At 46.5% G+C, this 70,131-nt stretch overlaps 2 protein-coding genes and 1 long non-coding RNA gene across 3 annotated transcripts; all 3 read left to right on the top strand.

Moving 5' to 3' along the window:
• Nucleotides 1–10,028: 10,028 nt before the first annotated feature.
• LOC138363598 (uncharacterized) lies at nt 10,029–21,799 on the top strand. The gene is made up of 3 exons (XM_069322962.1): nt 10,029–10,399; nt 11,352–11,532; nt 20,780–21,799. Exons 1-3 carry the CDS (start codon nt 10,029–10,031, stop codon nt 21,797–21,799), a joined length of 1,572 nt encoding a protein of 523 aa, XP_069179063.1.
• A 3,373-nt stretch (nt 21,800–25,172) lies between these two features.
• On the top strand, nt 25,173–43,997 carry LOC138363597 (uncharacterized). The gene is made up of 3 exons (XM_069322961.1): nt 25,173–25,188; nt 25,361–25,590; nt 42,978–43,997. Exons 1-3 carry the CDS (start codon nt 25,173–25,175, stop codon nt 43,995–43,997), a joined length of 1,266 nt encoding a protein of 421 aa, XP_069179062.1.
• A 7,697-nt stretch (nt 43,998–51,694) lies between these two features.
• LOC123751124 (uncharacterized) lies at nt 51,695–53,100 on the top strand. Its single transcript, XR_011228132.1, has 2 exons — nt 51,695–51,854; nt 52,263–53,100. It is a non-coding gene; the product is annotated as an uncharacterized lncRNA (long non-coding RNA).
• The last annotated feature ends 17,031 nt before the right edge of the window (nt 53,101–70,131 follow it).

The following is a 70,131-nucleotide window of genomic DNA, read 5'->3' as shown; positions in this document are numbered from 1 at the left end:
TATTTACCACACACACAAACACCTTACTGACCAATACAACAGGTATACTTTAGTTTGTTATTGACAGAAGTAAGCTCAATGAATATACATAGAGAAATGGGATGCACTTCTTTGTGTGTCCCGTCAGATTAGATATTTTATTGGCAACTCTGTGGGTGAGCAAGTCTGAGATCTACACAAACACCGTCTCTCAGGAAGATAGCATGTCTGTTATCTACACAAACACCGTCCTTCTGGAGGATAGCAAGTCTGTGATCTACACAAACACCGGAGGATAGCAAGTCTGTGATCAACACAAACACCGTCCCTCTGGAGGATAGCAAGTCTGTGATCTACACAAACACCGGAGGATAGCAAGTCTGTGATCAACACAAACACCGTCCCACTGGAGGATAGCAAGTCTGTGATCTACACAAACACCGGAGGATAGCAAGTCTGTGATCAACACAAACACCGTCCCACTGGAGGATAACAAGTCTGTGATCAACACAAACACCGTCCCTCTGGAGGATAACAAGTCTGTGATCTACACAAACACCGTCCCTGTGGAGAATAACACGTCTGAGATCAACACAAACACCGTCCCTCTGGGGGTGAAGCAGAGTAAACTCTCAGCGGTGCATGATGAAAATTATTCTCATATACTCCAAGATGTTAATGTATGAAGGCGTCTTTGTTATGTTGTTATGCAAGAACAAGACTACTGGCAGCAGTAATTAGTTCACCGAGCAATTAAACAAAAGCTGTCATGAATAAATATTTTCTTGAACGTTGAAATTTGTTTTGCTCAAGACGCCCTCTGGGGGGAAATGTGCGTAGTGTTGAGCTGCTCAGAAATATAGTGAGTTATATTTCATCTAAAATCCTGCAAAAACGTTTAGGCTAAGCAGGAGTTCCAGAATTTATTAATCGCAAATATGGAGATGCCGTGAGATGAGCGTTGGGGTGGGGCGAGTAGTCGGAGGGGGAGGGAGTGTAGTGGGGCGGGTAGTAAGGGGGTTGAGGAAATAAGAGAGCGGTAGTGAGGAGAGAGTGTGAGTGAGGTCATAGTATGACAAGTGAGTGGAAGTTAAGTGGTGGGGGGGAGAAGGGGGGAGGAGGTAATCAGGTGGTAAGAAGAGACAATGAGAGAGACATAATGAGGCATAGGTAGAGGAAGAGGAGAGAGGTAATGACGCTGGTGGGGGGGGGGGGGAATAGGGTAGTTAAAGTGACTTGGGCAATTGTAGAGGGCTTTAAAGAGGATCGGAAAGACGAGGTAGGGGGTGAGGGCGAGGGAAAAATAAGGAAGGTAATTAGACGGTAAGGTACCTAGAAGAGAGAGGGTAGGAAGGTAGCAGTCAGATGTGGGAGATTCAATGTGTGATTATATTTGGTAAACTTTCTTAATCATACCATGACGATACTGTCATTTATTCCAATATTTTTTTAAATCACTTTGAACATTTATAGGAAACCTTATTCCTGTGGTATAGAATTTCTAGTATATTAATGTAATGGCAATGTTCCTTGGTCGATCCAAAATTAAGAGACTTAAGTTTCCAGTTTTATATTGAGTATAATTTACACGTTTCAGACGCATGCCAAACTATATCTTTGAATTCCTTACCAGTCAGTATACTACAATCTAAAATCTATGAACGTAATAATTCGTGACGATTGACGATCGTCAAAATAGATACAATCTATCTAAACAGGTGGATGGGTTGGATTATCCTCATTAAACTTTACAGGATTAATGCTTATTTTATCATGAGAGTTATGGCGGGAGGGAGGAGGGTTGGTGCTGTTCCTGTGCCCCATGAATAGTTGCACAACCTCACTGCTCCTCCTTCATAGAGTCTGTTGATGTAAAATACTCAGCGCCGAGTCCATAGACTTTCGTTTTAGTTTATAATACTATGTCTTTAGTTTATAATAATGAATTAATATATTGGTCTTCAAAACATATGTTCATATGGCAGAGCCAGACATGAGAAGGGTGTGTGTGAGAACAGTATGGGAGGAGATGAGGGAAGGAAGTGTGTACTCACCTAATTATACTTGCAGGTTTGAGCTTCGGCTTTTTGATCGTGCCTCTCAACTATCAATCAATTAGTGTACAGGTTTCTAAGCCTATTGGGCTCAATCATTTCTACATCTGAAACTTTATGGAGTTTTCCTCCACCACATGACTTCCTAATGCCCCGCTTTTATTAACTACTCTGACACTGAACAAGTTCTTTCTAGTGTTGTTGTAGCTCGTTTGGGAACCCAGTTTCCGCAGTTTCCCCCTATGTTCCCTTGTGTCAGTACCACCCGTGTTAAACAATCGGTCTATATATACATTGTCTATTCCCCCTGAGAATTTTGTATGTGGGTAAACATAGTGTTTACCCACATACAGAATTGTTTGCATGCTTACCACAGGGAAACAGGATAGCCAGTCTCCGCTAACTATCCTAGCAACTATGTTAACTAGAAACTAATTACAAAGATTAATCCCTGATTAAACCATGAATTCCTAATTTGCGTTTCGTGTTTTCCCTTTTGGACTGGACAAACTTGTCTCCTGCCTCCTTACACATCTGCGGATGTGTTTGTGTGTTATTGTTTCACCATCTGTGTCAGCTAAAATGAGTTGTTAGCTCTTGAACCCGGTCTTTCTGAGCGTCAGTTGTATAATGTATGAACTCATCCTCCTGTTTAGATAGTACTTTTGTAACTATGTGGACCATCATCCATGTATTGGTACTATATGAATAGTACCAAATTCTAGTAATAGACAATTACTAGAATGGTACTATTCACTTAACAGAGACCAGAAGAATAAAGCTAAAACCTCAGAAAATCAAGCCTATGCCTGGTATAGCATATTTATGTTCTATATTATGTTTCACGTAACATAGTAGGCCTAGGATGGTTAAGTTAGATGTTATTAACAATATAAATACAAAACCGTTTCTGGTTTATCCAAATTCAATTATTCCAAATTGTTCTTTCTAATTGTCCGTTACGTCAATGTATGTCCGATGGTCCACATCGTTAATATAAATATTGTCTAACAGGAGGCAACCTTGTGGCTACCTTCCTTCACCTAAATTGTCAGAGGGAATGGTCCGGGGAACAGGATGAAAATAGGCTCGTCGGGATCGCTAGAATATGAAAGGGAACAGCGTGCCAGTACCCCCAATCAGATCCTCAAGATAATTTGTGGGCACTGACGGACAGCCTCACAGCTAAACATTATCAAAGTAAACTTTGAATAAAACAAAAACAAATTCTTAAAGTAATATGCATCATTGACCAGACTACACACTAGAAGGTGAAGGGACGACGACATTTTGGTCCGTCCTAGATCATTCTCAAGTCGATTGTGAGAATGGTCCAGGACGGACCGAGACGTCGTCGTCCCTTCACCTTCTAGTGTGTGTGGTCTGGTCAACATACTTTAGCCACGTTATTGTGACTCATCGCCTGAATATGCATCAATATTTACTGATCATGAGAAAATTAACGTATATATTTGTCCATACTCGCATAAAACTGATGATTCTTCCATAGCGTTAAAAGATCTCAAGCCGCAGTCTTTTGCCAGAGTAGGATGGGGGGGGGGGGGGGAATTATTATTTTCAAAGTATTCCACTTCACTTAGCTGTTCTCACTAGTGCCCTAACCCAGCCTCTCAAAATAACATCGCTTTTCGCTCCTATGTGCGCTACGGCCAAAACAGACGTAATTTTAAATGAAATGCGTCACGAAAGAGATGTACTGTCCCGTTTTCTGTTTGGGGTCCTCCAGCTTAGTCTGTTCGGTTAGGAGAGGACACTTTCAATAAACGTTTTTCCATGACGTTTTGAAAGTTTAGGTGCATTTCCTGACCTCCTAATCTACCAGAAGACCCGTAACTTACTGTTTTGGAAAACAAAATCGAAATTTATTTCCATTTTGTTTTATTTTCAAATTATGTCAGTTTTCGGCCATACGGGCAAAGGGCTAAATTCAGACGTATTATGTAAGAGGACAGGTTGATATCACCCACACCTCAGAGTACAGTTAAATTTTTTATTCGGGAGTGGAACAAACAGAACAGAAAGAGAAATAGACAGATAGACAGATATATAGAGACAACCAGGTGATAGTTAGAAAGGTCGATGAATAATAGTTTATGTAGTCAGACGAATAGGCGGATGAACAGATGCGTAGATTGATGGATAGGCAGAAAGATAGATGGACAAATACATGGATAGAGAGTTGAATATGTGGAAGAACAGATAGACGTTAGGATATACTGATATATTGATTGAGAGATAGATGGATAGATAGATGGATGGACAAATACATCGATAGAAAGATTTATGGATAGATATTATGATACATGGGCGGATTGATAGATCGATAGATGTATAGATAGATGGATGATTGCATAGACAGATGGATAGATAAATAGATAAATGAACAGATGGATAAGAAGATAAATGGAGAAACAAATGGAAAGATTGATTGAGAGAATAGTCGATAGATTGATGGATAGAATAGTTGATAGATTGATGGATAGAATAATGGACAGATAGGCGACTGGATGGATAGATGGATGGAAAAATAAATGGATAGAGGGATGGATAGATGGGGTCATAGATCCAGGAAGTGCTGGGGTAATCCCCTCTCCCATCCCCCTGAAATATTCTAAAAGAGAGAGAGAGAGTGTCTGTGTCTGTCTGTTTCTCCATCCCTATTTGTTTGTCCGTCCAAAGCTGGAAGTCTTACAGACGCTAGAGTCTCATCATATCTAAATTCACAAAGAGAATGGACTGGGGTACGGGATGAACATAGGTTAGTCGGAGTCGCAAGAATTCAAAAGGGAACCGCGTGTCAGGGTCACATTCAGAAACCCACGACGATGCTGGACACCACCCGCTAGAGTACATACAAAAATATTTTTAACAAATTATTTCAACACAGATTATTTTTGTTCTTATAGCGATGTTAGAGGTTATTCATTGATCTCGGGAAAATTAACATAAATTTCCTGCTATTTAAACTAAAACCGTAATCCCATCAAACACGTAAATTATATTCTGAACGTGAACTCCCCCTACAACAGAAAACTGAAGGAAAACCGACAAATTCGAGAGGGGTAACTTATATTCTTTGTAGACTCCCCATTTAAAGAAAATAGAGAAACGGGGCTACGCGTGGGGTGGGGGTGTGGGGAAAGGGAGGACATAAATGGTTGGGTGGGGTGGGGGGAATGATGGAAGAATGATGGAGAGAAAGTCGAGGGAGAGAAAGTCGAGGGAGAGAGAGAGAGAGAGAGAAGGGACGAGGGAGAGAGGGACTGGAACGGCACCTGGGCACCGCCGGGTACCTCTCCTAGAATATATCTGTCAGTGAGAATGGCTACGTGTTTGCCCAAGATTCAGACCATTGAGATCAGCCTCACCAAACTTTGCGTAGTGATTTGTTAATGTGCTGTGGTGTCAATGTGGTCGAGGTCTCCCCCCCCCCATGTGTGGGGTTATGTGGGTGTCATATTGTGGTCAAGGTGTGGGGGGTCATGTTGGTGTCATAATGGTGTCGAGGTCGCCCCCATGTGTGAGGATCTGTGGGTGTGGCATGACTGCAACGCGAACAGCCGCCGGACGTACGTACATCTCTCCCCTTTACTCTAGGCAAGGCTCATTACCATAGAAGGTCGGCACCACTCTCTTCCTGAGGAAAATCGGGAGAAGACGGACGGCCTACTTATGTATTGAGCATAGCCGGGTAAAGAACCAGTAAGCCTGAACCACCCACAAGACAATCATTGCCACTACGACCCGTTGAGGTGGGTGGAAACAATGCGTCACTAACGTCTCAAAGTAAGGGTTACCCCTGTCCACGGTCATACTTTCACCAAAAAGAGACATCTTTAAGATCCTCAAGGACAAAGCCGGTATTACACCCATTGACATTAGTCAGGAAGGTGAGGATATTGTGCTCTGTTTTTCCATGCGTGGAGGACCTTGGGGAAACTCTGGACATTCGATTACGCACAACCTACATCCATACTTCCCATGTCAGCACCTCGCTGAAAGAATTATTTATCAGCAGGACCAGCTGCTGGATCGCGGACCGAACACGAGATCAGATCATATACAAAATCGAGGCCGAAAACCCGATCCTGGTGGTAGTCGACCTACCCTGAAGGAATCTTTAACCTCTTTAGCCGCAGCTACACAGGCTGAAACACAAGGTTTCTATTGCTTCGGCATAAAGACTCCACCATACCAAATGAAAAGGAAACGATATCACAAGCTCTTAACAGTTTTTCCCATGTGCTACGAGTTCTCCCACCCCACCAACAAGTGTCAGCCCCCTGTTCAGAAGTGCAGCCTCTACGCCCTGGACTATCATAACACCATTTATAAGTCAACAACCCATCGTTGCCTGCTCTGCAATGTTGATCACCCTGCAGTTTTATACCGCTGCCCACGCAGACAGAAAAACATCAAGGCACAGGTCGAAGCCAAGAAAGCCAGTGCTCCTAACACCGTCACCTGAGCCCTTACGCTGTACCCAACACCTCAGCTCCCACCAACCAACCAGATGAGTTCTGTTATGACTCCAGGTAGCCTGAAGAACGAGTCTACCTATCTGAGAGTTATTCAACATACGATATCTAATTGAGAGGTCAGAGGAAAGATATATTTATATGTCTATGCAATTTATGTCGGTGACTAACTTTAATATATGTGCCAAGGATAAGCATGTGAATAAGTGACATGAAATGAGATGTCGATATTATGCCGACATGATGTGAGGCTCGCGAGAATGTCTTGACCTTTACTTCAGCAACGGAGATCGTGAGAGAGGGTCGCACATTGCCGAGCTCCTGGCAGAGGAGGAAAACCCCTAGTTGTGTGCTCTAACAAGAGGAGGTAATCAAGCAGGCTGTTATGACCACTATGGGACGTAACCGGGTTCTTTGATGGGGGGAACCAAAGTACTTGTATCCGACCCAAAGTCCGTAGTGACTTAAGGAGTAGGCTTGGTAATGCAAGCCAAAAAAAGAGGGCAGTTTAAATGAATACAATACTTCATACTTTATCAATATATTCACTCCACTTATCAGCACTTTCCCCATCACCTTAAATATATACAATATAAAATCATATTATAATTAATTATTATTACTATTATTATTATTACTACGAAGTATTACTACACTGATATATACACATGTGTCGCTCTCTCATAGGACACTAAGCACTCCTCTATGCTAACACGATGCAGCCTTTGTCAACTTCGGTGTTTCCTCAACACTCGGTACCATCCTCAACCAGTACTGGGAAACACCAACGAGTCTACCCTTGCCATGAGCCAGCCTACCGACGGTATCACTAGGTGCTTCTTGTGAATGGCCACAATCACTCTCCAGCCTGGTATTGGCAGATAACTTCAGCCTGGCGCTGCTGGGCCTCTACACGAACAAATACAGGGGTAGCGAACCCCTGGCAGGAGCTTCTTGCAACGAGCTAGTTACACTCCTCCATAGCACCTCACTGTCGGTCGTCGCTTCCTCTAGCCAGTCCCGTAATACGCCGAATTCTTGCCCTGCCATTCCACAGGCAGAAAGCAGATACCACACAGTTCCTCTTCGGCGGCGGCTCACTGTTCACATCAAGCAGAATTGAGTAGAGAGATAATAGGCTGCCCTGGGTAGAATGCTTGTCTCCGTACCCCTGCAACCCTACGTCGACTCTGTGGATACAGACACGTCATCAGTAAACTGGCCGGTACTTGTGAAACTAGGAAATACAACTTATGGACTCTGACTGACATTCAGCTCATATCACACCAGATGCCGCTGATTTCTAGTCGCCACCTCACCAGAGGTCAGCCACAGCGACTCTTCGGGCTGACCAAGGCAGGAATCTTTAGTCTCTTGCAGGTATCATACTGCCACCACCAGATGGCGTCGTCCATTTAGTAGCGGCTTAGGGCAGACTCACAGATGGCGTTGACGTCGCTGCTCCATGCTCCGAAGATGTAGTCGGGTTTGTAACACAGGCATTTATGTGTGAAGCCCGAGGACGATTTAAAGTGCTCAAGTCAGGACTAGAAGAAGCCTTGTGAGGCAGTCCTATAGCGATTTTGTGGGCGACCTGTGCGGGCGCCATTGTGAGGACCAGGACCTGAGCGCCCTCGAGACATAAATTCTGTGGTAAGCTAATATAACAGTTGTTGCAGTGGTTGCCAGTGTTTGAGCGTGTGCCCAGCGTTCATGGCAAGTGGTTATGAATATAGTATAGATATTCTATAAAGGCATTAAGCCCAAATAAGAGAGTAAGAAATCCTGGAAGGCAGAGTGATACATCCACCCCTCGCCGAGTGTCAGTGGCTGACTGAGTGAGGGAGGCTGCCCCCAGCCTGGCGACCAGAGCGGCTGGCAGCATGTAGAAACAGACCCGCCCAAGAGAGAAGGAGTACCGTCGCGGCGACGCAGTAGTTTTAAAGAGATGTCGGGTGGAGGAGTTTTACTTTTTGTGAATACATTTAATTATGTGTTAGTAGGGAAACATTTTTATTGGCATGGCAATGGAAGACTCAGGTTTGTTTGGGGAGGAGTTGATGGAAGAACTTCGAGGCCAGTGGAAAAGTTAATGGAGAAAACTTCGAGACTGGAGAAGTGCATGCTGAAATCTGTGGGAGAGCAGAACTCCATAGTGAGGAGTTGACCTCAAGCAGTGTAAAAAAGCAGTAAAGAGGAGTTTCACGTGTCGTAGAATCAGTGGTGGAGCATCACTGGTGTTTGAAGAGGACTTCATTGTGCCACAGTTTTGGGAGAACTGCAGAAGTGTACTGTTGAATATTTTGGAAGACCTAGAGATATATATGGTAGTGAGCCTCCAGGAGCAGAGCAGAGGTTTATGGTGGATACGCAGGAATGTATAAGGGGAGTGCTTGAATGCTTATTGGCATGTATGGCGCAGTGTAAGGTGAGAAATTGATTTCTTCTTGAGTTGGAGAATATTTATGCAGATGTTTCTGGTGCTTCAGCCACAAGTTGAGTTTATATATTTTTGGGGCTGAGTGTATAATATTGTTATGATGCGATTTATCCCCCACCCCCTATTTAGTGAGGGAGAAGTAAGTGGTAAACCAAGAGTTGGGCAGCCACTTGATATGGATGTTTGGTGAAGCCAGGGTATGATGCTGGATTGCTACTGGGTTATAACAGCTTAGTGTTGTATGATGCTATTTTTATGTTTTCATGTCACATATTGTATTTTTTGTTTTTGTTTATTAAATGTGTATTGTTAGCTGGTTTTTGCTCTTGTCCTAGTGAGGCTTCCCAGAATGCAGGAGAGAGAGAGGATCTCAGCTGCAGGCAGGGTGGCAGAGAATACTAATTCACAAAATGGGGATTTAGGAGATTATACCAAACAAGGAGAGAGTGGGGAGTCATGACGGCACAAGTAGGGTGTGTACACAGGACAATAAGGTCAGTGTTAGAGCTGCACCCCCAAACTTGTGATGCTGAACCCCTCTCCGAGATCAAGAGGCATACAGAGTGATCTGAGTAAATTTCAAGCTCTCCAGTGTTCATTGTTGGTCACCCGACGGTAGCGGGAGTGTGGCTGCCAAGGTCCGTTGTCTATTCCAGCAGAGAGTGGTTGGGGACATTGTCCGCCTGTACGCAAGTAACAGTCTACTGCAATAACCAGAGCTCTCTTTGGAGGTTTGAGTTCCATAAGCCCCAACCCCCTCAGGGCAGAACACTTCCCAGTCATACCAATCATTGGTTCCTCCCAACAGGTGACCCAGCCTTCACACTAGGGACCCAAGGGCCAGTCAACACCCTCGCGGTCCCTTGAATCGCGTTCAGGCATTTTCCCTGGTCTTACACGACTAGCGGAGAGGCTTGCCATACCAGACTACCACACATTCGTCAAGAAACTGAACTTACTGATCTAGCCAATGGCTTGGACGCCCCCATCACCGCCACTGACGCAAGTATTACTACCTCCCCTACCACACGGGGGACTACCACACGAACGACCACCATGTCGATCTCAACTCAGACTCCAGCTCCACCCAAGACCCAGGCTGAACAAACAACAGCATCTTCCACTCCAGCCCCTAGCGCTCCCACAATCACCGTCTCAGCAGATGCGCTCGCTGAAGTGCCCTTCATGACCACCAACACCACCACCGACGCGACTGAACCAGCTTCTACTACCACACATGGACTCCAGAGTCATCCTCAGCCTCAGGCTGTGAGACCAAGGTCAAATCCACTTACTACAGACTACGCCTCGGACTCGTCAGATGAAGAACTCTCAGTAGATGCTCCATCGCCTCAGAACTCCATCTACTCCATACAAGATTTCCTCATGGAAGCCTCCTCAAAGAACTCCAATGACAGCACAGCCATGTTAACTCGTAGAAAGACTCAGACAAAGACGAAACGGAAGACCTTGAGGCCTTCACTAACCCACCAGCTCTATAATTAGTACAGCCAACCCTTCAAGACCACCCCCCCCCCCTTCCGTACAAAAACAAATGTAAGGTAAGAACGTCTGACTGCCGCTCGGACCTCTTCACCCCCTCCCACCAGGTGCTATGGACGGCGCATCAATTATACGACAAATACCGAAGAATTTTCTGTCTGCTGCTGGGTTAAGAGCAAGTGCACTGCATCGTCAACAGTATTTGCTTCCATTCACCTCCACAGTGGGGGGGGGGGGGGGGCGGTTATTTTAATTTATTGAACAATTAAATTTAGATCCCACAGTAACTTAATTTTTTTTATTTAATTTGAGAGTTAAATGTACTTACTTTACTTATTTATTCTCCTAGCCTTAGCTGGATAGAAGAAGCTATAGGCCGGAACATGCGTCCCACAATATGGCTGCTTCACGCATCAATTCATAGTACAGCAAGACCAACAACTTCTCACGGCAGAGATATAGCCTCAATTATCACGATTAACACCAGATTTAAGAGAGCAAGATTTTGAATCTTGCTCTTTGATTTCGTATTACCGTGCAGCATACCAGTTCTCACTACCCTTCACACTATCGGGCAGCATACCAGCTCTCACTACCCCTCACACTATCGTGCACCATACTAGCTCTCACTACCCCTCACACTATTGTGCAGAATGCCAGTTCTCACTACCCCCTCACAGTAGCGTGCAGCATACCAGTTCTCACTACCCCTCACACTATCGGGCAGCATACCAGCTCTCACTACCCCCTCACACTATCGTGCACCATACTAGCTCTCACTACCCCTCACACTATTGTGCAGAATGCCAGCTCTCACTACCCCTCACAGTAGCGTGCAGCATACCAGCTCTCACTATCCCTCACACTTTTGGGCAGAATACCAGCTCTCACTACCCCTAACACTATCGTGCAGCATACTAACTCTCACTACCCCTCACACTATCGTGCAGAATACCAGCTCTCACTACCTCTCACACTATCGTGCAGCATACAAGCTCTCACTACCTCCTTCACACTATCGTACAGCATACCAGCTCTCACTTCCCCTCACACTATCGTGCAGCATACCACCTCACACTACCCCTTAACACTTTCTTGCAGCATACCAGCTCTCACTACTCCTCACACTATCATGCAGCATACCAGCTCTCACTACTCCTCACACTATCATGCAGCATACCAGCTCTCACTATCCCTCACACTATTGGGCACCATACCAGCTCTCACTACCCCTTCTCACACTATCGTGCAGCATACCAGCTCTCACTTCCCCTCACACTATCGTACAGCATACCAGCTCTCACTTCCCCTCACACTATCGTGCAGCATACCACCTCACACTACCCCTTAACACTTTCTTGCAGCATACCAGCTCTCACTACTCCTCACACTATCATGCAGCATACCAATTCTCACTACCCCTAACACTATCGGGCAGCATACCAGTTCTCACTATCCCTCACACTATTGGGCAGAATACCAGCTCTCACTACCCCTAACACTATCGTGCAGCATACTAACTCTCACTACCCCTCACACTATCGTGCAGAATACCAGCTCTCACTACCTCTCTCACTATCGTGCACCATACCAGCTCTCACTACCTCCCTCTCACACTATCGTGCAGCATACCAGATGTCACTACCTCCCCCTCACTCTATCGTGCAGCATACAAGCTCTCACTACCTCCTTCACACTATCGTACAGCATACCAGCTCTCACTTCCCCTCACACTATCGTGCAGCATACCAGCTCTCACTACCCTCACACTATCGTGCAGCATACCAGCTCTCACTACCCTCACACTATCGTGCAGCATACCAGATCTCACTACCCTCACACTATCGTGCAGCATACCAGCTCTCACTACCCTTAGACTATCGTGCAGCATACCAGCTCTCACTACCCTCACACTATCGAGCTGCATACCAGCTGTCACTACCCCTTCTCACACTATCGTGCAGCATACCAGCTCTTACTTCCTTGTCACACAATCGGGCAGCATACCAGCTCTCACTACCCCTCAAACTATTATGCAGCATATCAGCTCTCACTATCCCTCACATTATCCTGCAGCTTACCAGTTCTCACTACCCCTCACACTATCATGCAGCATATTAGCTCTCACTACCCCTCACATTATCATGCAGCATACCAGCTTTCACTACCCCTCACACTTTCGTGCAGCATACCTGCTCTCACTACCCTGTCACGCTATCGTGCAGCATACCAGCTCTCACTAACCCTCACATTATCATGCAGCATACCAGCTTTCACTACCGCTCGCACTTTCGTGCAGCATACCAGCTCTCACTACCCCTCACATTATGATGGAGCATACCAGCTCTCACTACCCCTTACACTATCGTGCAGCATACCAGCACCCACTACCCTATCACACTATCGTGCAGAATACCTGCTCTCACTAACCCCCCCTCACACTATCGTGCAGCATACTAGCTCTTACTACCCCTCACACTATCGTGTAGCATACCAGCTCTCACTAACAATCACACTATCATGCAGCATACCAGCTCTCACTAACCCTCACACTATCATGCAGCATACCAGCTCTCACTGCCCTGTCACACTAGCGTGCAGCATACCAGCTCTCACTACCCCTCACGTAATCATGCAGCATACCAGCTGTCACTACCCTGTCACACTATCGTGCAGCATACCAGCTTTCACTATCCCTCACATTATCGTGCAGCATACCTGCTCTCACTACCCTGTCACACTATCATGCAGTATACCAGCTCTCACTACCCCTTCACACTATCGTGCAGCATACCAGCTCTCACTACCCGTCGAACTTTCGTGCACCATACCAGCTCTCACTACCCCCTCTCACTATCGTGCAGCATACGAGCTCTCACTACCCCTCACATTATGATCCAGCATACCAGCTCTCACTACCCCTTACACTATCGTGCAGCATACCAGCTTTCACCACTCCCTCAAATTATTGTGAAGCATACAAGCTCTCACTACCCCTCGCACTTTCATGCAGCATACCAGCTCCTACTACCCCCCCCCTCACACTATCTTGCATCATGCCAGCTCTCACTACCCCCTCACACTGTCGTGCAGCATACCAGCTCTCACTACCCTTTACACTATCGTGCAGCATACCAGCTCTCACCACTCCCTCAAATTATTGTGAAGCATACAAGCTCTCACTACCCCTCTCACTTTCATGCAGCATACCAGCTCTCACTACCCTTCACATGTTTGTGCAGCATACCAGGTATCACTACCCCCTCACACTATCGGGACACATTCCAGCTCTCACTACCACCTCACACAATCGTGCAGCATACCATCTCTCACTACCTTTCCTCACACTATCATGCAGCCAACCAGCTCTCACTACCTCTCACACTATCAAGCAGCATACCAGTTCTCACTACCCCTCACATGATCGTGCACCATACCAGCTCTCACTACCCCTCACACTATCATGCAGCATACCAGCTTTCACCACTCCCTCAAATTATTGTGAAGTATACAAGCTCTCACTACCCCTCGCACTTTCATGCAGCATACCAGCTCCTACTACCCCCCCCCTCACACTATCTTGCATCATGCCAGCTCTCACTACCCCTAACACTATCGTGCAGCATACTAACTCTCACTACCCCTCACACTATCGTGCAGAATACCAGCTCTCACTACCTCTCTCACTATCGTGCACCATACCAGCTCTCACTACCTCCCTCTCACACTATCGTGCAGCATACCAGATGTCACTACCTCCCCCTCACTCTATCGTGCAGCATACAAGCCCTCACTACCTCCTTCACACTATCGTACAGCATACCAGCTCTCACATCCCCTCACACTATCGTGCAGCATACCAGCTCTCACTACCCTCACACTATCGTGCAGCATACCAGCTCTCACTACCCTCACACTATCGTGCAGCATACCAGCTCTCACTACCCTCACACTATCGTGCAGCATACCAGTTCTCACTACCCTCACACTATCGTGCAGCATACCAGCTCTCACTACCCTCACACTATCGTTCAGCATACCAGCTCTCACTACCCCTACTCACACTATCGTGCAGCATACCAGCTCTTACTTCCTTTTCACACAATCGGGCAGCATACCAGCTCTCACTACCCCTCAAACTATTATGCAGCATACCAGCTCTCACTGCCCTGTCACACTAGCGTGCAGCATACCAGCTCTCACTACCCCTCACGTAATCATGCAGCATACCAGCTCTCACTACCCTGTCACACTATCGTGCAGCATACCAGCTTTCACTACCCCTCACATTATCGTGCAGCATACCTGTTCTCACTACCCTGTCACACTATCATGCAGTATACCAGCTCTCACTACCCCTTCACACTATCGTGCAGCATACCAGCTCTCACTACCCATCGAACTTTCGTGCACCATACCAGCTCTCACTACCCCCTCTCACTATCGTGCAGCATACGAGCTCTCACTACCCCTCACATTATGATCCAGCATACCAGCTCTCACTACCCCTTACACTATCGTGCAGCATACCAGCTTTCACCACTCCCTCAAATTATTGTGAAGCATACAAGCTCTCACTACCCCTCGCACTTTCATGCAGCATACCAGCTCCTACTACCCCCCCCTCACACTATCTTGCATCATGCCAGCTCTCACTACCCCCTCACACTGTCGTGCAGCATACCAGCTCTCACTACCCTTTACACTATCGTGCAGCATACCAGCTCTCACCACTCCCTCAAATTATTGTGAAGCATACAAGCTCTCACTACCCCTCGCACTTTCATGCAGCATACCAGCTCTCACTACCCTTCACATGTTTGTGCAGCATACCAGGTATCACTACCCCCTCACACTATCGGGACACATACCAGCTCTCACTACCACCTCACACAATCGTGCAGCATACCATCTCTCACTACCTTTCCTCACACTATCATGCAGCCAACCAGCTCTCACTACCTCTCACACTATCAAGCAGCATACCAGTTCTCACTACCCCTCACATGATCGTGCACCATACCAGCTCTCACTACCCCTCACACTATCATGCAGCATACCAGCTCTCACTACCCCTTACTCACACTATCGTGCAGCATACCTGCTCTCACTACCCCTCACACTCGTGCAGCATACCAGCTCTCACTACCCTTCACACTATCGTCCAGCATTCCATCTCTCATCACCCTCCATCACACTTTCGTACAGCATAGTAGCTCTAACTACCCCTCAAACTATCGTGCAGTATTCCAGCTCGCACTACATCTCACCCTATCATGCAGCATACCAGCTCTCACGACCCCTCACACTATTGTGCAGCATTCCAGCTCTCACTACCCCTCACACTATCGTGCAGCATTCCAGCTCTCACTACCCCCTCATATTATGGTGCAGCACACCAGCTCTCACTACCCCTTCTCACACTATCGTACAGCATACCAGCTCTCACTACCCCGTCACTCTTTCTTGCAGCATATCAGCTCTCACGACCCCCTTACACTATCGTGCAGCATATCAGCACTCACTACCCCTCACACTATCGTGTAGCATAAAAGTTCACACTACCCTCTCACACAATTGTGCGGCATACCAGCTCAAACTACCCCTTCACACTATCGTGCAGTATACCTGCTCAAACTACCCCTCCTCACACAATCGTGGAGCATACCTCCTCTCACTACCCCTCACACTATCGTGCAGCACACCAGCTCTCACTACCCCTTCTCACACTATTGTGCAGCATACCAGCTCTCACTACCTCCCTCACACTATCGTGCATCATACCAGCTCTCACTACCCACTCACACTATCGTGCAGCATACCAGCTCTCACTACCCTCCCTCACACTATCGTGCAGCAATCCAGCTCTCACTACCACCTCACACTATCGTGCTGCATACCAGCTGTTACTGTCCCCCCCCCCCCTCAAACCATCGTGCAGCATTCCAGCTCTCACTACCCCTTACACTATAGTGCAGCATACCAGCTCTCACGACCCCTTACACAATCGTGCTGCATACCAGCTCTCACTACCTCTCACACTATAGTGACGCATACCAGCTCTCACTACCTCCTCTCACACTATCGAGCAGCATACCAGCTCTCACTACCCCGTCACTCTTTCGTGCAGCATATCATCTCTCAGTACCCCCTTACACTATCGTGCAGCATACCAGCTCTCACTACCCTCACACTATCGTGCAGTATATCAGCTCTTACTACCCTCTCACACTATCGTGCAGCATATTAGCTCTCACTACCCCCTCACACTATCGTGTAGCATACCAACTCTCACTATCCCCCTCACACTCTCGTGCAGCATACAAGCTCTCACTATTCTCTCCTCACACTATCGTGCAGCATACAAGCTCTCACTACCCCTCAAACTACCGTACAGCATACCAACTCTTACTACCTCGCACACTATCGTGCAGCATACCAGCTCTCATTACCCTGTTACACTATCGTGCAGCATACCAGCTCTCACTAACCCTCACACTATCATGCAGCATACCAGCTCTCACTAACCCTCACACTATCATGCAGCATACCAGCTCTCACAACCTTTCACACAATCGTGCAGCATACCAGCTCTCACTTCCTTGTCACACATTCGGGCAGCATACCAGCTCTCACTAACCCTCAAACTATTATGCAGCATACCAGCTCTCACTATCCCTCACATTATCGTGCAGCATACCAGTTCTCACTACCCCTCACACTATCATGCAGCATATTAGCTCTCACTACCCCTCACATTATCATGCAGCATACCAGTTTTAACTACCCCTCACACTTTCGTGCAGCATACCTGCTCTCACTACCCTGTCACGCTATCGTGCAGCATACCAGCTCTCACTAACCCTCACACTATCATGCAGCATACTAGCTCTCGCTACCCCGCTGACACTATCGTGCAGCATACCAGCTCTCACTACCCCTCGCACTTTCGTGCACTATACCAGCTCTCACTACCCCCTCTCACTATCGTGCAGCATACGAGCTCTCACTACCCCTCACATTATGATGCAGCATACCAGGTCTCAATACCCCTCACACTATCATGCAGAATACCTGCTCTCACATCCTCCCCCCCTCACACTATCGTGCAGCATACTAGCTCTCACTACCCCTCACACTATCGTGTAGCATACCAGCTCTCACTAACCCTCACACTATCATGCAGCATACCAGCTCTCACTAACCCTCACACTATCATGCAGCATACCAGCTCTCACTAACCCTCACACTATCATGCAACATACCAGCTCTCACTACCCTGTCACACTAGCGTGCAGCATACCAGCTCTCACTACTCCTCACGTAATCATTCAGCATACCAGCTCTCACTACCCTGTCACACTATCGAGCAGCATACCAGCTTTCACTACCCCTCACACTATCGTGCAGCATACTAGGTCTCACTACCCCTCACACTATAGTGCAGCATACCAGCTCTCACTACTCCCCCCCCCTCACGCTATCATGCAGCATACCTGCTCTCACTACCCTGTCCCACTATCGTGCAGCATACCAGCTCTCACTACCCCCACTCACACGTCATGCAGCATACCAGCTCTCACTATCCCCCGTCACACTATTGTGCAGCTTTCCAGATATCGCTACCCCTTACACCATCGTGCAGCACACTAGCTCTCACTACCCCTCACACTATTGTGCGGCATACCAGCTTCTCTACCCCCTCACACTATTGTGCAGCATACAAGCTCTCACAACCTCTCACACTTTCGTGCAGCATAACATCTCTCACTTCCCCCTCTCACACTCTCGTGCAGCATACCAGTTCTCACTACACCCCTCACACTATCGTGCAGCATACCAGCTCTCACTACCCCATACACTATCGTGCAGCATACCAGCTCTCACTACCCCCTCACACTATCGTGCAGCATACGAACACTCAGTACCCCTCTCATTATCGTGCAGCATACCAGGTTTCACTACCCTGTCACACTATCGTGCAGCATACCAGATCTCACTACCCTCTCACACTATCGTGCAGCATACTAGCTCTCACTACCCCCCTCACACTATCGTGCAGCATACCAGCTCTCACTACCCCTCAAACTATCGTGCAGCATACCAGCTCTCACTACTCTGTTACACTATCGTGCAGCGTACCAGCTCTCACTACCCTCTCACGCTATCGTGCAGCATACCAGCTCTCACTAACCCTCACACTATCATGCAGCATACCAGCTCTCCCTACCCCCTCACACTGTCGTGCAGCCTACCAGCTCTCACTACCCTGTCACGCTATCGTGCAGCATACCAGCTCTCACTACCCCTCGCACTTTCGTGCACTATACCAGCTCTCACTATCCCCTCTCACTATCGTGCAGCATACCAGCTCTCACTAACCCTCACACTATCATGTAGCATACCAGCTCTCCCTACCCTGTCACACTAGCGTGCAGCATACCAGCTCTCACTACCCTGTCACATTATCGTGCAGCATACCAGCTCTCACTAACCCTCACATTATGATGCAGCATACCAGCTCTCACTACCCTGTCACATTATCGTGCAGCATACCAGCTCTCACTAACCCTCACATTATGATGCAGCATACCAGCTCTCACTACCCTTTACACTATCGTGCAGCATACTAGTTATCAATACCCTCCCTCGCACTATCATGCAGCATACCAGCTCTCACTACCCCCTCACACAATCATGCAGCATACCAGCTCTCACCACCCTCCCTCACACTATCGTGCAGCATACCAGCTCTCACTACCCCTCACACTATCGTGCAGCATACCAGCTCTCACTACCCCTCAAACTATCATGCAGCATACCAGCTCTCACTACCCCTCACGTCATCGTGCAGCATACCAGCTCTCCCTACCGTTCACACTATCGTGCAGCATATTAGCTCTCACTACCCCCTCACACTATCATGCAGCATACCAGCTTTCACTACCCCTCACACTATCGTGCAGCATACCTGCTCTCACTACTCTGTCACGCTATCGTGCAGCATACCCGCTCTCACTATACTGTCACACTATCGTGCAACATATCAGCTCTCACTATCCCTCACACTATCAAGCAGCATACCAGCTTCACTACCCCTCACACTATCATGCAGCATACCAGCTCTCACTACCCTGTCTCACACTATCGTGCAGCATAACAGCTCTCACTCCCCTCGCACTTTCGTGCAGCATACGAGCTCTCACTACCCCTTCTCACTATCGTGCAGCATACGAGCTCTCACTACCCCTCACATTATGATGCAGCATACCATCTCTTACTACCCCTAACAATATCGTGCAGCATAACAGCTCTCACCACCCTCCCTGACACTATCGTGCAGCATACTAGCTCTCACTACCCCTCATACTACCGTGCAGCATACTAGCTCTCACTACCCCTCCTCACACTATCATGCAGCATACCAGCTCTCACTACCCCGTCACACTTTCGAGCAGCATATCAGCTCTCACTACCCCTCTCACACTATCGTGCAGCATTCCAGATATCACTACCCTCTTACACTATCGTGCAGCATACCAGCTCTCACTATCCCCCCCACACTATCGTGCAGCATACCAGCTCTCACTACCCCTTACACAATCGTGCAGCATACTAGCTCTCACTACCACTCACACTATCGTGCAGCATTACAGCTCTCACTACCCCCTCTCACTCTTTCGTGCAGCATACCAGTTCTCACTACCCCGTCACACTTTCGTGCAGCATACCAGTTCTCACTATCCCTCACACTATCATGCAGCATACTAGCTCTACTACCCCATTACTATCATGCAGCATACTAGCTCTACTACCCCATTACTATCATGCAGCATACTAGCTCTACTACCCCAACACTATCATGCAGCATACTAGCTCTACTACCCCAACACTATCATGCAGCATACTAGCTCTCACTACGCCCACACACTATGCTGCATTAATCTTGGCCTAGCTGTAAACGTTAAACTGTTGGGGTTTATCTTATCACAGATGTGAGGGCGCAGAACCAAGCAGCTGCTTAACGGGGACACGTCATCTCTTTGGCGGTATATGAAGGGTTTGTTTTTGTAACAACTCTATCAGTTTGTTTGTTTGGTAAGCCACCAGCAGCGTGAGTAGTGTGGCGCCCAGAAGCCATCCTCACCCTTCACTTCCGATTCAGAGAGAGAACTCTAATATATTATTTCTTCATTGAGGCAGCTAGGGTCTATCTGTATAAATCGAATTAATACTATTAAATCAATTAGTTTTATAAGTATTAGTTAATTTTTTAGTCATATTTAGTTATTAATACGTGATAGGAACAACTTCATTTCGGGGTCTGTCTTCTGCCGTGCGTGACGCAAGAGTGTAGCCTGAGTGTAGCGCCCCCCAGCCTGAGTGTGGAGCCGCCCAGCCTGAGTGTGGAGCCGCCCAGCCTGAGTGTGGAGCCGCCCAGCCTGAGTGTGGAGCCGCCCAGCCTGAGTGTAGCGCCGCCCAGCCTGAGTGTAGCGCCCCCCAGCCTGAGTGTGGAGCCGCCCAGCCTGAGTGTGGAGCCGCCCAGCCTGAGTGTGGAGCCGCCCAGCCTGAGTGTGGAGCCGCCCAGCCTGAGTGTAGCGCCCCCCAGCCTGAGTGTGGAGCCGCCCAGCCTGAGTGTGGAGCCGCCCAGCCTGAGTGTGGAGCCGCCCAGCCTGAGTGTAGCGCTCCCCAGCCTGAGTGTAGCGCCGCCCAGCCTGAGTGTAGCGCCGCCCAGCCTGAGTGTGGAGCCGCCCAGCCTGAGTGTGGAGCCGCCCAGCCTGAGTGTAGCGCCCCCCAGCCTGAGTGTAGCGCCGCCCAGCCTGAGTGTAGCGCCGCCCAGCCTGAGTGTGGAGCCGCCCAGCCTGAGTGTGGAGCCGCCCAGCCTGAGTGTAGCGCCCCCCAGCCTGAGTGTGGAGCCGCCCAGCCTGAGTGTGGAGCCGCCCAGCCTGAGTGTGGAGCCGCCCAGCCTGAGTGTAGCGCCCCCCAGCCTGAGTGTAGCGCCGCCCAGCCTGAGTGTGGAGCCGCCCAGCCTGAGTGTGGAGCCGCCCAGCCTGAGTGTGGAGCCGCCCAGCCTGAGTGTAGCGCCCCCCAGCCTGAGTGTAGCGCCCCCCAGCCTGAGTGTAGCGCCGCCCAGCCTGAGTGTGGAGCCGCCCAGCCTGAGTGTAGCGCCCCCCAGCCTGAGTGTGGAGCCGCCCAGCCTGAGTGTGGAGCCGCCCAGCCTGAGTGTGGAGCCACCCAGCCTGAGTGTAGCGCCGCCCAGCCTGAGTGTAGCGCCGCCCAGCCTGAGTGTGGCGCCGCCAGAAGTGAATAAGGAGACAGATTGAGGTAAAAAAATTTCAGAAACGGTTGGGCACTTCCATGCCGACTTGACCCTGTCCCGCCAGATCGTCCATCCCTCTTGTTTTAGGTGGTTAGGTTAGGGCACAGTCAGCGCGCTCCTGGCTGGCTGGCGGTGGTGGGGTGGTGGTCCCCCCTGGGGTCCCGGGGGGACCACCACCCATGGTGTACCTGAGGAACTGGTGCCCTATCCTAACCTGTTTTTTTTTACTTTTTGTCGCCTTGCTTTAAGATGAGTCTATTGCCTCAAGAAGGGGGTCTCTACTTATGAGAGGTACCGAGGATGAATGTTCAATAGTTGGAAACCAAAAAATACACTGGTGAAAGGCATATAAACGTTTTTGGAGTATTTTAATGGCATGAGCAAAAATGCACGATTTGTCCCGGGGGTGTTACGAGAGTACTACGGTATCAATTTGGGGGCCCTTACTTTTGAATGGATCAGAGGGTGAATGTTCAATAGATTCAAACCAAGAAACACAGTTGAAAGCGAATATAGAAGTTTTTGGAGTACTTTAATGAGGCTATGACTGAATAGTATAGGGAGTCCTTGGGCACAGCTCCATTTTCTGTAATGGTCAGAGGTGGATAACCCCAGTGGGGGTCAGGCATACAAGGGGGGGGTCAAGATTCCTTACAAAGACCATTTTGGATATATAGGTGTAGTAAGCCTTATCTTGAATTTGCATGATACTGTGGGGTACATTGACATGAAGGGCGAGTCATAGAACAGGATCTGCATGTGAGATGGGTCATATAGGGGTTTTAAAGAAGTTAAGATAGCTTTAAAGAGTCCTGTGTGCTTGATAGTGGGGAAATGTTCAGTCAATAATTCTCGTGTTTTGAATCTGAATGAGGGGTCCTAGTTTGCGTTCTAGTCGTAAAATGAGTTCCTTAGTATATTTGCTATGGAAAATGAGCTTTCAGTACTCTATATAATTTGAAATGAGGTCAAGAAAGACATGTTTATGTGCGAGAAGAGTCAGGTTGGAAACTGTTTATTTCAGTCATCCCCCCTTGGCTTTGCTCCGTTTTCTGTAGCTAAAGTAAAGATTCCATTTTCTGTGGCATACAGTTGATTACTGGTGAAAAAGGCATACTTGAATTTGTATGGTTCTAACCTGTTTATAGATATAGTTTTCGGGCCTCAAATTAGATTTTAATATGAAAAATAGCATCAAATGTATGTCTATCTTTTGTAATAAACGTTACAAGCATTAACAATACCTGTGATATTTCATAGCATACGAAAAGAAGTTTAAATAGTGGGGCCTCAGCCATATTGTGTTGGGTTTGACACTTCTAACATTAATTTGACATTCTTAAATATACTATAAAGGAAAGTAGTTGAGTGGTTTAAGCAATTTAATAGGTATTGGGGTATTTTGTATTAAATTTCATTTTTTAACATAATAATAGTTTTCAGCTATTGTGGTGGGGGCCCAATAACTTCATATAGCGCAACGACTGGCGCTATCTGTACTTAGTCCCCCCTAAACTTAAAACAGTTGCACAATCTTACTTAAACACATTGCTAAACTCTTATACACAAACAAAAACTCAATTTTTAACTTACACAAATAAACCCAGGGCTTTCACATTCGCGCAAAATACTTAGTCCCCCCCCCTAAACTTAAAACAGTTGCACAATCTTACTTAAACACATTGCTAAACTCTTATACACAAACAAAAACTAAATTTTTAACTTACACAAATAAACCCAGGGCTTTCACATTCGCGCAAAATACTTAGTCCCCCCTAAACTTGAACACTCACAATCTTACGGTGCTCTAATTTCCAAAGCCTTCCAAACCTGCACTGGGTCCTGCCCTGCTGACTGCGGCTGGATGGATTACAATTGAGCCAAAAACAGTTGGTCAGGGCGAGATACGGCCTCATTTTTAGAGACATTTACTATAACAAAAGCTTGAACGTCGAGAACTGAATGCGGGCCTGCACGAGAGTTGTTTTTGGCACTCAAATGTTTAGAGATTAAAATACATAGAATCTGCAAGAGCCCACCCTAAGTCGCTCACGCGGCCAATAGACATGTTTTTCGCCCAAATGTATTTATTTAAAATAATACGTCAGATAGAAAGAGTTTCGCATTGCTATTATATTTACCTTATAAAGCCTCTTTATAAAAATGATATGCCACTGCGTATTATGATTGTTTGATAATAAATATTGCATAAATACTTACACGATTTCATAAACAAAAAAAAACTTTTAATGAGCCATGGTTGGAAGGCTTTATCATTACCATAATTACAAACTTTTAAAACTAACTAAAAATATATGTCTCATAGAGGAAGATTTATTCTTCAGGATATATATTATTTAGTAATTAAGAGTTTCATTCTGTATAAAAAATGAAAGTTGCCAATATTTGCAAAGCTCTGGCCACTAATTTTTTATAAAGGTTTTCCAAGGGAGTAAATCTTTCTTCCTCTCTTTCTCCCAAATGTTTCCTCATTTGCACAGGAGCAGAGCAACCTTCGTGCGGGCCCTGGTTCAGTTCCCCAACGTCCGAGCTAATGGACATTACAAATTTCACTAAATGATGCAGTATCTTAGCTGTCTCTCTAATTATAAAGGTGTTAATCTTTTTTTTTAACCTTTGAGTGCTAGGTCTCAAAAAGGTTCTTTACCTCAGAAAGAAAGAGAGAGAGAGAGAGAGAGAGATTCTATTTTTGTCCATATTCGAGCGGAATGTTGAACAACCTTCGTGCGGGTCCTGGTTCAGTTCCCCAACGTCCGAGATATTGGACATTACAAATTTCACTAAATGATTCATTATCTTAGCAGCCTCTCTAATTATAAAGTTGTTAATCTTTTTTATAACCTTTGAGTGCTAGTTCTCAAAAGGTTCTTTACCTCAGAAAGAGAGAGAGAGAGATTCTATTTTTGTCCATATTCGAGCGGAATGTTGAGCAACCTTCGTGCAGGACCCGGTTCAGTTCCCCAACGTCCGAGCTCTTGCACATAGCAAATTTCTCTAAATGAGGCAGTATCTCGCCCCCACCCCCCGGATCAATGATTTTAGGGCAGTAAATAAGCAATTGCAATCCATCCAGCCGGCGACGTATCAGTGACTGTGGAAAGAATGAGTGTTCTTAGGACCATTATGGCCTCTTCGCGCATTTTCATTCCCTCACACATTTGAGTATTTGTTTCCCACATCAAGAATTTTGTCAAAAAACGTTCAAGGAAATACGAGCTTATTTATTCCAACTTATAGATAAAAAAACAAAAAAAAATAAACTGGCGACCCCTGGCAGCAAGTTCAGGAGGTCTCGGCCTATATCTGGCTGGGGTGGGTGTGGGGTTCTCAGTGAGAGATCATACGACCAAGCTGTGATGGAGACTATAAATGGTATGCATAAACCCTAATACTTTACAGGACTTGTCATGGTTTGTGCCTCATTGATAATTCGTTCCAAGTAGTTAAAAGTTAAATCTAAAAGAAATCCAATAAAGTTCAACGATTTTTTTCTCTCTCTCTATGGGCGTATGCAATTAATTTTTTCTGTTATATCTTTTATCAGAGCTCGGCCATCAGGCTGTAGATGTTGAGGAAAAGAGGAAGATGCAATGCAGGGAATCGCCCCTGGTATTTATTTCACGAGGTCATTGCGTCGTGGAGTATGAGGAATTGCCCAAGTTCATCGCACGCGTCAAGGCTTTGGCGGCAATTGAAAAGCAGTATGAAGGCGCAGATTTAGAAGACTCACATGTTCAAAGACAGAAAACAAAAAAAATTAACGCCGTTGAGACCGTATATGGCAGTTTTTGTGACGAAACAGAAATAAGACTACCTGTCGAAATAGGAATAGTATTCGTTTGCCTTGTTCGGGTTGAATGTAGACACAGTAGTCGCTTCTGTATATATTTATTGAGTGAGGCAAACAGGTGTATAACTGGCCAGCCGAGGTCCACCTACTCTGGGTCTGTGAGGATAACTGAGGCTGCTGGGAGCATGGCTTGATGCTCCTCTGTCTGGCATGACGTCAGAGGCCTACTTGCCTGTGATTGGTTACATTTCAACTGACAGAATTTGAGTATAACACCGCTCGGACACGCTACCAAGTCGACGTCCCTTGTCGACAAGCTCTGGCTAGCTATATAGTTACAATGATACTGAAAGGACCTCGGTGGCATACAATAATGGCTTACATGTGAAATTTGCATAATAAAACATTGAAAGAAGATCAGGTGTGCGTAATACTAACAACTCGGCATATATGCACCAAAAAAAATTCATCATAATAGGTGAAAATCATGGTAACAATGCTTTGATTAAATCAGAGTATTAAGAACATGTGTATGTCTACTGATCAGATATGAACAATACAACCCAAGGTATTGCCTAAACAAAATTATTAACATGTGTCAATGGCATGTGCTTGAAAACCATACAAAATTAAACAATTATTACATTAATAGAACAAAGTTCTGACCTAACAACCACAATTGAATTTCAAGATAGATAATTTTTTTTTTCTCTTTTTTTTTTTTTTTTTTCGAAATATACAATATATTTACAAGACCAATGTACAATATATATAATGTGCAATATATTTACAAGCATATACAAGACCTGGATCAAGAAGACTAACATCTGCGTGATAGCAGTCAGGATTCACTGGCCACAATGTGGTTGCTAGAACAATAATAACTCTTATGACAAGCACTGTAAAAATACAAATGGTAGTAGACTTGACAATGGCATCTAATTCATAACAAAATAAAGTTGAGAAAAACTATACATTATATATAATGGTAATAATAAGACACATGTGGTAGAAATACTGCAATTGAGTTTTTTTTTTTTTTTTTTTTTTTCAAAACAAACAGAATAACTACAGAGTGCATTCAATTATAAATTCTGCGGATATCTACACCTAGCTCATCCAGAGCACTATACAACTCTGGCTCTGACTGAAGGTCCGGAACAGATGAAACTTCATGTGACAAACTATCATCTTGAGAGATATCCTCGTTAACATCTAGCCAATGGACGTGTGGTGAGTGCACGGTTGAAACGAGAGGTCTAGATCTAAGATTATAATTGCTAGTATGGGGTTGCTGAACATCCAGTGGTCTGTCAACCACAGGAGGTGGTGTCCGAGTAGGAGTATCTGTCTGGGTAAGTTCATTGTCATCTTCCTCATCAGTCTCGTCAACAGTCATTTTAGCTAACTTCATGTGGTCTAAATGCTCATTTATATACTCTCCTGTTAACAAGTTCTTAAGTCTGTATTTGTTACCTTTAATAAGCTCGATTACCTTATATGGACCCAAAAATTTCTTAGTTAACTTGTACATAGGACCAGACCTGTGTTGGTTAAGTATCATTACTACAGATCCAATAGTTATTTTATTGGGTTTAGCTCGTGCATTCCTTGCTAGAGTGAACTCGGCTGTTGCTTTGGACAGTTGTTCTCGTATTTTCTTGAATACTAATTGCATTTGTCTACGCTTCACTTGAACAAAATCATCTACGTTATATAAGGGAGTAGGAGGTACGTTAATCAATTCATTAGGGAGGATCTTATCTGTACCATAAAGAATAGCGTGAGGTGTGTCACCAGTAGAAACATTAATTGAAGAATTTATAGCACACTGAATTAAGGGTATAAAATCATCCCAATTGTTGTTATCAAAATTCAACGTGACTCTCAAGGCATCTAACACTTTCCTGTTAGTACGTTCAGCTAGTCCATTACTTGCCGGATGGTAAGGCATAATGCTACATTTTTTGATGTTATATAAATCACACAAGCTAGTTAGAATACTATTACTGAATTCCGGACCATTATCTGAAAGGATTACTTTAGGCATACTATATCTACAAATTATTTGGTCATGGAATGCGCTGGCTATGGTTTCTGCTGTTTTGTTCGGGATAGGAACTAGTTCGCAAAACCGTGAAAAATTATCGACCATTACAAGCAAATGTTTGTTCCCTTTCTCTGTTTCCGCAAAATTTGTCAATAAATCCATCGATATTCGTTCCCAAGGAGCTTTAGTTGCTGGGTACACCTGAATTGGATTAGGTCCTGAAACATGTCCCTTGTGCTGTAAACAAGTTAAACATCTGTCAACATAATGAGCAATCTCCTTAGCCATTTTTGGCCAAAAATATTTCAATCGACCTTGTTGGAGTGTACGATCCTTTCCTGGATGTGCACTTGCAGGAGCATCATGGATAATTTTTAACACAGTTGGTACCAAGACAGCTGGAACAACTAACTGACAACATTTCCTCGAGGCTGTCCCTAGCTTTACTACTCTACACAGTAAATTGTCCAACATAACTAGTTCTTTCAATGGTACTGGTGGTTTATGAATCGGGCGAGTGTCTTGCTTAGTCAAAAATTTAATGACGGGTGCCCATATGGGGTCTTGTCTTTGTTCCGTTTCTACTACTGTAGCATCTAATGCTGGGTAATTTAACTGAATCGCAGCTACGTGTCGAGAAAACGCATCGGCTACAACATTTTGCTTTCCTGGAATATATCCAAATGTGGGATTGAATTCTTGAATTGTGAGCAAATATCTAGCAAACTTTCCAACTGGATTCTTATTTTTGAACAAGGGAATTAATGGTTGGTGATCTGTAAGAACATGAACTGGGTAATTATAAATTGTATCCTTGAAATGTTTAAGTGCCCAAACAACTGCCAAGGCTTCTCGTTCTGTTGCACTATAATTTTTCTCTTCTTTGGATAATGTGCGGCTAGCATAAGCTATTGCGTGATCTCTGTGACCTTCTGTTTGAAGTAATGCAGCACCTAGACCTATGTCACTAGCATCTGTAACCAACGTAAAAGGTTTAGAAAAATCTGGATACCTAAGGACAGGTGACGAAATCAAGGCTGCTTTGAGTTTTTTGAATGACTGATCCTGGGCCTCTCCCCAAACAAAGGGTTCATCTTTTCTTTGCAACTTGTAAAGCGGAGCGGCTATAATAGAGAATCCAGCAATAAATGAACGATAAAATCCTACAAGACCTGTGAACTGTCTTACGGCTTCTGCGGTACGAGGTGTTGGAAAATCACGGGCAGCAATAATTTTTGATTCATTCAATGTAATACCTGAAGGTGTAACTGTATGACCTAGGAAATTAATCTTTTGCTTTAAAAATGAACATTTTGCAAGCTTTATTTTTAAATTAGCTTCAGCGAGCTTTGCAAGTACCTTTTCAAGGTTCTGGAAATGAGTCTGAACATCTTGCGACATGATTATGAGATCATCAAGGTAAACTAGAAGCGTACTTCCTATCAATCTACGAAATAGATTTGTCATGAGCCGTGAAAAGGTTATTGGACTACTACGCAAACCAAACGGCATTCTTTTGAAATGAAAATGACCATTGGGAGTACTAAAGGCTGTCAATTGTTTACTTTCCTCATCAAGGGGGATTTGCCAGAATCCCTGCAACAAATCTAACGTTGAGAATACTTTGTTTCGACCAATACTTTGCAACAAATCATTTAGAACTGGAAGTGGGAAACGATCAGGTATTGTTACTCTGTTAAGCTTGCGATAATCGATTACAGGTCTCCAAGTCCCATCTCGTTTTGGTACAAGAATCAATGGAGCGTTCCATGGCGAATTACTCGATTCAATTACATCACTCTGTAACATTTCCTCTACAAGTCTATCTGCTTCTGCTCTCTGAGAATGGGGAAGACGGTAAGCTGGTACATAAATAGGCGTAGTTCCTTGTTCAAGGGGAATTTTATGTGTAATGAGAGGAGTGAGACCTAATTTTTCTCCTGGTAGAGCAACAACAGCTCTATTCTTGTTCAAAATTTTCAAAAGCTGAGCCACAGAGTCAGGAAAATCAGTAGGACTGAGGTGTTGCGCTTGCACCTCTGGCTGAGATCCCTGTTCTCCTGGTGTGAGTGTACAAACAGTATGATCCATGGAGACATCATCCACAACTCGCACCGGTAACGAGTAATGGGCAAAATCTACAACATGGGTACCAGACTGGAGATGGATATCGGCATTACTTGTGTTCGCGATAAAAAGTGAGACAGTACCATCCTGCACTGTGTGCCAGGAGGGTTCAACAAATGTACCATTCACTTTACATGTTTCACTTTCCGCAATCACATCCGACAACTCAGGCACTCCCTGAACCTTAACTCTTATTCTGGTGAGAGAATGAGGGTGTAGCACAGTGTCAGTAGCCGTGGAACCACTGACTTCAGAGATGGAAGCTGCCAGGCGAGCGAGACAACGAGAATCCGTTAGGGCGTCCCCTTCCAGAAAGTCCCGATACTCATTCTCCTTAACAACTGTACAACTACTATGCTTCAATCGAGTGCCTGTTTTCTCGGGTATGCTACCACGACAATGATCTGACAAACCTACGCTAGCAAGGCGGGTGTCAACAAAATTAACATAATCTGATTGAAGGTTGAACTCGTGGCCCTGTCGATACATGCTACACAAGGGTATGACGTGGTCTTTGATACTTATGTTCCAACGATGGGGAAACAATGCAATATTTTCATCAATCATGGTGTACAGACCTAAGAGAATGTCTCCAGGAAAATGAATAATGTCAACAACTAAACATGTTATAGACAATGTGACATCATTGAACTTGAGTGGGAGGTCAATTTCACCCTGAACTTTTACTTTATTTCCTGAAATACCACTTAGAAAAGGTATGTGTGACTGTTTTAAAATAGTAGGGTGCTTACTTTCAATGTCTCTAAGAGCTGAGGGCTTGACAATATTAATTTTTGCACCTGAGTCAAGAAAAACTTTTAAAACTCTACCATGTACAATGGCTGATACAAGGGGACCATCACTTGAGACTGGACAAGTTACTATTTTTGACTTATGTTGTCCGGGATATCTGCGTCTTGTTTGTGTCAAATTTACTGTGGATCCGTCAACATCTACAACTGGTCTAGAGTCAGTGTCCTCCTCTGTCAAGTGTCCAAATCTATTTTGGGTAGCTACTGAATACACAGGGAGGGCACTAGGATTGGCTAGCTTGAATTGGTTAGCGGATGGCCTTGGGGGTTTCCCGACGACATGGAGTGAACATTGTGAGCTCCAGCATTCTGTGACTGAGCATTATAATTTGAAATTGCATTATAGCTGGGCTGGGAGTTGTAATTACGAGAGTTCTGATAATGTCTTGGACGCTGTGAGCCTCGCCAAGACTGACCATGGGAGTTACGAGGTGGAGATGTCCTTTGCCTAGCTCTACAATCCGCAGTGTGGTGACCAACTTGTTTATGGTACGTGCAATATGGAAGCCTAGAATGATTAGATTGATGAGGGGGCCGAGAGAATTGTCTAGGAGGTGATGATCTAGGGGCGGACCAACAGTCCCTTGCAAGGTGGTTACTCTTACCACAATGCCAACATGAGGGAGTGGATGGTTGTGGACTATGGCGTTTCGGCATTTTATGAGGCGGCGAATTTGACTGGGGGCTACGAGCATAGGTACGCTTCTGCGACCAAGAGTTTTGAGAATTTGTGGGAGGATGCTGAGAGCTTGTGACTACATTTACAGCATCAGAGGGTGGCAACAGTTGAGCACTTCGGGGAGCTAGTTTATCGGCGGCATTGTTAATAGCCTCAAACACTTCACCAATTTCATGTTTAACACCAAAATTTTGTTGCTCAACGATTGGTTTTGTATGCTCGGGGGCAAAATGCATTAAAGTACCAAATGCTATCATTTTGGCCATAGCCTCAGGGGACAGATTATTGTCTTTATCTAACCAAGTCGAATTATTCATAGCAGAAACTAAGGCATACAGATACTGATCGAGACGGCTAGTAAACGCATTAAACGATTCACCAGGCTGCATGGTGGCATTGGCAATTTTCTTGACTAACCTATATGGGTCAAGGTCTCCTTTATTAACAAAGCGACGGCGAAAGAAATCCTTAAATTCAGGCCAAGACTGGAGGCTAACAATGGCTTTCTCATCAACAACAAAACGTGCATCACCTTTGGTTGTGTCCACGGCTGACCGTGCAATTGCTAAGTATTCGGCATCAGTAGGCTTAGAAAAACGTGCAACTGTTTTCGCTTCAACCTTACTAAACCATGATTCTAATAAACGCGATTCCCCAGCAAAAAGAGGAATAGCCATTTCCTGAGCTGATCTCTGGCCATTGGGACGAGCAACTGTTCCCATTGATTCTGAAGGGGTTTCAACAGTGGTAGGCATTGTCACAGCCGTGGAAGTAATATTTGAACGCAGATTATAATTAAGTGCACCTGGCATCAGAAATAGTATACACAAAAATAAACACAAAAAAATATCAACTTGGCTAAAGTAAAAATGGCAGAAATAAAATTATTAAATTGGGCTAGGCAAGAAAATAATTAAGAACAAGCAATTGTAAACTAAATTTAGCAATCTTTCATTAAAAAATGACTGGAATTAGATGTATGTAAATTAATTAAACCAGACTAAGCACAGCAATTTAGAATAAAAACTGGAAGTGCAATTGCAAAATTTCATTAAAAAGATTCAACACAACAAGTGGCAATGCAAGAAATATGGATGTAGCACATAAACTGGACACAGGAATGTATATAACTCCTATGGTAAAAGTTTAAAATAAAATGCTTAAAGGATAAATTTCAAGTTAGGTCTGGAGAAATTAAAAAAAAATTATATTGCACAAATCCTTAACTGCTACTAAAACAAGGATTTCTTAATTCACTGGAATTTGAATTTACCAATAACACTCTAGGAGAACAATTAAAATTCAATGAAATTACTGTAAGAAGCAGGAATGTTGAAATCACACAGGAAAACTGTGGGGAGTGCAGTACTGAACCAGCTCCAATATTTAACAAGTCACTGAATGGTTAATTCACAGGATATTATGGGAATTATTACATAAGTCACTTTTTAACACTTGGCACGTTGTTCTCAACTAGCAATTACTTATCTCAGGGTTGTAATTTATGAGGATCACCAGTAGCCAAAGTAGGAGAAGCGTCGTGAAGATCTGAAGAGGCACATGTGAGGCGTGTTTACAAACTGGAGATAAGAACGTTCTAAAACGTTAGCCTGGAGTAGTGGTTGATGGCAGGACCCCGGTCTGGCACAATATTTGATGCGTGGGTGGCAGGATGGCGGCTTATGGCGGTGGCGGTGGCGGCGGTTTTGGCTGGAACACGAGGCGATGCTGGGTACTGGAACTTTTGCTTCCAGAAAAAAATTTTCTGGATCCCACTGCTGCTACCAGTATTCGTTTGGTAGGTTTGGTAGCTCTCAAAGTTTGTAATCAAGACCAACAACTTCTCACGGCAGAGATATAGCCTCAATTATCACGATTAACACCAGATTTAAGAGAGCAAGATTTTGAATCTTGCTCTTTGATTTCGTATTACCGTGCAGCATACCAGTTCTCACTACCCATCACACTATCGGGCAGCATACCAGCTCTCACTACCCCTCACACTATCGTGCACCATACTAGCTCTCACTACCCCTCACACTATTGTGCAGAATGCCAGTTCTCACTACCCCCTCACAGTAGCGTGCAGCATACCAGTTCTCACTACCCCTCACACTATCGGGCAGCATACCAGCTCTCACTACCCCCTCACACTATCGTGCACCATACTAGCTCTCACTACCCCTCACACTATTGTGCAGAATGCCAGCTCTCACTACCCCTCACAGTAGCGTGCAGCATACCAGCTCTCACTATCCCTCACACTTTTGGGCAGAATACCAGCTCTCACTACCCCTAACACTATCGTGCAGCATACTAACTCTCACTACCCCTCACACTATCGTGCAGAATACCAGCTCTCACTACCTCTCACACTATCGTGCAGCATACAAGCTCTCACTACCTCCTTCACACTATCGTACAGCATACCAGCTCTCACTTCCCCTCACACTATCGTGCAGCATACCACCTCACACTACCCCTTAACACTTTCTTGCAGCATACCAGCTCTCACTACTCCTCACACTATCATGCAGCATACCAGCTCTCACTACTCCTCACACTATCATGCAGCATACCAGCTCTCACTATCCCTCACACTATTGGGCACCATACCAGCTCTCACTACCCCTTCTCACACTATCGTGCAGCATACCAGCTCTCACTTCCCCTCACACTATCGTACAACATACCAGCTCTCACTTCCCCTCACACTATCGTGCAGCATACCACCTCACACTACCCCTTAACACTTTCTTGCAGCATACCAGCTCTCACTACTCCTCACACTATCATGCAGCATACCAATTCTCACTACCCCTAACACTATCGGGCAGCATACCAGTTCTCACTATCCCTCACACTATTGGGCAGAATACCAGCTCTCACTACCCCTAACACTATCGTGCAGCATACTAACTCTCACTACCCCTCACACTATCGTGCAGAATACCAGCTCTCACTACCTCTCTCACTATCGTGCACCATACCAGCTCTCACTACCTCCCTCTCACACTATCGTGCAGCATACCAGATGTCACTACCTCCCCCTCACTCTATCGTGCAGCATACAAGCTCTCACTACCTCCTTCACACTATCGTACAGCATACCAGCTCTCACTTCCCCTCACACTATCGTGCAGCATACCAGCTCTCACTACCCTCACACTATCGTGCAGCATACCAGCTCTCACTACCCTCACACTATCGTGCAGCATACCAGATCTCACTACCCTCACACTATCGTGCAGCATACCAGCTCTCACTACCCTTAGACTATCGTGCAGCATACCAGCTCTCACTACCCTCACACTATCGAGCTGCATACCAGCTGTCACTACCCCTTCTCACACTATCGTGCAGCATACCAGCTCTTACTTCCTTGTCACACAATCGGGCAGCATACCAGCTCTCACTACCCCTCAAACTATTATGCAGCATATCAGCTCTCACTATCCCTCACATTATCCTGCAGCTTACCAGTTCTCACTACCCCTCACACTATCATGCAGCATATTAGCTCTCACTACCCCTCACATTATCATGCAGCATACCAGCTTTCACTACCCCTCACACTTTCGTGCAGCATACCTGCTCTCACTACCCTGTCACGCTATCGTGCAGCATACCAGCTCTCACTAACCCTCACATTATCATGCAGCATACCAGCTTTCACTACCGCTCGCACTTTCGTGCAGCATACCAGCTCTCACTACCCCTCACATTATGATGGAGCATACCAGCTCTCACTACCCCTTACACTATCGTGCAGCATACCAGCACCCACTACCCTATCACACTATCGTGCAGAATACCTGCTCTCACTAACCCCCCCTCACACTATCGTGCAGCATACTAGCTCTTACTACCCCTCACACTATCGTGTAGCATACCAGCTCTCACTAACAATCACACTATCATGCAGCATACCAGCTCTCACTAACCCTCACACTATCATGCAGCATACCAGCTCTCACTGCCCTGTCACACTAGCGTGCAGCATACCAGCTCTCACTACCCCTCACGTAATCATGCAGCATACCAGCTCTCACTACCCTGTCACACTATCGTGCAGCATACCAGCTTTCACTACCCCTCACATTATCGTGCAGCATACCTGCTCTCACTACCCTGTCACACTATCATGCAGTATACCAGCTCTCACTACCCCTTCACACTATCGTGCAGCATACCAGCTCTCACTACCCGTCGAACTTTCGTGCACCATACCAGCTCTCACTACCCCCTCTCACTATCGTGCAGCATACGAGCTCTCACTACCCCTCACATTATGATCCAGCATACCAGCTCTCACTACCCCTTACACTATCGTGCAGCATACCAGCTTTCACCACTCCCTCAAATTATTGTGAAGCATACAAGCTCTCACTACCCCTCGCACTTTCATGCAGCATACCAGCTCCTACTACCCCCCCCCTCACACTATCTTGCATCATGCCAGCTCTCACTACCCCCTCACACTGTCGTGCAGCATACCAGCTCTCACTACCCTTTACACTATCGTGCAGCATACCAGCTCTCACCACTCCCTCAAATTATTGTGAAGCATACAAGCTCTCACTACCCCTCTCACTTTCATGCAGCATACCAGCTCTCACTACCCTTCACATGTTTGTGCAGCATACCAGGTATCACTACCCCCTCACACTATCGGGACACATTCCAGCTCTCACTACCACCTCACACAATCGTGCAGCATACCATCTCTCACTACCTTTCCTCACACTATCATGCAGCCAACCAGCTCTCACTACCTCTCACACTATCAAGCAGCATACCAGTTCTCACTACCCCTCACATGATCGTGCACCATACCAGCTCTCACTACCCCTCACACTATCATGCAGCATACCAGCTTTCACCACTCCCTCAAATTATTGTGAAGTATACAAGCTCTCACTACCCCTCGCACTTTCATGCAGCATACCAGCTCCTACTACCCCCCCCCCTCACACTATCTTGCATCATGCCAGCTCTCACTACCCCTAACACTATCGTGCAGCATACTAACTCTCACTACCCCTCACACTATCGTGCAGAATACCAGCTCTCACTACCTCTCTCACTATCGTGCACCATACCAGCTCTCACTACCTCCCTCTCACACTATCGTGCAGCATACCAGATGTCACTACCTCCCCCTCACTCTATCGTGCAGCATACAAGCCCTCACTACCTCCTTCACACTATCGTACAGCATACCAGCTCTCACATCCCCTCACACTATCGTGCAGCATACCAGCTCTCACTACCCTCACACTATCGTGCAGCATACCAGCTCTCACTACCCTCACACTATCGTGCAGCATACCAGCTCTCACTACCCTCACACTATCGTGCAGCATACCAGTTCTCACTACCCTCACACTATCGTGCAGCATACCAGCTCTCACTACCCTCACACTATCGTTCAGCATACCAGCTCTCACTACCCCTACTCACACTATCGTGCAGCATACCAGCTCTTACTTCCTTTTCACACAATCGGGCAGCATACCAGCTCTCACTACCCCTCAAACTATTATGCAGCATACCAGCTCTCACTGCCCTGTCACACTAGCGTGCAGCATACCAGCTCTCACTACCCCTCACGTAATCATGCAGCATACCAGCTCTCACTACCCTGTCACACTATCGTGCAGCATACCAGCTTTCACTACCCCTCACATTATCGTGCAGCATACCTGTTCTCACTACCCTGTCACACTATCATGCAGTATACCAGCTCTCACTACCCCTTCACACTATCGTGCAGCATACCAGCTCTCACTACCCATCGAACTTTCGTGCACCATACCAGCTCTCACTACCCCCTCTCACTATCGTGCAGCATACGAGCTCTCACTACCCCTCACATTATGATCCAGCATACCAGCTCTCACTACCCCTTACACTATCGTGCAGCATACCAGCTTTCACCACTCCCTCAAATTATTGTGAAGCATACAAGCTCTCACTACCCCTCGCACTTTCATGCAGCATACCAGCTCCTACTACCCCCCCCTCACACTATCTTGCATCATGCCAGCTCTCACTACCCCCTCACACTGTCGTGCAGCATACCAGCTCTCACTACCCTTTACACTATCGTGCAGCATACCAGCTCTCACCACTCCCTCAAATTATTGTGAAGCATACAAGCTCTCACTACCCCTCGCACTTTCATGCAGCATACCAGCTCTCACTACCCTTCACATGTTTGTGCAGCATACCAGGTATCACTACCCCCTCACACTATCGGGACACATACCAGCTCTCACTACCACCTCACACAATCGTGCAGCATACCATCTCTCACTACCTTTCCTCACACTATCATGCAGCCAACCAGCTCTCACTACCTCTCACACTATCAAGCAGCATACCAGTTCTCACTACCCCTCACATGATCGTGCACCATACCAGCTCTCACTACCCCTCACACTATCATGCAGCATACCAGCTCTCACTACCCCTTACTCACACTATCGTGCAGCATACCTGCTCTCACTACCCCTCACACTCGTGCAGCATACCAGCTCTCACTACCCTTCACACTATCGTCCAGCATTCCATCTCTCATCACCCTCCATCACACTTTCGTACAGCATAGTAGCTCTAACTACCCCTCAAACTATCGTGCAGTATTCCAGCTCGCACTACATCTCACCCTATCATGCAGCATACCAGCTCTCACGACCCCTCACACTATTGTGCAGCATTCCAGCTCTCACTACCCCTCACACTATCGTGCAGCATTCCAGCTCTCACTACCCCCTCATATTATGGTGCAGCACACCAGCTCTCACTACCCCTTCTCACACTATCGTACAGCATACCAGCTCTCACTACCCCGTCACTCTTTCTTGCAGCATATCAGCTCTCACGACCCCCTTACACTATCGTGCAGCATATCAGCACTCACTACCCCTCACACTATCGTGTAGCATAAAAGTTCACACTACCCTCTCACACAATTGTGCGGCATACCAGCTCAAACTACCCCTTCACACTATCGTGCAGTATACCTGCTCAAACTACCCCTCCTCACACAATCGTGGAGCATACCTCCTCTCACTACCCCTCACACTATCGTGCAGCACACCAGCTCTCACTACCCCTTCTCACACTATTGTGCAGCATACCAGCTCTCACTACCTCCCTCACACTATCGTGCATCATACCAGCTCTCACTACCCACTCACACTATCGTGCAGCATACCAGCTCTCACTACCCTCCCTCACACTATCGTGCAGCAATCCAGCTCTCACTACCACCTCACACTATCGTGCTGCATACCAGCTGTTACTGTCCCCCCCCCCCTCAAACCATCGTGCAGCATTCCAGCTCTCACTACCCCTTACACTATAGTGCAGCATACCAGCTCTCACGACCCCTTACACAATCGTGCTGCATACCAGCTCTCACTACCTCTCACACTATAGTGACGCATACCAGCTCTCACTACCTCCTCTCACACTATCGAGCAGCATACCAGCTCTCACTACCCCGTCACTCTTTCGTGCAGCATATCATCTCTCAGTACCCCCTTACACTATCGTGCAGCATACCAGCTCTCACTACCCTCACACTATCGTGCAGTATATCAGCTCTTACTACCCTCTCACACTATCGTGCAGCATATTAGCTCTCACTACCCCCTCACACTATCGTGTAGCATACCAACTCTCACTATCCCCCTCACACTCTCGTGCAGCATACAAGCTCTCACTATTCTCTCCTCACACTATCGTGCAGCATACAAGCTCTCACTACCCCTCAAACTACCGTACAGCATACCAACTCTTACTACCTCGCACACTATCGTGCAGCATACCAGCTCTCATTACCCTGTTACACTATCGTGCAGCATACCAGCTCTCACTAACCCTCACACTATCATGCAGCATACCAGCTCTCACTAACCCTCACACTATCATGCAGCATACCAGCTCTCACAACCTTTCACACAATCGTGCAGCATACCAGCTCTCACTTCCTTGTCACACATTCGGGCAGCATACCAGCTCTCACTAACCCTCAAACTATTATGCAGCATACCAGCTCTCACTATCCCTCACATTATCGTGCAGCATACCAGTTCTCACTACCCCTCACACTATCATGCAGCATATTAGCTCTCACTACCCCTCACATTATCATGCAGCATACCAGTTTTAACTACCCCTCACACTTTCGTGCAGCATACCTGCTCTCACTACCCTGTCACGCTATCGTGCAGCATACCAGCTCTCACTAACCCTCACACTATCATGCAGCATACTAGCTCTCGCTACCCCGCTGACACTATCGTGCAGCATACCAGCTCTCACTACCCCTCGCACTTTCGTGCACTATACCAGCTCTCACTACCCCCTCTCACTATCGTGCAGCATACGAGCTCTCACTACCCCTCACATTATGATGCAGCATACCAGGTCTCAATACCCCTCACACTATCATGCAGAATACCTGCTCTCACATCCTCCCCCCCTCACACTATCGTGCAGCATACTAGCTCTCACTACCCCTCACACTATCGTGTAGCATACCAGCTCTCACTAACCCTCACACTATCATGCAGCATACCAGCTCTCACTAACCCTCACACTATCATGCAGCATACCAGCTCTCACTAACCCTCACACTATCATGCAACATACCAGCTCTCACTACCCTGTCACACTAGCGTGCAGCATACCAGCTCTCACTACTCCTCACGTAATCATTCAGCATACCAGCTCTCACTACCCTGTCACACTATCGAGCAGCATACCAGCTTTCACTACCCCTCACACTATCGTGCAGCATACTAGGTCTCACTACCCCTCACACTATAGTGCAACATACCAGCTCTCACTACCCCCCCCCCCTCACGCTATCATGCAGCATACCTGCTCTCACTACCCTGTCCCACTATCGTGCAGCATACCAGCTCTCACTACCCCCACTCACACGTCATGCAGCATACCAGCTCTCACTATCCCCCGTCACACTATTGTACAGCTTTCCAGATATCGCTACCCCTTACACCATCGTGCAGCACACTAGCTCTCACTACCCCTCACACTATTGTGCGGCATACCAGCTTCTCTACCCCCTCACACTATTGTGCAGCATACAAGCTCTCACAACCTCTCACACTTTCGTGCAGCATAACATCTCTCACTTCCCCCTCTCACACTCTCGTGCAGCATACCAGTTCTCACTACACCCCTCACACTATCGTGCAGCATACCAGCTCTCACTACCCCATACACTATCGTGCAGCATACCAGCTCTCACTACCCCCTCACACTATCGTGCAGCATACGAACACTCAGTACCCCTCTCATTATCGTGCAGCATACCAGGTTTCACTACCCTGTCACACTATCGTGCAGCATACCAGATCTCACTACCCTCTCACACTATCGTGCAGCATACTAGCTCTCACTACCCCCCTCACACTATCGTGCAGCATACCAGCTCTCACTACCCCTCAAACTATCGTGCAGCATACCAGCTCTCACTACTCTGTTACACTATCGTGCAGCGTACCAGCTCTCACTACCCTCTCACGCTATCGTGCAGCATACCAGCTCTCACTAACCCTCACACTATCATGCAGCATACCAGCTCTCCCTACCCCCTCACACTGTCGTGCAGCCTACCAGCTCTCACTACCCTGTCACGCTATCGTGCAGCATACCAGCTCTCACTACCCCTCGCACTTTCGTGCACTATACCAGCTCTCACTATCCCCTCTCACTATCGTGCAGCATACCAGCTCTCACTAACCCTCACACTATCATGTAGCATACCAGCTCTCCCTACCCTGTCACACTAGCGTGCAGCATACCAGCTCTCACTACCCTGTCACATTATCGTGCAGCATACCAGCTCTCACTAACCCTCACATTATGATGCAGCATACCAGCTCTCACTACCCTGTCACATTATCGTGCAGCATACCAGCTCTCACTAACCCTCACATTATGATGCAGCATACCAGCTCTCACTACCCTTTACACTATCGTGCAGCATACTAGTTATCAATACCCTCCCTCGCACTATCATGCAGCATACCAGCTCTCACTACCCCCTCACACAATCATGCAGCATACCAGCTCTCACCACCCTCCCTCACACTATCGTGCAGCATACCAGCTCTCACTACCCCTCACACTATCGTGCAGCATACCAGCTCTCACTACCCCTCAAACTATCATGCAGCATACCAGCTCTCACTACCCCTCACGTCATCGTGCAGCATACCAGCTCTCCCTACCGTTCACACTATCGTGCAGCATATTAGCTCTCACTACCCCCTCACACTATCATGCAGCATACCAGCTTTCACTACCCCTCACACTATCGTGCAGCATACCTGCTCTCACTACTCTGTCACGCTATCGTGCAGCATACCCGCTCTCACTATACTGTCACACTATCGTGCAACATATCAGCTCTCACTATCCCTCACACTATCAAGCAGCATACCAGCTTCACTACCCCTCACACTATCATGCAGCATACCAGCTCTCACTACCCTGTCTCACACTATCGTGCAGCATAACAGCTCTCACTCCCCTCGCACTTTCGTGCAGCATACGAGCTCTCACTACCCCTTCTCACTATCGTGCAGCATACGAGCTCTCACTACCCCTCACATTATGATGCAGCATACCATCTCTTACTACCCCTAACAATATCGTGCAGCATAACAGCTCTCACCACCCTCCCTGACACTATCGTGCAGCATACTAGCTCTCACTACCCCTCATACTACCGTGCAGCATACTAGCTCTCACTACCCCTCCTCACACTATCATGCAGCATACCAGCTCTCACTACCCCGTCACACTTTCGAGCAGCATATCAGCTCTCACTACCCCTCTCACACTATCGTGCAGCATTCCAGATATCACTACCCTCTTACACTATCGTGCAGCATACCAGCTCTCACTATCCCCCCCACACTATCGTGCAGCATACCAGCTCTCACTACCCCTTACACAATCGTGCAGCATACTAGCTCTCACTACCACTCACACTATCGTGCAGCATTACAGCTCTCACTACCCCCTCTCACTCTTTCGTGCAGCATACCAGTTCTCACTACCCCGTCACACTTTCGTGCAGCATACCAGTTCTCACTATCCCTCACACTATCATGCAGCATACTAGCTCTACTACCCCATTACTATCATGCAGCATACTAGCTCTACTACCCCATTACTATCATGCAGCATACTAGCTCTACTACCCCAACACTATCATGCAGCATACTAGCTCTACTACCCCAACACTATCATGCAGCATACTAGCTCTCACTACGCCCACACACTATGCTGCATTAATCTTGGCCTAGCTGTAAACGTTAAACTGTTGGGGTTTATCTTATCACAGATGTGAGGGCGCAGAACCAAGCAGCTGCTTAACGGGGACACGTCATCTCTTTGGCGGTATATGAAGGGTTTGTTTTTGTAACAACTCTATCAGTTTGTTTGTTTGGTAAGCCACCAGCAGCGTGAGTAGTGTGGCGCCCAGAAGCCATCCTCACCCTTCACTTCCGATTCAGAGAGAGAACTCTAATATATTATTTCTTCATTGAGGCAGCTAGGGTCTATCTGTATAAATCGAATTAATACTATTAAATCAATTAGTTTTATAAGTATTAGTTAATTTTTTAGTCATATTTAGTTATTAATACGTGATAGGAACAACTTCATTTCGGGGTCTGTCTTCTGCCGTGCGTGACGCAAGAGTGTAGCCTGAGTGTAGCGCCCCCCAGCCTGAGTGTGGAGCCGCCCAGCCTGAGTGTGGAGCCGCCCAGCCTGAGTGTGGAGCCGCCCAGCCTGAGTGTGGAGCCGCCCAGCCTGAGTGTAGCGCCGCCCAGCCTGAGTGTAGCGCCCCCCAGCCTGAGTGTGGAGCCGCCCAGCCTGAGTGTGGAGCCGCCCAGCCTGAGTGTGGAGCCGCCCAGCCTGAGTGTGGAGCCGCCCAGCCTGAGTGTAGCGCCCCCCAGCCTGAGTGTGGAGCCGCCCAGCCTGAGTGTGGAGCCGCCCAGCCTGAGTGTGGAGCCGCCCAGCCTGAGTGTAGCGCTCCCCAGCCTGAGTGTAGCGCCGCCCAGCCTGAGTGTAGCGCCGCCCAGCCTGAGTGTGGAGCCGCCCAGCCTGAGTGTGGAGCCGCCCAGCCTGAGTGTAGCGCCCCCCAGCCTGAGTGTAGCGCCGCCCAGCCTGAGTGTAGCGCCGCCCAGCCTGAGTGTGGAGCCGCCCAGCCTGAGTGTGGAGCCGCCCAGCCTGAGTGTAGCGCCCCCCAGCCTGAGTGTGGAGCCGCCCAGCCTGAGTGTGGAGCCGCCCAGCCTGAGTGTGGAGCCGCCCAGCCTGAGTGTAGCGCCCCCCAGCCTGAGTGTAGCGCCGCCCAGCCTGAGTGTGGAGCCGCCCAGCCTGAGTGTGGAGCCGCCCAGCCTGAGTGTGGAGCCGCCCAGCCTGAGTGTAGCGCCCCCCAGCCTGAGTGTAGCGCCCCCCAGCCTGAGTGTAGCGCCGCCCAGCCTGAGTGTGGAGCCGCCCAGCCTGAGTGTAGCGCCCCCCAGCCTGAGTGTGGAGCCGCCCAGCCTGAGTGTGGAGCCGCCCAGCCTGAGTGTGGAGCCACCCAGCCTGAGTGTAGCGCCGCCCAGCCTGAGTGTAGCGCCGCCCAGCCTGAGTGTGGCGCCGCCAGAAGTGAATAAGGAGACAGATTGAGGTAAAAAAATTTCAGAAACGGTTGGGCACTTCCATGCCGACTTGACCCTGTCCCGCCAGATCGTCCATCCCTCTTGTTTTAGGTGGTTAGGTTAGGGCACAGTCAGCGCGCTCCTGGCTGGCTGGCGGTGGTGGGGTGGTGGTCCCCCCTGGGGTCCCGGGGGGACCACCACCCATGGTGTACCTGAGGAACTGGTGCCCTATCCTAACCTGTTTTTTTTTACTTTTTGTCGCCTTGCTTTAAGATGAGTCTATTGCCTCAAGAAGGGGGTCTCTACTTATGAGAGGTACCGAGGATGAATGTTCAATAGTTGGAAACCAAAAAATACACTGGTGAAAGGCATATAAACGTTTTTGGAGTATTTTAATGGCATGAGCAAAAATGCACGATTTGTCCCGGGGGTGTTACGAGAGTACTACGGTATCAATTTGGGGGCCCTTACTTTTGAATGGATCAGAGGGTGAATGTTCAATAGATTCAAACCAAGAAACACAGTTGAAAGCGAATATAGAAGTTTTTGGAGTACTTTAATGAGGCTATGACTGAATAGTATAGGGAGTCCTTGGGCACAGCTCCATTTTCTGTAATGGTCAGAGGTGGATAACCCCAGTGGGGGTCAGGCATACAAGGGGGGGGTCAAGATTCCTTACAAAGACCATTTTGGATATATAGGTGTAGTAAGCCTTATCTTGAATTTGCATGATACTGTGGGGTACATTGACATGAAGGGCGAGTCATAGAACAGGATCTGCATGTGAGATGGGTCATATAGGGGTTTTAAAGAAGTTAAGATAGCTTTAAAGAGTCCTGTGTGCTTGATAGTGGGGAAATGTTCAGTCAATAATTCTCGTGTTTTGAATCTGAATGAGGGGTCCTAGTTTGCGTTCTAGTCGTAAAATGAGTTCCTTAGTATATTTGCTATGGAAAATGAGCTTTCAGTACTCTATATAATTTGAAATGAGGTCAAGAAAGACATGTTTATGTGCGAGAAGAGTCAGGTTGGAAACTGTTTATTTCAGTCATCCCCCCTTGGCTTTGCTCCGTTTTCTGTAGCTAAAGTAAAGATTCCATTTTCTGTGGCATACAGTTGATTACTGGTGAAAAAGGCATACTTGAATTTGTATGGTTCTAACCTGTTTATAGATATAGTTTTCGGGCCTCAAATTAGATTTTAATATGAAAAATAGCATCAAATGTATGTCTATCTTTTGTAATAAACGTTACAAGCATTAACAATACCTGTGATATTTCATAGCATACGAAAAGAAGTTTAAATAGTGGGGCCTCAGCCATATTGTGTTGGGTTTGACACTTCTAACATTAATTTGACATTCTTAAATATACTATAAAGGAAAGTAGTTGAGTGGTTTAAGCAATTTAATACGTATTGGGGTATTTTGTATTAAATTTCATTTTTTAACATAATAATAGTTTTCAGCTCTTGTGGTGGGGGCCCAATAACTTCATATAGCGCAACGACTGGCGCTATCTGTACTTAGTCCCCCCTAAACTTAAAACAGTTGCACAATCTTACTTAAACACATTGCTAAACTCTTATACACAAACAAAAACTCAATTTTTAACTTACACAAATAAACCCAGGGCTTTCACATTCGCGCAAAATACTTAGTCCCCCCCCCCTAAACTTAAAACAGTTGCACAATCTTACTTAAACACATTGCTAAACTCTTATACACAAACAAAAACTAAATTTTTAACTTACACAAATAAACCCAGGGCTTTCACATTCGCGCAAAATACTTAGTCCCCCCTAAACTTGAACACTCACAATCTTACGGTGCTCTAATTTCCAAAGCCTTCCAAACCTGCACTGGGTCCTGCCCTGCTGACTGCGGCTGGATGGATTACAATTGAGCCAAAAACAGTTGGTCAGGGCGAGATACGGCCTCATTTTTAGAGACATTTACTATAACAAAAGCTTGAACGTCGAGAACTGAATGCGGGCCTGCACGAGAGTTGTTTTTGGCACTCAAATGTTTAGAGATTAAAATACATAGAATCTGCAAGAGCCCACCCTAAGTCGCTCACGCGGCCAATAGACATGTTTTTCGCCCAAATGTATTTATTTAAAATAATACGTCAGATAGAAAGAGTTTCGCATTGCTATTATATTTACCTTATAAAGCCTCTTTATAAAAATGATATGCCACTGCGTATTATGATTGTTTGATAATAAATATTGCATAAATACTTACACGATTTCATAAACAAAAAAAAACTTTTAATGAGCCATGGTTGGAAGGCTTTATCATTACCATAATTACAAACTTTTAAAACTAACTAAAAATATATGTCTCATAGAGGAAGATTTATTCTTCAGGATATATATTATTTAGTAATTAAGAGTTTCATTCTGTATAAAAAATGAAAGTTGCCAATATTTGCAAAGCTCTGGCCACTAATTTTTTATAAAGGTTTTCCAAGGGAGTAAATCTTTCTTCCTCTCTTTCTCCCAAATGTTTCCTCATTTGCACAGGAGCAGAGCAACCTTCGTGCGGGCCCTGGTTCAGTTCCCCAACGTCCGAGCTAATGGACATTACAAATTTCACTAAATGATGCAGTATCTTAGCTGTCTCTCTAATTATAAAGGTGTTAATCTTTTTTTTTAACCTTTGAGTGCTAGGTCTCAAAAAGGTTCTTTACCTCAGAAAGAAAGAGAGAGAGAGAGAGAGAGAGATTCTATTTTTGTCCATATTCGAGCGGAATGTTGAACAACCTTCGTGCGGGTCCTGGTTCAGTTCCCCAACGTCCGAGATATTGGACATTACAAATTTCACTAAATGATTCATTATCTTAGCAGCCTCTCTAATTATAAAGTTGTTAATCTTTTTTATAACCTTTGAGTGCTAGTTCTCAAAAGGTTCTTTACCTCAGAAAGAGAGAGAGAGAGATTCTATTTTTGTCCATATTCGAGCGGAATGTTGAGCAACCTTCGTGCAGGACCCGGTTCAGTTCCCCAACGTCCGAGCTCTTGCACATAGCAAATTTCTCTAAATGAGGCAGTATCTCGCCCCCACCCCCCGGATCAATGATTTTAGGGCAGTAAATAAGCAATTGCAATCCATCCAGCCGGCGACGTATCAGTGACTGTGGAAAGAATGAGTGTTCTTAGGACCATTATGGCCTCTTCGCGCATTTTCATTCCCTCACACATTTGAGTATTTGTTTCCCACATCAAGAATTTTGTCAAAAAACGTTCAAGGAAATACGAGCTTATTTATTCCAACTTATAGATAAAAAAACAAAAAAAAATAAACTGGCGACCCCTGGCAGCAAGTTCAGGAGGTCTCGGCCTATATCTGGCTGGGGTGGGTGTGGGGTTCTCAGTGAGAGATCATACGACCAAGCTGTGATGGAGACTATAAATGGTATGCATAAACCCTAATACTTTACAGGACTTGTCATGGTTTGTGCCTCATTGATAATTCGTTCCAAGTAGTTAAAAGTTAAATCTAAAAGAAATCCAATAAAGTTCAACGATTTTTTTCTCTCTCTCTATGGGCGTATGCAATTAATTTTTTCTGTTATATCTTTTATCAGAGCTCGGCCATCAGGCTGTAGATGTTGAGGAAAAGAGGAAGATGCAATGCAGGGAATCGCCCCTGGTATTTATTTCACGAGGTCATTGCGTCGTGGAGTATGAGGAATTGCCCAAGTTCATCGCACGCGTCAAGGCTTTGGCGGCAATTGAAAAGCAGTATGAAGGCGCAGATTTAGAAGACTCACATGTTCAAAGACAGAAAACAAAAAAAATTAACGCCGTTGAGACCGTATATGGCAGTTTTTGTGACGAAACAGAAATAAGACTACCTGTCGAAATAGGAATAGGCTTGATTAATGTGGCGTATAATGGAATACCCAACTTTATCGAGTGGGTGCAAGCCCAAGGTGAAATAGAAAAACAGTTTGCGGGGATTGATTTTAAACAGCGTGAAAACTGGTTTATTTATCATGACAAAGTTCGAGCGCAGAATGCATTTAGAGAAATTTTCTTTGGGGATTATGGGGATTATAGTTCCACCTCCGAAGCTGAGGAAATTGCGCCAGAGGATGAGGTTTATTAGAGGGAAAATTTGCATCCCGTCATTAAGGCAGATCTAGATAAAGCTCTACCCACAAGATAACTCTTAGGAACTAATGATGCAAAGGGGACATACTACAGGAACAATGTGCAGGTGGCCTGATGGGGGGGAGGGGGTTATCCCCAAATCCCGAGACTTTGTCCCCCAACCCAGACTCTGTTCAATCAGAACATTATTTTGTTTGTATATATATATATATATATATATATATATATATATATATGTGTGTGTTTTTTACCTAAATAAAAAAAAATCATGTATCATTATTATTATTATTATTGCACACTCCCCTTGAAGATGAAATATGTTAAAAAAAAAAATGTCAGGTAGTATTTGCTAGAGTACTTGTCATGGGGGTGAATAAGTGATGAGGTCTCTCTCTTATTTTTAAAAACTACTTTAACAGATAAAAAAAAAACTTGACATTTATACAATTTTTTATTTTATTATGAGTACATATACAAAAAAAAAACAAGCACTTTTTTATTATTCGTCGTTAGTGTAATAAGATCTAAGGTTCCTCCTTTTACTCGATGGTCTTTTCACTACTTGTGGCGGTACTTGACCTTTCCCTGCCCCATCTTGTTTAGGACGCACCAGCACAAATTCTTTTTTGCATTTTTTCATTACATGGGCCAAATGAGCCAGTGTAGGGTAGTAAGATGCCAGCCATTCTTCTTCTTCACCCGCTCTAGACCAACCCACCCCAGAATTGCAGCCTATACCAAATGGCATAACTATCCGTTTGATAGAATTATTACTCTTGGCTTCGCTCATAATGCGACTCACGGCCTTTTTAAAACACCATCGTCTGTTGATAGTTGTATCTCTCCGCAATCCCGCTACTAAATCAATATCTTTACTGTGCTTAATATGAAATTGGTTAATGTCATTATTTTCAATAGACGCACCTACACTATATTGACATATGAGGGCTAAGAGATAAGGCTGCACATTAGATTCTGGTGGCGGGGAGAGGATTATATTTCCTGGAGTGTCACGATCCGTAACTACAGCACAAAGCGTTTCAGGACATATTTTCTTTTCAACCACCCCATAAGGATATTTTTCCCACAGCTGTTGGGAGTAACCATTAGAAAACTGGTGTAGGGCAGGAAGATCATAGACAATACAGTCCCCGGGTTTAAATATATCATCGTTGGGGAAATCCACTTCAATAATAGAATCTTTGAGTCTCCGTAATTTGGCTCGCATGTAGTTGGAACACATCTCGAAGCGATTAAAAAGATTTTTTAACATAACCTTCGTCTTATATACACCTTGTCACATAGAGTTGTTAGAGGCTTTTATAATATGTAATTCATAGTTTTTCTTTTTGTACAGAGAAATTAGGAAACAATAAATAAATAAATGTGTGTGTGTGTGTGTGTAGAGAAATTAGGAAAAGTAAATAAAAATACAGGTTAACATTTCTTTTTTTGTGGTTTAATTTGTATGAAATATTACAATATAGATTCTACAGCTTTTCTAATCTCATCTTCATTATATTCCATTTCCATTTTCTCTTTGTCTTTCATTGTCGTCGTCTTCCACAATAGTGAGCACTTCATCTCCTACAGTAACAGACATGGCGCCGGTAGATGGATCATCTTCCACAGCAACGCTCGTGGTATCTTCCACGACAGCTGACCCGTCTTCTCTCACGTCAGCGGCAGGTCCGACAGTAGAAACAGAGTCTTTATCATTCGTAGAAACAGGTGGAATGGCCATACGTGGAATCTTGTGTCTAAAGATGCCATGGGTTGGAGAGCGAGTTGGCGTGTCATTATTTACAGGACATATCATTAAAGTGTCTATACCACGTTCTTGCAGTTTCTGAGCTAATTTGCACATCACAGGGAAATATTTAGTCTCCCATATGTTGCGTTCGCCACTTGTGAGATACTGCCCGCAAGCCTTGCCCAACCCATATGGGAAAATAATCCTTCCCACTTGTCCTCTTCGGCTTCTCTGAAGAATATGTTCAATGGCTTTTCGCAGAGCTTTGTCAAACCAACGCCATCTTTGGTATTCGGTATCATTTTTCAGGCCGTCATAAAAATGCTCATCCAAACTCCATGCTTCGTGCCTGGGCTTTTTGTAAGAAGATGGCGTCGCTGGACCGTTGGTAAACTGGGTGATTAATCCAATAAGGTGCGGTAAAACAGCATAACTTGAAGCCTAGTCAACCGCCCTGTGTCGACCCTGCGAATATTCGTCGTGGGGGCTTTGCGCCCTTATATCTCCATCCCTGCTAGTGCGTGTAAAAGTTACCACGTACTGAGCAAATATTTATATTATTATTATAAGGGCCTCGACCAACAAGAAGCCCATAGGAACATTTTTTTTTCACTGACTTAATTAGCATAAAAAAAAAACACCTCAAATAGCGCAATATGTATCTCAAAATATCTTGCCATAAAATATCAATATACGTCAGCTTAATACCCAAACACTGGCAACCTTTTTTTTTAAGAAGCAGTAAAGGTCAAACACAGTGCGACATGTTACAATTTTTTTTTTTAATGTTCCCCCCCCCCCCCCCCATGAAAAAACCGTAGTCAGACCATATTCCCTTAATGAAATATATATAAAGTCATGGAGACCACATCATTATTGGAAGGTTTGTGATAACTTATTGACATTAGGGATACCTTATGTAGTTAATGACATTTCTCGATAATTATCACAAAAAATAAGTACTTGGTCACCTTTCCTAGACTACCAACTGCCATCTTTTTTTTTTTAATTCACTGCATTATGCAACATGATTTAGCACATTTGCGAGTCATTTTTTCCTTTCCCTGTTTCCTCATAATTATGCCATAAAAAAAAAGAGTAGCGGTGGCTAGAATTGCCAAACCAAAAAAAACAAAAGAAACTAGCACATATGTAGCGATCTTTGACACTTATTTCGGGGAGGGAAAGGACGGGCAATATATAGCCTAGGATCTTGCCTCCATTCGCCAGTGTCGCACCAGTACACAATGGAACCTTCCCGTACTAAAACGTTTTACTCCAGGGACAGTCTTAAATGTGCCCAAATGCGTTTAGACACCTTTATAAATTGGCCTGTCGAGTGGCTAAACCCCCAAGACCTGGTGAATGAGGGATTTTATTATCTGAGAGTTGCGGATCATTGTTCCTGCGCCTTTTGTTGTAAAGTTGTGCATGCTTGGATTGAGGGCGATACGCCCCGTAGTAGGCATGCGAAAGTGTCGCCAAATTGTTCCTTCATAAGAGGCGAAAAGGACAATAACGTTCCTTTGGAAATCACCAAACTGGCATTCGAATATGGGCTGGATTTCTTTTCACCCCTATTCGAACCAAAGAATATAGCAACATCTGATCGTGAGTATATTGTATAAATATAATTTACTAGTTTATCTGTGAATAATTAGTATTGGCGATGTGGAGGGAGGACAAAAAAAAAAAAATAAGTATAAACGCAGTAAGTCTTTTCAAATAATTTGTCTTTATTTTTTTTTGTTTTTGAAAGAATTGACTTGGAACCTGTGTCTTATGCATATATGTGATGGAGCATCTTTGTTTTTTTAGAGACCCCACCCCGCGAGGAAGAAACTAAAATGACTGGAGATGATTTGCAGGTTCTGGGGGTAATTCCATATGCTAAACCTAGATATCCAGGCTTGGGAACATACAAACAGCGTTTGGAAACATTCGACCTCAGCTGGACTGGTTGTGTCGAGCAAACATCTCACGAATTGGCAGAATCAGGATTTTTCTTCTGTGGTAAACAAATATTGTTGGAGTTTTTGTTATTTTTAGTGTGTGCGTGTGTATCCTCCTGGCCGGGGAGGATTTACTGGGCGCAAATCCTTAACTGTAGCCTCTGTTTAACTCAACAGTAAAATGGGTACTTGGTTGTAAAAAACGATTCTTCGAGGTGGGGATTGTATTCTAGGGACCTGCCCGAAATGCTAGGTCGTACAAGAATGTAACAACTCTTGTATATATCTGAAAAAAAAGTGTGTTTACTCCCCCAATTGTGCTTGCGGGGGTGGAGCTCTGGCTCTTTGGTCCCGGGAAGTGTGTGTGTGTGTGTGTGCGCGCGTGTGTGTGTTTTTGTATTACAACATTGCCGGATGTGAGCTATAATAATAATAATGAATGGGAATATTTTTTTTCTTAAATTTACAGGCCTAAGTGACCACATGCGCTGCTTTTTCTGTGGGAATGGTTTTCGTAATTGGGAACCCGCTGACGACCCTTGGACACTGCACGCGCAATGGTATCCTGAGTGCACCTTTGTCAACATTAAAAAGGATGCACAGTTCATTAAGAATGCTAGAGAATCTTCGCAGCGTCGAACTATAAAACCCATAGATGAACATCTTTTAACTGGTCTGATGGAAGGTTTGGGTTTTTTCCCAGCATTAATTGAACATTTTGGATTTCCTGATGTCTGTGTGAGACCTGCCTTAAGGCTATATCTCAAAAGCACCAAAGATTTATTTCCGTTTGTTACAGAGGCCAGATGTATAGAATTAATGTTGTGGTATATGCAAGAGAGCACTAAAGCCGAAATGGGTTTAAGGGGAATTCATCATGAGGATGTGGAAGGTAGGGTAGAGCCTGCGAATCTGGAATGGCAATCCGCGCCCTCTGACATGGAAACAGTCGCCACAGCTAATGAAATGGATGTCGACGTTGTTGGATCAATGAGCGGGTTCATGAGCACTAATCTTGGTTTGCGGGCTTTGCCTTCTCCTGTTGAAACAGAGGCGGAAGAGACGACTATAGTCGCTAATGAAATGGATGTTGAAACTGGCGAAGAGGCCACAGACTTTGATGCGACATCCCATGTTGAAACTGTGATGAACACATCTACGCCAACGTCTTGGGCTGCTGATATTTTGTGTAAGGTGTGCTTTAACAATGCGTTGAGTGTCGTACTGCTGCCCTGCAGACATATGGTAACATGCAGTAATTGTCTTGTATCTATGAGAAACTGCCCCATTTGCAGACGCACCATTTCGCATGTCCTTCGACCGATTATTTCCTAAGAAGACAAAAAAGGCATAGAGACTAATTTATGTAAATAAAAATTGTACAAATGTCGAGTTGTTTTTTTATATTCATAAATTAGTATAAATAAGCTCACATTTTCATGAACAGTATTTTTTTTTGGGGGGGGGCGGGATTAGATTGCAATTGCTTATTTACTGCCCTAAAATCATTGATCCGGGGGGTGGGGGCGAGATACTGCCTCATTTAGAGAAATTTGCTATGTGCAATAGCTCGGACGTTGGGGGAACTGAACCGGGTCCTGCACGAAGGTTGCTCAACATTCCGCTCGAATATGGACAAAAATAGAATCTCTCTCTCTCTCTCTTTCTGAGGTAAAGAACCTTTTGAGAACTAGCACTCAAAGGTTATAAAAAAGATTAACAACTTTATAATTAGAGAGGCTGCTAAGATAATGAATCATTTAGTGAAATTTGTAATGTCCAATATCTCGGACGTTGGGGAACTGAACCAGGACCCGCACGAAGGTTGTTCAACATTCCGCTCGAATATGGACAAAAATAGAATCTCTCTCTCTCTCTCTCTCTTTCTGAGGTAAAGAACCTTTTGAGAACTAGCACTCAAAGGTTATAAAAAAGATTAACACCTTTATAATTAGAGAGACAGCTAAGATACTGCATCATTTAGTGAAATTTGTAATGTCCATTAGCTCGGACGTTGGGGAACTGAACCAGGGCCCGCACGAAGGTTGCTCTGCTCCTGTGCAAATGAGGAAACATTTGGGAGAAAAAGAGGAAGCAAGATTTACTCCCTTGGAAAACCTTTATAAAAAATTAGTGGCCAGAGCTTTGAAAATATTGGCAACTTTCATTTTTTATACAGAATGAAACTCTTAATTAATAAATAATATATATCCTGAAGAATAAATCTTCCTCTGAGACATATATTTTTAGTTAGTTTTAAAAGTTTGTAATTACGGTAATGATAAAGCCTTCCAACCATGGCTCAATAAAAGTTTTTTTTTGTTCATGAAATCGTGTAAGTATTTATGCAATATTTATTATCAAACAATCATAATACGCAGTGGCATATCATTTTTATAAAGAGGCTTTATAAGGTAAATATAATAGCAATGCGAAACTCTTTCTATCTGATGTATTTTTGTTTTAAATAAATACACTTGGGCGAAAAACATGTCTATTGCCCGCGTGAGCGACTTGGGTGGGCTCTTGCAGATTCTATGTATTTTAATCTCTAAACATTTGAGTGCCAAGAACAACTCTCGTGTAGGCCCGCATTCAGTTCTCGACGTTCAAGCTTTTGCTATAGTAAATGTCTCTAAAAATGAGGCCGTATCTCGCCCTGACCAACTGTTTTTGGCTCAATTGTAATTTCCCATCCAGCCGCAGTCTGCTGGGCAGGACCCAGTGCAGGTTTGGAAGGCTTTGGAAATTAAAGCACCGTAAGATAGTGAGTGTTCAAGTTTAGGGGGGACTAAGTATTTTGCGCGAATGTGAAAGCCCTGGGTTTATTTGTGTAAGTTAAAAATTTAGTTTTTGTTTGTGTATAAGAGTTTAGCAATGTGTTTAAGTAAGATTGTGCAACTGTTTTAAGTTTAGGGGGGACTAAGTATTTTGCGCGAATGTGAAAGCCCTGGGTTTATTTGTGTAAGTTAAAAATTGAGTTTTTGTTTGTGTATAAGAGTTTAGCAATGTGTTTAAGTAAGATTTTGCAACTGTTTTAAGTTTAGGGGGGACTAAGTATTTGCGCGAATGTGAAAGCCCTGGGTTTATTTGTGTAAGTTAAAAATTGAGTTTTTGTTTGTGTATAAGAGTTTAGCAATGTGTTTAAGTAAGATTGTGCAACTGTTTTAAGTTTAGGGGGGACTAAGTATTTGCGCGAATGTGAAAGCCCTGGGTTTATTTGTGTAAGTTAAAAATTGAGTTTTTGTTTGTGTATAAGAGTTTAGCAATGTGTTTAAGTAAGATTGTGCAACTGTTTTAAGTTTAGGGGGGACTAAGTATTTGCGCGAATGTGAAAGCCCTGGGTTTATTTGTGTAAGTTAAAAATTGAGTTTTTGTTTGTGTATAAGAGTTTAGCAATGTGTTTAAGTAAGATTGTGCAACTGTTTTAAGTTTAGGGGGGACTTAGCACCAGTCGTTGCGCTATATGAAGTTATTGGGCCCCCACCACAATAGCTGAAAACTATTATGTTAATAAATGAAATTTAATACAGAATACCCTAATACGTATTAAATTGCTTAAACCACTCAACTACTTTCCTTTATAGTATATTTACGAGTGTCAAAGTAATGTTAGAAGTGTCAAACCCCAACACAATATGGCTGAGGCCCCACTATTTAAACTTCTTTTTGTATGCTATGAAATATCACAGGTATTGTTAATGCTTGTAACGTTTATTACAAAAGATAGACATACATTTGATGCTATTTTTCATATTAAAATCTAATTTGAGGCCCGAAAAATATATCTATAAATAGGTTAGAACCATACAAATGCAAGTATGCCTTTTTCACCAGTATTCAACTGAATACCACAGAAAATGGAATCTTTACTTTAGCTACAGAAAACGGAGCAATGCCGAGGGTGGATGACTGGAATAAACAGTTTCCAACCTGACTCTTCTCGCACATAAACATGTCTTTCTTGACCTCATTTCAAAATATATCGAGTACTGAAAGCTCATTTTCCATAGCAAATATACTAAGGAACTCATTTTACGACTAGAACGCAAACTAGGACCCCTCATTCAGATTCAAAACACGAGAATTATTGACTGAACATTTCCCCACTATCAAGCACACAGGACTCTTTAAAGCTATCTTAACTTCTTTAAAACCCCTATATGACCCATCTCACATGCAGATCCTGTTCTATGACTCGCCCTTCATGTCAATGTACCCCACAGTATCATGCAAATTCAAGATAAGGCTTACAACACCTATATATCCAAAATGGTCTTTGTAAGGAATCTTGACCCCCCCTTGTATGCTTGACCTCCACTGGGGTTATCCACCTCTGACCATTACAGAAAATGGAGCTGTGCCCAAGGACTCCCTATACTATTCAGCCATAGCCTCATTAAAGTACTCCAAAAACTTCTATATTCGCTTTCAACTGCGTTTCTTGGTTTGAATCTATTGAACATTTACCCTCTGATCCATTCAAAAGTAAGGGCCCCCAAATTGATACCGTAGTACTCTCGTAACACCCCCGGGACAAATCGTGCATTTTTGCTCATGCCATTAAAATACTCCAAAAACGTTTATATGCCTTTCACCAGTGTATTTTTTGGTTTCCAACTATTGAACATTCATCCTCGGTACCTCTCATAAGTAGAGACCCCCTTCTTGAGGCAATAGACTCATCTTAAAGCAAGGCGACAAAAAGTAAAAAAAAACAGGTTAGGATAGGGCACCAGTTCCTCAGGTACACCATGGGTGGTGGTCCCCCCGGGACCCCAGGGGGGACCACCACCCAACCACCGCCAGCCAGCCAGGAGCGCGCTGACTGTGCCCTAACCTAACCACCTAAAACAAGAGGGATGGACGATCTGGCCCGACAGGGTCAAGTCGGCATGGAAGTGCCCAACCGTTTCTGAAATTTTTTTTACCTCAATCTGTCTCCTTATTCACTACTGCCGCCCAGCCTGAGTGTAGCGCCGCCCAGCCTGAGTGTGGCGCCGCCCAGCCTGAGTGTGGCGCCGCCCAGCCTGAGTGTAGCGCCGCCCAGCCTGAGTGTGGCGCCGCCCAGCCTGAGTGTAGCGCCGCCCAGCCTGAGTGTGGCGCCGCCCAGCCTAAGCGTAGCGCCGCCCAGCCTGAGTGTAGCGCCGCCCAGCCTGAGTGTGGCGCCGCCAAGCCTGAGTGCAGCGCCGCCCTGCCTGAGTGTAGCGCCGCCCAGGCTGAGTGTGGCGCCCCCTAGCCTGAGTGTGGCGCCGCCCAGCCTGAGTGTGGGGTCGCCCAGCCTGAGTGTGGCACCGCCCAGCCTGAGTGTGGCGCCGCCCAGCCTGAGTGTGGCGCCGCCCTGCCTGAGTGTGGCGCCGCCCAGCCTGAGTGTAGCGCCGCCCAGCCTGAGTGTGGCGCCGCCCTGCTTGAGTGTAGCGCCCCCCAGCCTGAGTGTAGCGCCGCCCAGCCTGAGTGTGGCGCCGCCCTGCCTGAGTGTGGCGCCGCCCAGCCTGAGTGTAGCGCCGCCCAGCCTGAGTGTGGCGCCGCCCTGCTTGAGTGTAGCGCCCCCCAGCCTGAGTGTAGCGCCGCCCAGCCTGAGTGTGGCGCCGCCCAGCCTGAGTGTGGCGCCGCCCAGCCTGAGTGTAGCGCCCCCCAGCCTGAGTGTAGCGCCGCCCAGCCTGAGTGTGGCGCCGCCCAGCCTGAGTGTGGCGTCGCCCAGCCTGAGTGTGGCGTCTCGCAGCCTGAGTGTGGCGCCATCCAGCCTGTGTGTGGCGTCGCCCAGCCTGTGTGTGGCGTCGCCGAGCCTGAGTGTGGCGTCGCCGAGCCTGAGTGTGGCGTCGCCCAGCCTGAGTGTGGCGCCGTTTAGCCTGAGTGTGGCGCCGCCCAGCCTGAGTGTTGTGCCGCAGTCACATTACTAGACACCATAGACACCAAGTTTCTCATAGAATTTCAATTAAATATTGTCAATTAAAGGTTCAATTTATAATTAAAGGTTGCAAGACTTATCCTTTAATGATGAAATTACTCCCTCTCACCACGGTACTCTTAATGAAGGACCACCGTCTAGTGCAAATTACAACGACTCCAGTGAAGTATGAAATTTGGGTTTGGTTGTCCGTAGATTATTAATATCGATAAAGTTGATTTTGAATCAACGTTAATCCAACGTCGATCCCAGGAAACAATTTTAGGTTGCCACAACGTATCTGGAAAGTGTTGGAAAGTAGGGGCAACGTTTGTTTTCACGCATTAGATGCGTAATTTTGTGTGGATGTAATTAAGTTTCTAAAACGTATTGCAAGAAATGTTTGCTAAAAAAAATTGAAACCTTGTAGCAACCTTAAATGTTTCATAATCGTAGATTTTTATTGCTGTTATTTTCATAAATGTAGAAATATAAAAGTATATTTCAACATTTAGTAAAAAGAAACAAGATCATGATAAAGGTTAATTCATCATTTTTATTCATTTTTTTAGGAAGAGGTCGAGGAGGAGGGAGAAAGAATTCCAGGTAAGAGGATGAAGTCGAGTAGGAAGGAGGAGGAGGAGGTCAAGGCAGAGAAGGAAGGAGGATAAGGTAGAGGAGAAAGTTAAAGAGGACGTTGAGGATGAGGAGAGCGAGGAGGAAGGAGGAGTAGGGCGAGGAGGAAGGAGGGCGAGGAGGAAGGAAGGCGAGGAGGAAGAAGAAGGAGGAGGGCGAAGAGGAAGGAGGAGGGCGAGGAGGAAGGAGGAGGAGTGCGAGGAGGAAGGAGGAGGAGGAGTGCGAGGAGGAAGGAGGAGGAGGGCGAAGAGGGAGGAAGGAGGAGTAGGGCGAGGAGGAAGGAGGAGGGCGAGTAGGAAGGAGGTGGAGGAGGGCGAAGAGGAAGGAGGAGGGCGAGGAAGAAGGAGGAAGAGTAGGGAGAAGAGGGAGAGAGAGGAGGAGGCGGGTGAGGAGTAAGGAGGAGGGCGAGGAGGAAGGAGGAGACCGAGGATGGAGGAGGAGAAAGGGGGGAGGAGGCCGAGGAGGAAGGAGGGGGTGAGCGAGGAGGAAGGAGGAGGACGAAATGGAAGGAGGAGGAGGAGGAGTTGGAGGCGGAAGAGGAGTAAGGAGGAGGAGGGCGAAAGGGAAGAGGAGGAGGCGAGCGAGGAGGAAGGAGGAAAGAGAAGGAGAGCGAGGAGGAAGAAGGAAGAGGGCGAGGAAAAATAAGGAGGAAGAGAAGGAGAGCGAGGAGGAAGGAAGAAGAATTCCAGGTAAGAGGGTGAGGTCGAGGAGAAAGGAGGAGGTCGAAGAGGAAGGAGGAGGAACGAGGAGGAGTAAGGCGAGGACGAAGGAAGAAAGCGAGGAGGAAGGAGGAGGGCGAGGAGGAAGGGGGAAGACGAGGTGGAAGGAGGAGGGGAGCGAGGAGGAAAGAGGGGGAGTGAGGAGGGCGAGGAGGAAGGAAGTGGGCGAGAAGGAAGGAGTAGGAGGTCGAGGAAGGAGGGCAAAGAGGAGAGCGAGGAGCAGGAGGGCGACGAGGAAGGAGGAGGAGAACAAGGAGGTAGGAGGAGGAGGACGAGGAGAAAGGAGGAGTGGGAGGGCGAAGAGGAAGAAGGAGGAGGCGAGCGAGGAGGAAGGAGGAAAGAGGAGGAGAGCGAGGAGGAGAACGAGGAGGAAGGAGGAAGAGGGTCAGGAAGAAGGAGGAGAGCGAGGAGAAGGGCGAAAAGGAAGGAATAGGAGGTCGAGGAGGGCGAGGAGAAAGAGAGCGAGGAAGGAGGAAGAATTCCAGGTAAAAGGGTGAGGTCGACGAGAATAAAGGAGGTCGAGGAGGAAGGAGGAGGAAGGCGAGGAGGAAGGAGGAGGAGGCGAGGAAGGAGGAAGAGGGCGAGGAAGAAGAAGGAGAGCGAGGAGGAGGGCGAGAAGGATAGAAAAATAGGTCGAGGAGGAAGGAAGAGGAGGAAGGAGGTGGAGGAAGAAAGAGGGCAAGAAGGAAGGAGGAGGAGGGGTGAAGAGGAAGGAGGAGGAGGAGAGCGAGGAGGAAGGAGGAGTTCGCGAGGAGGAAGGAGGAGGAGCAGGAAGGAGGGAGGAGGGCGAGGAGGAGAGAGGAGGGCAAGAAGGAAGGAGGAGGAGGGTGAGGACGAAGGAGGAGGAGGAGACTGAGGAAGAAGGAGGAGTTCGCGAGGAGGAAGGAGGAGGAGGAAGGAGGGAGGAGGAGAGAGGAGGGCAAGAAGGATGGAGGAGGAGGTTGAGGAGGAAGGAGGAGGAGGAGAGCGAGGAAGAAGGAGGAGAAAGGCGAGGACGAAGGAGGAGGGCGAGAAGGGAGGACGAGGAGGGCGAGGAGGAGGAGAAGGAGGGAGGAGGAGGGAGAAGGACGAGAAGGAAGGAGGAGGAGGGTGAGGAGGAAGGAGGAGGAGAGCAAGGAGGAAGGGGGAGGAGGAGGGCGAATAGGAAGGAGTAGGCCAAGGAGGAAGGAGGAAGACGAGGAGGAAGGAGGAAAAGAACGCGGAAGGAGGAAGAGAAATGCGAGGAGGGAGAGGGAGGAGGCAGAGCAGAAGTAAGGAGGAGGTGTGAGAAGGAAGGAGGAGGGCGAGGAGGATGGAGGAGGAGAGCAAGGAGGAAGGGGGAGGAGGAGGGCGAATGGGAAGGAGTAGGCCGAGGAGGGAGGAAGACGAGGAGGAAGGAGGAAAAGAACGCGGAAGAAGGAGGAAGAGAAGTGCGAGGAGGAGGGAGGAGGCAGAACAGGATTAAGGAGGAGGGTGAGAAGGAAGAAGGAGGAGGGCGAGAAGGAAGAAGGACGAGAGCGAGGAGGAAGGAGGAGGGCAAGGAGGAAGGAGGAGGGTGAGGAGGAAGGAAGAGGAGGGCGAGGAGGAAGGAGGAGGGCGAGGAGGAAGGAGGAGGAAAAAGGAGGAGAGTGAGGTGGAAGGATGAGGAGGAGGGAGGAGAGCGAGAAGGAAGGAGGAGGAAGGAGGAGGAGGAGAGCGAGGAGGAAGGAGGAAGAATTCCAGGTAAGAGGATGAGATCGAGGCGAAAGGAGGAGGTCGAGGAGGAATGAGGAGGGGGAAGGAGGAGGAGGAGAGTGAGGGGGAAGTGGAGAGTGAGGAGGAAGGAGGAGGAGGAGAGCAAGGAGGAGGAAGGCGAGGAGGAAGGAGGAGGAGGAGGGCGAGAAGGAAGGAGGAGGAGGGCGAGGAGGAAGGAGGAGGAGAGCGAGGAGGAAGGAGGAGGAGGGCGAGGAGGAAGGATGTTACGGCCCTATTGGGTCGCAACTGGGTTCTTCTCTGATGTTATTAGAGTTTGGGTATCCGGCCCCAAGTTAGTAGTGGCTTTCTAAGGGGTGTGTTCCGTAACGCAAGTAAATTAAAGGGAAAGGGATACAAATGCACTGCTTTTGTATTTATATTGCTACCACCACCATAAATATATCACAGTCACACGCGGGGTTGCTATAACAACACTTATTATATACAGATTAGTCTTCCTCTGAAGACACAGGATGCTCCACGGTGCTCACGATGAGTAGCCTTGGTTCTCTTCCTTGTGGCCTACAATGAATCCTCTGATTCTCTCGGCGAATCTACCCCGGCCACAGGCCAGCCAAATCACAGTCCCACTGGGTGTACCGTCATGGAGGCCTTCAACCACAAATCCAGCCTGTAGCTGGCAGGTTCCAATCAGCTCCGCTGTGTAGGCCACTCCACGACCGATACTAGGGTTGCGAGCCCTAGGCATGAGCCTCGTGTGATTCCGCAGATCACTTTCCTCTCTCCGCACCACAGTGGCCAGTCTCTCCCACCAGCCAGCCCCCAGATAAGACGAATCCTGGTACTGCCACGTCACAGGCAGGCTAACACACTCAACAGTGCCCGTCCGAGGGTGACTCACAGCTTCCTCAGAGCAAACTCGTGGAGAGACTATGGCTGCCTTGGGTAGACTCATCCATCGTCCAATACAGCAGTCCCAGGTCGACTCTGTAATCAGACACGTCATTAGTACTGGGCCACTCTAGGGCACCTCACTTACAGGCTTAGACACAAACGTCCACCTATCCACTCCATTGATGGCGTTGCTGTCTAAGCGCCACCTCACCAGAGATAAGCAGCGGCTATGTTATGAGCTGGTAAACACGGGAATCCAGCCCTTGTGGCCGGTATATCCCGTTCTCACTAGATGGCTTCGTCCATTTGGAGGGCGTTTCGGGAGCCGACCCACAGATGGCGTTGTCGTCACTGCTCCGTGCCCGGACGCTGGACTTGGGTCCGTAACACCTCCCCACCAAAAAGAATTTGGTTTGGGTTTCTATAAAAGAAAAAACAAACCAAATTAGTGCATGGGTACTACTCCAAATGGACTCACATAAACGATGAACTGGAGTGACGAGGATGTCTTGTCCACAGAACTGTCCTAATGAGAGACTCTGGCATAAAAGAAACTCAAAGATGTAAGGCAATGACCTGCCTGATGAACCTGCCCACACCTTCGCCGAGATGTCAAGCAGAGCATAATCTCACGTGTCCCGAGTAAGGATTGGTATAGACACGATCTGGGGCGACTCGACACTTCCCTGTGTCGTGGCACCGATGATGGCTAGGTCACAGACGGCATTTCTGGTACCGGTCTGGTAGTCCTTCAGGGAGACGGGAATCTGGAATACAGGGGTCTGATAATTTAGAGCGACAGCGATAGTGGGTAAGTCAGTACTTACAGCATACGCCTCTACTAGGCCCACACCTAGTCCCAACAGGGCTGCTCGTTGTTATGATCTCAGCCTACAGGAGAAACGAGTCTCCCTCCTTGAGAGTTATTCGTCAAGCCTGACCTGATTAGAAGGTCTAGCGAATATTGAGGTGATAACGCATATGTAAAATAGTTGCTTGGATATGTATAACAGTTTGAGATCATGGGCAATGAAGAAGAAAACAGATAAATGACTGGCGAGGAGATGTGGACATTTTGCTGGAGGCGTGAGGCTCGCTTCCGGAGGACCTTGACCTCACTTGAGTGCCAGACATCGCAGGGGGAAGCCGCGCTCCGTTTGAGCTCCCGCCAGAAGGGAACCCCTGGTGATATATCTCTAAGAGAAGAGAAGTGTGCAGACGTGCCAGCTGTGGAATTGAGCTGAGAACGTTGTGGTGTCAAGTCTTGGACGGCGAGGAGAGTTTAATAAGCTACTCAGAGGCATTTTCGTGGGCTGTGTGGAGCGCCCTGACCAGACGCCGTCAGAGGAAAAGCGCCCTCGATCAGTTAATCTGTGGTAAGCACGATATACGCCAGTTCATAGTGACCACTTGTAGTTGGTCGTGTGCCCAGCGACGGTAGCAATGTTTATTTATAAGTTAGACATGTTTTAATAAGGCAGAAAGCCTGAAATAGGAGAGTGAAGAGGGAGGAGCACGGAGCGACGTCCGCCCCCTCTGAGCGCTGGCGGACGACTGAGGGAGCCTGGCTCTTGACGGAGGAAGACCCTCCCAGCGAGTGAGGACCGCCGCCAGGCGAGGTGGAGTATGGACCCGCCCAAAACGGGGGAGTCCACTCTCACTGTATGTAGAGAACAGATAGAGGTTTGAGGCAAGCATATTGTGTGGCTATTTTTGATTATGTGTTAAAGGGGAACATTTTATTGGAGTGTCGATGGGTTGCAGGTTTGTTCTTTGGGGAAGAAGTTGCTGAGAACTTCGAAGCCAGCAGATGAAGTAGCTGATGAGACTCCAAGGTAGTGGAGCAGAGGACCTCGAGCTGTGAGGAGAAGCAGCAGTGAAGAGGAGTGTCCCGTACTTCTGTAGAGGTGGAGAAGCACCATAGTTGCTCGGGGAAACTTCATGGTGTAGCAGCCAAGAGAGCTGTGGAGGACCCTAGCAGAAGGGTGAAGCACCGTAGTTGCTCAAGGAAACTTCATGATAGCAGCCTGGAGGAGCTGCAGAGGATCCTGGTAGTGAAGCCCGGAAGAACCTAAGGATATTAGGGTAGTGAACTTCCAGAGGTGGAAGGGGAAGTTCTGGTGGATTACTTATAGGGAGTTGATAGTGTTTGGTTGTCATTAGCGTGCAAGACGCAGTGAGAGGTGAGTGACTGTTGGCATTCTTATGTCAAGGAGTTTTTTATACTGAAGTATCAATGAACATTTATACTGGTATATGTTATTGCATTCAAATGCTGATTTTCTATATATATGTTATCTTGCTGATGGTGCAACAGTGTATGTAGGCTTGATCAACTTGAGGAGGTTGATAGTATCAGGTGGTGAACCAGGAGATAGGATACCACTTGATAAGCTGATAATAGAGTTCTGATGGTGTTGGAGTGCAACCTGATTGTGATATTATAGAGTATAGGATTCATTATTATTATATGTGTGTATGTATCGTGTATGTGCTTTGTCCAGTAAATGTGTCACAATTTGCTGGTGTTTGCCCTTGTCCTAGTGAGGCTTCCCAGGAGGTAGTAAAGAAGGAGAGAGAGAGAGAGAGAAAGAACCAAGAACCACTGCCGTGGACAGGGTAGGAGGTAATACTAGTAAGTCATAGGGGATTGAGGAGATCATATCTCATAAGGAGAGAGTGGGGAGTCACAGCGGCTCGAGTGGGTGTGTGCACGTGACAACGAGGCTAAGTGTTGGAGCCGCATCCCCTAAACGTGTGACGTTGAGCCCCTCTCCAAGAGCCAGAAGCGCCAAGGGTGATCTCCTAGTATAAGCACTCTGCCGAGTTGTGGGTTGGGTTGTCCATAGAGAAGGATCAACGACGACAACACCAACCAACCCACAGTCTATAATAAATTGGGGGCCTGTCCGGGAGAGTGAACTGACACACCCACACCCTGTCCAAGAGTGGATTTGTACACCCCTGCTGAGATAAACTGTGTGACCGCAGGTGTATACTCTCTCTCTTGGGAAGACTCACAGGACAAAGATGGATAAGGTGCAAGCGTTTGTGGAGTCAGGCAATCCTGAGGACTTGGAAGGTTGCACGAGGGATCAATTGAAACAAATAGCAGAAAAATGTGGCATTAGGTTGAAAGCATCTAAAGTAGCTGGGATGAAGGATGAGATCCTGAGGCAGTTAAGAGCCAAAAATGAAGCGGCAGAGCAAGGAGCCCAAAAAGGAGCTGAAAGTGGAAAGGAGGATGATGGGCAGGATGAAGTGAGATCCCAGGGATCGAGTAGGAGCAGCAAGAGTAACCGCAGTAGCAGGAGTAGCCGAAATAGGAGCTTGGAGAGATTCCAGTTAGAGCTCCAGATGCAGCAACAACGAGAGGACAAGGAGAGACAGTTCCAGCTGGAAAAGATGAAATTAGAACTCCAGATGAAAAATGAAGCAGAGAAGGAAAAAGAAAAAAACAGACTGGAAATAGAAAAAGAGAAAGCAAGACTAGAGGTGGAGAAAGAAAAAGAGAAAACCAGAGTAAGAGAACTGGAGTTGGAACAGGAGAAAGAAAAAGAGAAAACCAGAGTAAGGGAACTGGAGTTGGAACAGGAGAAAGAAAAAGCCCAAGTCGAAAAAGAAAAAGAGAGAACAAAACAAATGCAGATAGAAGCGAATAGAACCTTGGCTGAGCAAAGGATTGAACATGGGTTGCCAGAGAGCACACCCAGGTATCACACCCACCAGATGTTAGGGTTAGGGAGAAGGACATTCCCTTGTTTGTGCCCGAAGAGGCAGAGAGCTTCTTCGAGCATTTTGAGAAAGTAGCCAGTATCAAGGAGTGGCCACAGGAGGAATGGGCCCAGCTGGTCCAGTTAAGATTGACCGGTGCAGCCAGGGAGGCATACACCCAATTGTCACTGGAAGAGTGCCAGGATTACGCCACAGCAAAGAGCAGCATATTGCGCTCGTTTCAGTTAACCTCAGAGGCTTATAGGAAGCGCTTCAGAGAGATGATCAAAGTTGGAGCATGTACGTTTGCTGAGACAGCAAGGGATCTGGAAAGACGATTCCAGAAGTGGATTGAGGCTGCTGGAGTTGGATCTTACGCTGACCTGAAGCAACTGATGGTCATGGAGAAGTTCTTGGAGATGATGCATCCAGAAACAAAGTTCAAGATCCAGGAAGCAGGGATAATGGAGGTGAAAGATGCCGCAGATAGGGCGGATATGATTACTGAAGCATACAAGAGCTTGAGGGAGAACAGAGTGAGAAGCGAGGCGAGACGCAGCAATGGCAGATCCAATGGAGTCTGGGGAGGAAGAAATTATGAGAGACCCAGAAGAGTCTGGGGTGAGAAAAATTTTGATAAATGGGCAGATAAAAGTAAGTACCCTAAAACTCAGAAGAGTAGGTCGCGCACTTCGTCTGAAAGTGAGGATGGAGGAGCCAAACGAGAAACTAATCGTTATCCAGGGAATCAAGAGTCCAGTAAAGCTCCACAGAGTACGAGTAGTACGTCTGGCCCGAGGAACTCCAATACGAGTGGGCAGAGTCAGAGCTACTCTGGTACATATAGAAGAGACTTTTCCCAGATGAGATGTTACAATTGTAACGGATTGGGTCACGTGATGCGAGATTGTCGGCAGGGCAAGAGAGTTGTGACCCTGGCCATGTGTGACCCCCGAAGCAAATATATTAATGTGTTCCAAGACAAACCACAGAGAGCGAACTTAGTGAACGAGAGGTATAGGCCGTTCATGAGCAAAGGTTGGATCAGTATAGGAGGCCAACCTGAAGTAGAAGTTGGTATCTTAAGGGATACCGGAGCTAATCAGAGCTTGATTACGAGAAGCCTGATTGGGAATGATCGACGGTTAGCTGGCAGTGGGAAGATGAAAGTATATGGGTTATTGTCGGAGAGTGACATGCCCGTATGTGCTGTCCAGCTAAGGTCGGAATATGTGTCGGCAGAGGTGATGTTGGGAGTGTGCCCCGACATACCTGTTCCAGGAGTCCAAGTGATCCTGGGGAATGACTTGTGCGGGACAAAGGTGTTGCCGAGAGTCGTAGCGGAGACTGTGCCAGAGGAGAGCCCAGAAGGCCACGGCACGTGTGGGACACCTGAGAGTGTGAACCTGACTGACATCCGAGGGGATGAGTCAGGAGACCGCCAAGCCATTGAGTACCCTGTCTCGGTAGTGACGAAGACAGAGGTGGCCGACGAGGAAGACACTGGAGAAGATGAGACAGTGTCGATTCAACCAGTGGAAGATATCGATGTAGATATAGCATGGCTGTTTGATGAAGGTCCAGCCCAGGCAAATGGAGTCTCGGTGAGGTCGAAAGTGAGGATGACCCAGCCGAAGAAGAATCATGTGAAGAGAGCGGACCTGAGTAGAGCCCAGACTGCTGAAATTAAGGGTCGGAAGGTGAATGCAAATGTGCTGAGTAGGAATGAGGAAAGATGTGGACATACTGAGGACGGGAGTAGAGCGTCACGTTGTCCACGAGCACAGAGGCATAGGGATAGTGGAGTTAAGTTGTTTGAGATGTCAAGAGTTGGCATATGTCACAGACAACGTGGAGGAGAAATAATGAAGAAGAGTAATAGCCGAGAAAATGAGAGGAGAAGAGACAGTATGTGTGGAGAGATGCTTACGAGCACTCTGGGAGAGGTAGAGCGACATGCACGGTCGAGTGCTGTTGAGTGTAGTACAGTGCTTGAAGAAACTTTTAGGGAACGAAGAAGAGTTGAAGGAGAAGAAATGGAGTTGTATAGAAGTGAAAAGTGTGGGAAGAGGAAGATGATACAAGCATGGAGGAATAGAGGAAAGCCGAGGACTCGATGGAAGTCAAACAGGATGAGGTCTCGGATAAATGAGGAGACGAAAGGGAGGATCGTCGGTGAAGACGAGGGAGTGAAGTATAATGACAGGAGACGAAAGTATAATGGCAGTAGATGGAAGAGTGAAGACGACAGAGGAGGTACAGACAGTAGATGTCTGACTCTGGACGTGAAGAGAAGAAGACGAGGAAATGGAGGGTGGAGACAGTAAGTAGAGTGGACCGATGGAGTGCAGGCGTCCAAGGAGGACAGCCTAGCCAAGAGGTGCCAGATAAGTCAGATCGTTTATGAGAAGATCATGTTCCTGGAGAGTTGTGAGCCGGATGTTGCAAGGAGCAACGAACTAATTGTAGACTTCTAAGGGAGTATGTAAACAGACTAACCGGTCGAACCAATCGGTTAAAGAACGAGACAGTGTGGTGGCGGATGTATTATACCGAGCTTTGCCACTGGAATAACTCTCAAAAATAAGGGGAGGGGAGTGTTATGATCTCAGCCTACAGGAGAAACGAGTCTCCCTCCTTGAGAGTTATTCGTCAAGCCTGACCTGATTAGAAGGTCTAGCGAATATTGAGGTGATAACGCATATGTAAAATAGTTGCTTGGATATGTATAACAGTTTGAGATCATGGGCAATGAAGAAGAAAACAGATAAATGACTGGCGAGGAGATGTGGACATTTTGCTGGAGGCGTGAGGCTCGCTTCCGGAGGACCTTGACCTCACTTGAGTGCCAGACATCGCAGGGGGAAGCCGCGCTCCGTTTGAGCTCCCGCCAGAAGGGAACCCCTGGTGATTTATCTCTAAGAGAAGAGAAGTGTGCAGACGTGCCAGCTGTGGAATTGAGCTGAGAACGTTGTGGTGTCAAGTCTTGGACGGCGAGGAGAGTTTAATAAGCTACTCAGAGGCATTTTCGTGGGCTGTGTGGAGCGCCCTGACCAGACGCCGTCAGAGGAAAAGCGCCCTCGATCAGTTAATCTGTGGTAAGCACGATATACGCCAGTTCATAGTGATCACTTGTAGTTGGTCGTGTGCCCAGCGACGGTAGCAATGTTTATTTATAAGTTAGACATGTTTTAATAAGGCAGAAAGCCTGAAATAGGAGAGTGAAGAGGGAGGAGCACGGAGCGACGTCCGCCCCCTCTGAGCGCTGGCGGATGACTGAGGGAGCCTGGCTCTTGACGGAGGAAGACCCTCCCAGCGAGTGAGGACCGCCGCCAGGCGAGGTGGAGTATGGACCCGCCCAAAACGGGGGAGTCCACTCTCACTGTATGTAGAGAACAGATAGAGGTTTGAGGCAAGCATATTGTGTGGCATATTTTTGATTATGTGTTAAAGGGGAACATTTTATTGGAGTGTCGATGGGTTGCAGGTTTGTTCTTTGGGGAAGAAGTTGCTGAGAACTTCGAAGCCAGCAGATGAAGTAGCTGATGAGACTCCAAGGTAGTGGAGCAGAGGACCTCGAGCTGTGAGGAGAAGCAGCAGTGAAGAGGAGTGTCCCATACTTCTGTAGAGGTGGAGAAGCACCATAGTTGCTCGGGGAAACTTCATGGTGTAGCAGCCAAGAGAGCTGTGGAGGACCCTAGCAGAAGGGTGAAGCACCGTAGTTGCTCAAGGAAACTTCATGATAGCAGCCTGGAAGAGCTGCAGAGGATCCTGGTAGTGAAGCCCGGAAGAACCTAAGGATATTAGGGTAGTGAACTTCCAGAGGTGGAAGGGGAAGTTCTGGTGGATTACTTATAGGGAGTTGATAGTGTTTGGTTGTCATTAGCGTGCAAGACGCAGTGAGAGGTGAGTGACTGTTGGCATTCTTATGTCAAGGAGTTTTTTATACTGAAGTATCAATGAACATTTATACTGGTATATGTTATTGCATTCAAATGCTGATTTTCTATATATATGTTATCTTGCTGATGGTGCAACAGTGTATGTAGGCTTGATCAACTTGAGGAGGTTGATAGTATCAGGTGGTGAACCAGGAGATAGGATACCACTTGATAAGCTGATAATAGAGTTCTGATGGTGTTGGAGTGCAACCTGATTGTGATATTATAGAGTATAGGATTCATTATTATTATATGTGTGTATGTATCGTGTATGTGCTTTGTCCAGTAAATGTGTCACAATTTGCTGGTGTTTGCCCTTGTCCTAGTGAGGCTTCCCAGGAGGTAGTAAAGAAGGAGAGAGAGAGAGAAAGAACCAAGAACCACTGCCGTGGACAGGGTAGGAGGTAATACTAGTAAGTCATAGGGGATTGAGGAGATCATATCTCATAAGGAGAGAGTGGGGAGTCACAGCGGCTCGAGTGGGTGTGTGCACGTGACAATGAGGCTAAGTGTTGGAGCCGCATCCCCTAAACGTGTGACGTTGAGCCCCTCTCCAAGAGCCAGAAGCGCCAAGGGTGATCTCCTAGTATAAGCACTCTGCCGAGTTGTGGGTTGGGTTGTCCATAGAGAAGGATCAACGACGACAACACCAACCAACCCACAGTCTATAATATCGTACATCGAAGATGGCATTCGCTCTGCCACCGTCAGGTCGACCAACGTTCCGTATAACGCTGCATCTAGGCTCAGCAATCACGCGGGGGGTGTCAACCTGTCGGAAACAGTCACTCATAACATCACTTCTCCCTCTCTCTGTATCCATCATTACCTTCCAGGTCCCTTCTTCGACTGCACTACTCACAGTTCACGTCT

Source organism: Procambarus clarkii, chromosome 11 (assembly GCF_040958095.1).
Source record: "Procambarus clarkii isolate CNS0578487 chromosome 11, FALCON_Pclarkii_2.0, whole genome shotgun sequence".
NCBI lineage: Eukaryota > Metazoa > Arthropoda > Malacostraca > Decapoda > Cambaridae > Procambarus > Procambarus clarkii.
This window is presented reverse-complemented; position numbering and strand designations above follow the sequence as displayed.

Coding starts and splice junctions, on each gene's coding strand:
- LOC138363598 (XM_069322962.1), top strand. CDS start 10,029: ATGTCGATCTCAACTCAGACTCCAGCTCCACCCAAGACCCAGGCTGAA. Junction 10,400..11,351: donor TCCAATGACAGCACAGCCAT/GTTAACTCGTAG, acceptor ACTTTTGGGCAG/AATACCAGCTCTCACTACCC. Junction 11,533..20,779: donor TCACTTCCCCTCACACTATC/GTGCAGCATACC, acceptor AATACGTGATAG/GAACAACTTCATTTCGGGGT.
- LOC138363597 (XM_069322961.1), top strand. Junction 25,591..42,977: donor AAATTAACGCCGTTGAGACC/GTATATGGCAGT, acceptor AATACGTGATAG/GAACAACTTCATTTCGGGGT.